General features: G+C 43.1%; 1 protein-coding gene across 1 annotated transcript; it reads right to left on the bottom strand.

The window, feature by feature from the left end:
- Nucleotides 1-35,702: 35,702 nt before the first annotated feature.
- Nucleotides 35,703-51,145, bottom strand: ETS2 (ETS proto-oncogene 2, transcription factor). Its single transcript, XM_065068097.1, has 10 exons — nucleotides 50,755-51,145; nucleotides 47,352-47,423; nucleotides 44,258-44,378; nucleotides 42,225-42,344; nucleotides 41,543-41,743; nucleotides 40,650-40,733; nucleotides 39,642-39,884; nucleotides 39,195-39,458; nucleotides 38,369-38,487; nucleotides 35,703-37,380 (listed from the first exon to the last, which is right to left on the bottom strand). Exons 2-10 carry the CDS (start codon nucleotides 47,421-47,423, stop codon nucleotides 37,165-37,167), a joined length of 1,440 nt encoding a protein of 479 aa, XP_064924169.1. The 5' UTR covers nucleotides 50,755-51,145; the 3' UTR covers nucleotides 35,703-37,164.
- Nucleotides 51,146-72,089: the final 20,944 nt, after the last annotated feature.

Raw genomic sequence — 72,089 nt, 5'->3', positions numbered from 1 at the left:
GAAATGGGAATGATGGATGCATCATGACTAGGTTTCTCCCCCTTTTTCGGGAGGATAAAGGGCTGGCATGCATTCATGGCTTCACTTCAGTTAAAAACAAACAAAGTGTACAAGAAAAATAATCAGAAAACTTGGGCATATGGCTAATGATCTGAATCTGATGAGGGTTTTTATGGAAAAGCCATTGTTACCTGCTGGAGAACTTCTGAATCTTTGTCCCAGACTAAAAATGTCTAGGAGCATTGTAATGGGGGAATATCATCTGTGGTCTGCTACTCCTGTAGGTCTTTTTTTTGGTCCTTGTACAAAAGGATCCGCAAAAAAAAAAACTTCTCCTGGGGTTTGATCCAATGTTTATTTCAGCTGAGGGAAGTCTTTCTTTGACTTCAACAGACTGGATCGGGACGGAACTCATGCAAAAGCAAAAAGCTTGGAAAGTTTTTGTAGCTGTAGACATGGGAAGAGCTGGAAATGGGAAGAAGTGTTGACTGAAAAGTGAATGGTTGTATTAGATGCTCTGGGTCTCACTCAAATCTCACTCAGCTGTCTCAGACATCAGTGAAGCAGCAGCAGCTGAAATATACACCTACATTAAGCAGTTTCTAGCCCTGTCTCAGGATCTTGACAGTCCTTATATAGTGCTTGCAAACCTTTTGTTCTCTGCCTGATACTTAAACCAAATATATACACAGTTTATCTCAACAGTAGTAGTAGCAGCAGTAGTAGTAATAATAATAACAGTAATACTAATAGTTTGTAGGTGAGTGAATTATTTCACAGTAGATACCGTTAAGTCAAGAAAAAAGTATCGTCTGTCCTAAATACCATAAAATATTACAGCTCAGTCCTGGCCAATAACTGTGGTGATGGATGTACGTTAATACCCAGATACAAGAACTGGGATTTATTTATAGCTTGATTCCATGCCTTCTGTGGGTCACTTCTTTTGCAACAGGATGGTACATCTGTGCTGGGTTTTACAGCCATGCTCTCTGTTCCTTTCTTGTTTTGAGGGTCAGTCCCCTGAGCCAACCCTATACTGAGACTTTGGAGAGGCAACCACAAGACCCTATTTGTTTTCCTGTTTTTCCTGTTTGTGAGAGCAGAACCTGTTGTGGGATGTAGCAGACCTCCAGACACAGCTGCAGTCAAAAGAAGCCCAACCAGCTTGTGGGCACGTGCTTTCCTTCACACATGGGCACAGTCCCAGTGCAGGTAACACCACAGCTCATGCATACAATTAAACAAGTATGTTCATGCTCATAGGGCTGAGGCCAAAAATCAGATCATACTGGCTTAGCAAGGGGTGAACTTGACCAGCGGTTTTACTAACCCTGTGACATCACACTTGCTTGACCTACTGTGAGTAATGTAATTAAAAGCTGGGATGAGCAAGACTTGAAGAATAGGATATGAGAAGAAAGAAATTACAAGGTGAAGACGTGACAGAAGAGTTAGCTTTGGAGGAAGGTTCACTGTGAGTGAAGTCCAGAGACTTGGGGAGATGGTTGCAAACATCAAGAGTAGAGGAAAAGAGGGCTGAGTGAGTCGGGTGGGTTTCATTTCCCTTAACACCAGCAGTCACTGAGTGAGCTGCTTGTGTCAAATTCTTCCTGCACAGACATCTGGTGAAATGGATATCTCTGGGGGCCTGGACATCCTACAAGCCCTAGACCACTATCTGTTGATTTTAGGGAGGATCTGGGGGGTCTAGATGAAACTAGAGCCTTCTTAGGTGATAAAATTATTTAGATGAGATAAATTCCATACAAAATGACATAACATAGCAGGGAGGCAGTGGCTGGGATGAGAGTTAAATCTAAAGTTGCTGGAGCTCCACAGGTGCCTCAAACCAAAGTTGCTTGGAACTGGCCTACAGAGATACAGAGGGGAAACTGAAGGGGGAGTGGAAAAGGCCATATTTGAGCTAGACAGCTGTTTGCCTGGATTTGTATGCCTGGGTTTGCTTTGTGCAAGGAGGAGGATGGTGGTCATCTGCTTGGTGGGACCTGGTCTCCTGGAGAAGGAGGTTGCAACAGCAACAAGGACAGGTGGTGGCCTTGAAGGAGGAGGTGGAGTGGAGGAGGCATCTTGCCTGGTTAAACTGTAGGGATGAGCAGGGAGTCAGGCGTGTATCTCTCTGGAAGGATAATCCAAACTTGAGGGTCAGAGTGTTGATGACGGGGAGGCATCAGCCTAAATATGGGAGAACCAGGCAAGAGAGAGAATAGCACAAAGTCCCAAGTTTGTGCTGTGGTGAGAGATGTTGAACTGCAGGGAGACTGCTGGGGAAGGGTTATTCCTTCCCCAGGCAGGACAAGGATGCCTACACGTGTCCCATAATAAAGGTCCTCTCCAGGAGCTGGTGGTCTGGCAGCTCATGCTCACTATCTACATCCCAGAAACCACCTGGTTCCTGAGGGTGCATGACAGGAATCCACTGAAAGGGTTCACAAAGATTTCCAGGAGGTTAAAAATCTATCAGTTTGGGACCAAAAGTCTGACATTGTTAGTTCTGCCCACAAGTGAAACAAAACTGTCCAAATGCTCTCCCTACTCATCATTGAGGGGAATGGACTGATGCACATGTTGCATCCTCCCTTTACCCAGGCCACCATCAGTTCAGCATATTTTGTGCTCTCTCGGGCTGGGCTAAGACTCCCAGAGCTCCCTTTAGAGATGGATATCAGGGATGGAAGTCGGACTACTGGAGCCATTAGTAAGAAGTCAGGTCCAAAAAGGCAAGGGAAGCCCCCAGACCTCTTCCTGCTGCCTCACCATCATTAACTTTATGTGGCTACAGGACTGACCTGGCCAGAGAAGAGTTCTGCAGTTGTGAAGGTAGTGGGGAAAGTGTGTAAAAGAAGATGAGGATTCAGGCACAAATCTCTGTTATTATTGCATCTATTGAATATGTGCCAGTATTTCAGAATATGCGTCAGTATTTCAGAATATGCATTACATGGACAAAAACCACAGGTTTTTTATATGCACTTGTGAATTAACCTTTTTTACAAATGTGTAAATAGTGCTTTGGTAACAAAGGACCAGTCTGAAGTTGTGGAAACCATAACTGAACCCATGGAGATGCTACAACTTCAGAGGATTGTATTCCTAGGAATAACAGTCTCTTCATTCACCCTGACAAACTGTAGCATTGAGTCCTGGAAGAACTGAGCTGAGGAGAGCTACCTGTTCTGGTATCTTGGTGAACATATAAACAAAGCAATCTTGTCCTGCAGAGACTGAAAGCCACAGGCCGAGAGTCACTCTGAGTGAGCTCGGCATAACTCTGGGATGCCTCTCTCTGCAAAGATGATATCACATGAGTGGGATGGTTTGGTGCAACTCCCACTGGTTAGTTCTTCATCAGCAACCATTACACACATGATAAAAACATCTTATACTGCCTGTAGCAGGATGTGCCTTAAGTGTCACTGAACAAGGCAGGTTACATGGAACCCCTGTGTAGTGGAAGTTTTGTAAGCACGTGCTCTGGAAAAATGTTGCAATCTCTGTACACCCATTACTTGTAGGCAGCACTGATGGGATGTCAATTGTGACGAAGTCACAGTACCGCTCAGTATGTTGAAATGGATGTTGTGATGAGCAGCACAGTCTTTAGTTTGCTATGTAAATGTAAGCATAGTTGTTAGATCTGGGGAGGGGGGTTATGGCCAAACCAAAGGTATGTGCATGGTGTTGGGAAGATGTTTGCCCTGGAAATAAGAGTAATGTGGAATGCAAGTAGCTGTAGGAGATAGTCCCTTCTTGTCATTTTGTCAGCCTCCAGGGGCCCAAGTGAAGGCCCAGGACATCCTTGTGCCAGTGGCAGGGCAAACACGGATGAGGATGGGCTAGTTGTTGTAAGTTTTCCCAGCTAGTGTGAAAGATATTTGTATCTGGTGGCTGGTGCCTGAACTCAGATGACCTGGCCAGAAAGAAAAGACTTAAAGCAAAAGAATTTGTGTTAAATATTGTCTATATTTCCTTTTCTGAGTTAACAAATGGGCCTTGTGTTATTTTTAAGATTAGTGACACTGAATGACGAATATACATCACTGTAACTTGTAAAATGTACCCATGGCACACCAGGGTCCTAACCACTGGTGAAGTCCCGAAAATGTAAACTGTGTTAAACATTGTGGGCACAGACTCCTGGCAGGTGTCAGTCTTTCAATGGACAGATTGTGCATCAAAACAGTGCAGTGAAGACAACAGATCAAGCCACTGCTCTTCAGTACAGTACTTCCAGGACTACATATTACTGTTTGTTGAAGCAGCAGTCCCAAGGATGCATCCTGAAACTACAGAGTGGCCATTGACTTAGTCAAGCTCTGGACTGGACTTCACATATTCTTTCATTCCCAAGTGTTGCAGTATGTGTGTGGTGGCTTCAGTTAAAAATTGTTTCCACAGGTACCAGCCACTCAGACTTTTTGCTCTGGATAGAGGATCACAGGTTGGTGACCATTTAGCATGTTGGTTGGGATGCCAGGTTCAACATAGACTCTTGCGACTTCTCTTGGACCTTGCAAAAGTGTATTTCTGTTTTTTTTTCCTTTCCCTTGTAGTGCTCATCTGCCAGTTAGAGGAAGAAATTTCATGTGTGTGTCTGCAGGGGCTGGGGGTGGGTTATATACACAGTAAAGTTTCTGGCCTTCATGAGATCAGAGAAAAATGGAAAGTGCATACCCAGAAGACCAGAAAAACAGAAGGAAAATAAAAGAAACATTATGTTAACATGAAAATTAAAAGGTTATTGAAAGGAAAAATGTTTTGATTTTGGAGCTTTCCAGCACATGTTTTTTTTGTAAGCTTGTGACTGAACACAATCGTCTTGTCTAACGTAAAATTGAGTGATATACTTTACCAACTTTACCAGTTGTTTTTCCTTCTGAGTGACGAGAAGCAGTTTCCAGTAAATGAACAGTAATCAACTGCTGAATCATTGCTGTTGAGCAGAGGTTTCAAAACCTGAGCCAGATAATTGTGAGTGCTGTTGGCACCATATTCCTCCTCTTTGATTGACAGAGCCAACCTTGAGCTCACCTCACGCAGGCATGTGGTGTCCTTGGCTTCAGGATTGCTCTGGCGAGTGAAGGCTGCCAGAGCCGGCCCCAGGAGGTGAGGAATGAAGGACCTGTAGGTATTTGTCAGCCTGTTCGGTGAGGCAGTTTAGCTAATGTTCCCCCTCACTTGGCAGCCTTTCCTTCCATATGCCAAAAATATTTAGTCTAAAAAGGGGAGAACTTTAGGCTGGGTTTGGTGCCTGCTGGCTCTGCAGTCAAAAAAAAACAGACCTTGATTTTAGTTGTGCATTCCTAAAATGTGCAAATATGTGACTAACAAAAATAATAAAACCTAACACAAAAACATGTGCATTCAAGCCTTTTCCTTTAGGCTCACTTGTTTTTGGATGAAAGGGAGGATTCATCCTGCCTGACTTTCAACATTTACAGTGTAATTATATCCAGCTTAACTTCTCACCCAGGCTCACTTTACAGGCCATGAACAGAAACAATGTCCTCCAAGAGTAAGATTTACTCCATCCTCTTGTGAGGCCTAAAACAGAGTTGACTGAGCTGCAGAGGGGCTTTATCTCCACACTGCTTCACACCTAGTGGGCATCTAAAGTCTGGAGAGAGGAATCCCACCATCAGCCACTGGGAAACAAGTCTGGAGACATCTTCCCTCCTGACTAGCCTGGGTGGAAGCTGTGGAAGCCACAAGATGGTGTGTGGTGTCCTTCTGAAGACCAAGGGAGTGACAGAAGAGGCTCCTGAGCTGCATGCAGAGGATCTGTGCAGGCTTTGCTTTGCTGTTGTCACCTGTGTGCATGCCCGGCATTGTCTGCTGGCCAGTACTGTCACAGCACCATGCAGGCTGCTTGCTCAGCACCTGCTCAGTCATGGATTTGGGCTTTCCAACAGGTGTGAAATGTCTTTGTGCTGCTAACGTGCTGTTCGTGCTGGCCTGCAGCAAGCAGGGATTGATGGTGCATGTTCAGCGCTGATGGATTGGTCACACAACTTGTACCAGCAGCAGTAAGAAATGCCTGGGAGGAGGCATCAAAAAGCATCTACTAATACTCTCTTGCCAGGTTTAGCTGAAATGTTTTGCTGAATCCAGGATCTAATTCTTTCTGTTAAAAGATAAGTTTACTATAGCAACACTGAAATGCATTTTTATGGGGATCTCTTTTCCAGCATCATCAGTGGGGAGAACACTGTGCCTTCTGTAAGAAGACCAGATATCCTGGTTTTTATTTGTCTTCAAGGGCTGTAGTAGGGAGGTCAGAAATGTGACTCAGGAAAGGAATTTTCCCTTAGAAAGTCTCCTTAAGTGGAATACCAAGGTGTATTTGTTTATTCATGACAATGACTTGGTACCTTTACTCAACCTCATTTAAAAGTTAGTTTGTATAAGTTGTTATCCACCCACAGGACCAGCATGATTGGTTTAGATTCAAATTGTAGCATGCTGCACATACCTGTGAGTAAGCAGCAACTGGTTTTCATAACTAATTTTTCTGTGTGTCTCCTTTAGAAGGCTGAGTTAAAAGGAAGAGAATTGATAAAAGTGAGACAGACACTTTGCCACTTCAAATACTTAGGATTCCTTGAAGTTTTGCCAGAAGAACTGTAGGAGCATAAAAATAAAGAAGGAGGCCACAATAGCCTGAGTTTAAAATAGTAAGATAGAATAGAGATTTCCAGTTGTGGTAGCAAGCAAGAACAAAATAATAATAGTTCTAACATAACACTACGGACAGACAGACCTAAAAAGGCAGGAAATGTGGAAAAAATACTGATGTGAATTACGATGCCTACAAAGCTTATGGCCTAAGCAGAAATTCTGGGGAAAGAAACGCTTATGATACAAAGCATGAGAGAAGCGCAATAAAGTGGCTTTGGCTACAGGGTGATGGGTTGGTCAGCATGAGGGTTGTGCAAGATGTTAAATGTATAACAGATGGCAGTGATATGAGAAACACACAAGTATTAGATCTTGCTGCTGTGGGTGATGGAGGGAGGAGCTCAACTGAGCATGTCCTCTCCTGTCAGAGGTTGAGATTTTGATAACTTTTCCCTGGAAAATATTTTTGTGTTGTGAATCACTGTGTTTTTCAAGCTCATCTGTTTGACGTATAGGAGAAGTGGGCAAACTTCGTATTGCCAAATTAGAAACTTCATTACTTTTCACAGCTTCGTATGGCAGAAGTGAGGCATACATTAATGAATGAAGACATTTCTTCTGGCTGGCAAAATTTCAGACTTATGTGCCACAACAACATATCCAGACTTTTAAGAGATATTAGAAAGGTTAAAATAATTTACTGAGAAAAAAACACACTGAAAAAGCCCCAAAAAACCCAGGGGTTGGCAATGTTGTGGTAGAAGTTAGTGAGATGACAGCTATGCTGATGCTCGTGTCTTCTGTACATGGGAGGTGACGTCATTAGGAAAAGCAGGTGAAGCTGTCAGACCACAGGAAGAATAAGTGATGGAGATAAGTGAGGATTTAAAGCATGTGCTGGAGATGACCTCTGCCTTTGAGTCATGAACCGAACGTGTGTGTTTAGACAGACGTGACACCATGTCCACTGAGAGGGAAAAATACATATCTGTGAGGGGTGTTGTATGCAATTTCCATGAATTGCAGTAGCAGCCTTAATCATGAACATCATTGACAGGGATGAATAAAGCACTCTTAATGAGCAAAAAAGCCAGCAAGCAGTTCACCGCGCCCTCAAAGGCATGTGACTGCCTTGCTTCACAGGGGAGGAGCGTCCTGGGATTGCAGTTTCCATTTCAGTGGCACGAGATCCACACTAAGTGGGAAAGGATTGTGGGTTTGGCATGAAAGAACATGTCATAATGTGGCAATAAAGGCAGCTGAGTGTCCCTGGGGGGATATGTGTGGATCTCTCTCTTGCTGCAGCAGAGAGGCAGTGAGCACTTGGGGGGTCTGGCATGCAGGGACATGTGATCATGTAGGCTGGAAGAGACCTCTGGGGTCCTCTGGTCAACCTCCCTCAGCCACTACTCAGAGCAGGGCAATGTAGTGTAATGTGAGGGTTGAACAATACGCAGACACACCTTGTAGCAGAATTAGGGGTAAACCCTGTAATGCTGTCTGTGTTTGGCTGACAGTTTTGCACTGCTGTTTAGGAAATCTGAAATCCAGATGGAAACCTCCTCAGCAGTACCTGTGGGTCATGGAATACCCCCTTCTAAAATACTCCACCCTGTCCCCAGACAAGAGTGCTGGTTGCCCACCTCCTGCCACCACCACTAGCAGATTTAAGATCAGCACTTGCCTCTGGCTGGTTCGCCCAGGACTGTCCCTGATGATGGCCCGGTTACCTGCCCACCTCCATCTGTCCCTTTCATGGCTGTTGGCCTGTGGGAAGTGGCTGGTGTCTTCCTACCCTTTGTCTCAGCCCCATCTAAGGAGTAGGATCAGTGGGACAGGGTCTCCACATACTGTTTGGTTCCATGATGTTATGTTGATCTCTCCATATAAGGTCCTCAGCACCCAGTGTCATAGTGGTGACACCAGCCACAGGGGCAGGTGCACACCGTCCTTCTCTGTTGGTCTAAGGAGGTCAGCACAGACATGCAAAATTCCCATCAACCAGCCCCAGAAAGCTGTGACAGCTTGAAATTCAGGAGAGCTGCAGTTTTTTTCATGCATTTTTGTTCCCTGATCCTTTGGGTGAGCCCAGGCCACATCATCTCTGCAAAATTATTTTTATTTTCCCTGTGCTCTCTTTTGTTTTGAACAGATTCTTGCATTCTTCTGCTTCCCCATAATTCTAGTACCCGGGGCTTTATGGTAGGTATTGTGGGTCTGGGAACTCACGATAAGTTCAAGCTATAAAAAATAACAGCAATTCCAAATAATTTTCCACTCTGAGCACTGTGGAGCCTTTTTAAAGTGGTGTTTGTTAAAACATGGTCTCCCTTGTCACCACAGAAATCCAGATATATTTCCCCACTCATCTGGCAAACACTGTTTACATCTTCCAGTGTTTCGAAAGGAATGACAATTAACACAGCTATTTATGTTCCTAGGTAAATTAAAAAAAGCTATGTCATAACATATTTGTTGTATCAGCATCATCTGCTCAGCCTGGATTTTTGAATAGCATTTGCTGGGAGTTTATTTTGAAAGATCTCCAAAAGATGCGGTGGTGACATCCAGCAGCACAGAAGACCTTTCGTCCCTGGCAGAGGGCTGAGGCAACTTCTCTGCCCTCTTCTGCATTAAATCACCTTTATTTGATCTGCCCACACTTTCAAATGTCTCAAGTGCCTTTTCAGCCCTATCTGGATGGAGATGAACTGCTCCTGGGTGGAGCGCTGATAGGAAGAACAAACTTCCTCCCCTCCATAGATGGCTGAAATATATAATCTTTGAAAATTAAAGGCTCCAATTACCTCTCAAGGAGATGCACACACAGGAGCACTCTCTGCCACAACACAGGGGTGGAGAGCGGGTAATGCCTTGGCAAGGACATTCTCCTCCCTGGGCTGTGGTCTGGGTGCCTGCACCAAGGCCAAAACCTAGGAAAAAGGAGGGAACCGTAGGGTTTCATAGGAAGAAAGTGGAAATCACCTGGAAAAGGCAACATGGTTTCCCTTTGTAATTTTTTTTTCACCACGTCTCCTTGCTAGAAGGCTACCAGGATGTGGTTGCAGTGTTAATGCTGGACCATCCAAGCCAATGTGAAAGGTACCAGTCTTCTGGTTTTCTTCATTTGCTCAGACAAAAAGGTGTCATTGAAAACCCTGAGCAGCAAATACTGATCTCTATCTTGGCGAGCCAGCTGAGAGATTACATCCCCACACTCATTCTCACCTCTGCAGTTTCCTTAATGCCCTATGGGGCAAGGCAGTGGTGGGCCCTGTGCAACCAAGAGGGTTGTGGGGGCTTTTCCTCTCAGGTCCCTTCTTAAGTGCAAGTATTTAGGAGGCAAGGTAGGTTTTTATTGGCTGATGTTTAATAGAAGCTCTATTTTGTCATAATGTAGGATATGTTACCAAAGGTGAACAGTGCTTGCAAGCTCCCAGGATGGGCAAATTGTGCTGAGCTTCCCAGGAGACCTGGCAGTCTTTGGATGTCCATTGAACCTGAAGCACAATCAGGAAGGCGGACCTGTGCAGGCTGAGGATGGGTACACAAAACAGAGTCCCAACAAACTGCAGCAGCACCCACATAGCATTAAACCTAGCGTGGCCTTAATGCAAAAACAAATTAGAAAAAAAAGGGAGATAGAAAAAATCCATCCCACACAAAGTATAGCACACTCTTGTCTCCGGGGCCTTGGCTGGGACCATGAGCATGCCGATATGCTTATTCATTGAACAGCTATTCCTCAAAAGCCGCCCTCCAGCTGACTGGCTCCAGCTCACCCACTTGCCCCTCCACAGACCAGTTCCCCAGCACCCCAGCAGTCTTCTGATCCAGGTTTTTACCTTCTCCATCTAAAAATCACCACTGACAGTGACCTGAAGGCACTGGTTTGCTTTGAGTTCAGTGCCTGGGTGCACGTTCTTGAGGAAAAGAAGGGGATTCCTGCTCACAGAAATTAGCGGAGGGGAAAAACATCACGCTGGAAAACAAGGCTGAAACAGAAGCATCATCCTGTGAGTTATAACTCACCCTGGCTGCCTGAATAGGCAGGAGCAGCCAGGCTCAGGGTGCTTGTGTGTTGGTGCTGGGCACCTGCACCAGATGCTCCCAGTAAAGGGAGATCCCCCAGTGCCTCCTGGAAGCGCTAATATTTCTCCCTAGTTTAGGTGGTGAATTTGACACTGGCAAGAAAATTGACTGCTGAATGCCTGGTACTGGTGCCAGCATCGGCCAGTCACTGTCTCTCAGGAGAAAGCTGTTTTGCAAGAAGCTGAAAATGCCAAAAATAGCAGTGTTTAGGTAAGTGTTTGTATTTGCTTATGGATTTCATGGGTGTTTTTAAAACCTCAAGGAGATGCATACAGTCATTTTTACCATGGAGCCAAGCTTATACCAGTCAGGATAAGAACCACCACAAGAAGACCAGGTTTTGTGCTGTGCTGGACACATATTTTGCTCCCTCCATCTTTAGCTGAGCCTGTGAAAAACGTAGACAAGCACCTGAAACATGAAACTCTTTGTGCACGGATATTTTCAACACCTGCACTCTTTCCCCTCTTCCTCCCAAGTCTCCTTTTAGCTCTTCTGGAGGGTCTTTTCCAGTTTCACCCAAGCTGATATAAGGACCGACTATTTTTTCCCCTGAAGGAGCAGTGGCACAACGGCCACTTGGTATTTTTTTTTCTTTTAAAGGGACACAGTGTCTGTTTGTAGAGTGCCAAGAGCACTCATTAAGGCACTTACTGGTTATGGCTTTCCAGGAAAAAAAAATCACTTGCAAGCTAAAATTAATCTTAGGACATTTCAGACCAAGAGGAACATCTTCAAGAAAGCCAAAGCGTAAACAGGGGATGAGAAAACAAACATTGCTTTGAAAGCTGCTCCTTGTGTTGTTGCTCTGACAGAAGGAAATAGGCTCAGACTTTAACGGATCAAAGGAAACAAAGCACTGGCTTGGCTTCACTCAGCTGTATACACTCAGTGACAGCTAAATGCAGACTATCTTTTCCTCCTACAAGTAAAAAGAATGTCTCAACCAACTATCATTTATAAACCATGGAATATAATAGCTTCTGAATCAGGGGGCAGGTTCTTCGTTGCAGATTAGGGTTAGCAGGTGTTTTCACTGCATGGCAGGTTTAGTAAAATACTGTGGGACAGTGGACTGAAACTAATGCCACTTCAAACATACATTTTAACAGAGAGCTCAACAGGTGCATTTAAGATTGTAGGTGATGAAGGGAATGTATTTGCCTAAAAGAGCATCAGGCTAAGTTTTGTGAGCTGTAGTGTCAGCACATCTTCCCAGATTATTTATTTAAATACAAAGACATAAATACATTGCAATAATGTAACAAGTATATAGTACAAGTGAAACATATCTCTCACCTAAGAAAAAAATGATAGTTTAAAAAGGTTACAGCTCCCTGTGCAGCATAAGTTTGAACACCTTTTGTTCTGTAATTAAAGAGCATCACCATACATACATTGTTTGTTGTTGTTTTTTTTTTAATATGTCTTGGTCTAATTCAGTGCACAGCATGGCTGGTGGTCTTAAAACATTCAAAGCTGATCTTTAAGACTCAAGTCCAATTGTGATGTTAATTTTACAACTAACACAGTCAAAACACCAACTGCTGCTAAACACGGTTGCACAAGTTCAAATTAAACCTCACTCTAATTTACCCAGAGCTATGCTATATATCATGTTTTATACTGGTTATCATCAACTACGCAGTTTGTCCAACAGTTTAGATGTTATTACTTCAAGGAGGGGTTGCAGCTGCTCTGTGCCAAAATTGCCAGTTGTACTGGATTGACACAACCATTAAACTCTTGCAGACTGAAGCCAATTTCATTATGAATCATGGATTTTGTGGATTACCACATGCTTACTTAAAAGGACAAACAGCTTTGCTACTACAGGAATAACAGTCTCGGTGAGATCAAAAGCAAGAAGGAAAAAAATGCCTCCAGTCATGAAGAACACTCAAAGCAAGTGGTGGCACAAGGATTATATATTACCCATGCATGTAGAGCAAAGCAAACTGCCATTTCATGTTCCCAGGGAGGCAGCTGAAAGGTGTTGGTAAACTCTTTTGTGCAGTGGAGATTCGGAAGCCAGCATTGTTATTTTCTTTTTAAATTGGTGCTTTTTGTTAAGCAGCTAAAAGAAGATGTCAGGCTTGCCTTGGGCTTTTATGAACATGTTTGAAGATCAGGGCCATGGCTGATGATCTGGAGCTTAAGAACTTAGGAACTCAGCAATGGATAGGAACAGAAGGAGATGGCTGGGTTTTTGCTCTCGTTGACATTTCTGAAAACCTTAATACTTACCAGAACTTACTTACCCTAACTTAGAGGTACAAGTCCTGTTAAGAACTGCAAATACTGAAAACCCACATAGAGCCTACCCCTGTCTATGTGGGAGAAGAAATCAAAGAAGCAGCTATTTTGACCTAGTGGGAATATACCCTAAGTGAAGAGCTGTCTGTCTGATGTGTTTGCAGACAACCAGCTTCCTTTGAAAAAACAGTATCTGTATGGTACACTGTCCCCTATGTGCTACACACCTGGCTGCAGGGATAACTCTTCCTGTCTGCACAATCTGCAGGAGCAGCACCGGAGTCTCTCAGGCAGCAGCTATTTTGCTTTCTAGGACCTATTTTTAAAATATTAACAAAAAAAAAAAAAAAAAAAAAAAGAGCAAAGTAAGAAACATGACAATTTAGCCACAGGTTACTTGAGGTCAGCCCTGAACAACAGTGGGGCTTCCCACCAGCCCCATGCTGGAGCTGGGGCACTGATGCCAGCTTCGACACCACTACTCTCATGCCACCGGGGCTCAGGGACAGAAGCCAGTACAGCTCTGCTTGTGCCGTGCAGCTACCACTTGGTCATCATCACCACTTTCCCCAGCTTTCCCCACACTTCCCAAGTATTTAAAATAATACAAGACAGAATAAGAGATTGGCTACTTCTCTTTTATTTCTTTTCCAGCTTGAAGGAAAAGGGAGTTGAGATGTTTTTGAAGGTCCCCCTCTCAAGTTCAAGTTTGACTGTGACTGCAGGGAGGTGCATGGCTACATGTGCTGAAGGAGAACAAACTGCAGAGAGATGTGACCTTAGTCCAGAGAGTGCCAGCTCTCATTTCTTCAGACCGTATGTGTAAGCCGTCTCGGTGGCCTTCTTCTAGCACCTCTGAGAGCTTTGTTTCCCACCCCTGTGAGCTGCCAGACATGTAGCTCTCACCATTGCTATTCACGTACATGAAGAGAGAAACACAATCTTTCAGGAGTTTTGGGTGGTGGGCTGATGCCTCATTGTGACCTGAGGCGAGGGGGGTTGCAGGATGGTGCTTGGTGCTTGTTGCTACACTCATGCTGTGGGATAAGTGCATAGGACAACTCTTTGGGATTTTTCATTCTAGCTTTGTTTCATGGCAGATAAATTTGTTATCATTGATCCTGGCCACTGCAAATGTGTGCTCAGCAAATGAAAATGCTGCGGAGTTTAAAGCATCTCTCATTTTCAGGATGAAGCAGAGAGAAATCTATGTTTTTTTTCACACTGGGGCTGGAGCTCCCCTCTGCCAAAGACATGGAGAAAGAAACATGGGATGTTGTTTTTCAGAGTTGCGGGGAGAGAGAACCAAATTGTCCCCATGGCTGTAACATGGGCAAGGAGTCCTCACACAGGTACAAATAATTGGTGCTGACTAGTCCCAGGGATGTGGCAGTGTCTGAGATATGCATCTAGCAGGCATCACAGGAGGGAGTGCTGCCCAGGTAACTGAGGAGTAGTGGTGTGTGGTGGGAAGACACCCCAGTGCCTTCTTACCCATGGATAAGGGTTTTGATGATCCCATTACATCTGCTTTGCATACCCTGGCCTTGGATTTTACACGTGTAGGTTGCTTGGTCAGCTGAAAATACTGTGTTGCATCTCATGGAGATCACTTTCCTTCGACAATGTGTAAAGAGCAGTGAGCATTTACGCAGGCCTTCTGCAGAGTGAATGAATCACAGGAGATAAGTGAATGACATGACACAGCCCATATGACTTAGTACAATCCCATTACATGTGCAGAGCATGTTAGGTCACAGTTTCACCTCACTCAGATCCAAAAAGGCGTAGATGGTACTTCTCCTGTGTACCTTGGTGTGGCCAGCAGGATCAGAGTTCAGTATTCTTCACAACAGGTGTGACAGGGGATTTCTTCCTCAGACAAACCCTGCTACTTGGAGCACTGGGATGATGCAAGTTTGTGTTTTGCTGATACTGCACCATCAATATGCACACTACAAAATGCATTAAATAGAAACTTTGAGGCCTTGCTAACAAGCTCTTATGTTGTCCTCCCTTGATGCAGCAGACCAAGTGTAGAGTAGCCGTCCCCATTTGGGCTGCAGAGTTGCTTCAAGCCAAATAAACCTAGACTAAGAGCTGGAGGGGCAGGCATGTGAATCTGAACAGCTGGACAGCCAAACAGGGTTTGGAGCTTTGCTGTCTTATGTTCCACCAGCTCAGGGCATGGCTATGTATATACAGTACTGGTGAGCATTGTGTTGCTGTGCTGAATGCAAACCCTTCTGGGCCTTGCTCCCAGAATGACTGTTCCCCATCTGCCCACTTTTACAGTCACTTTCTGTTGCCTCTGGTCACCCATGAGCCTTCCTTAGCCCTCCTGTACACCCTGCGGTACCTCTGTCCTCCATCCTGAATAGAGACAAACATCACTCCCTGACAGGGTGAGCTGCACTGGTGGCTTTGCCTTTTTTTCTCTATAAGGGCTCAGCCAGGACACCCCCCTGCTTGCTTGAGAGAGGCAAGTAGTTTGTGGCTGAAAGGACAAAGTTCGCTCTGACGGTGATACAGCTCATCTGGCAGCCCTGAACTCTTGTACAGAGCACACCACCTACGCTGCTGGGCAGACAGCCAGGAGCTGCACCCACAAGGAGCCCAGCCCACCAGGATGAAAGAAATCAGCTTTCTGCTGGCATGAGGCTTCTTTGAGTTGTGTGTTCTGTTGTGCTGTTTTTTTTTTTTTTCAGTTTTTTAGTTTGGTTTGTTTTTTTCCCTCCCTTCTCTGAAAACAGTTCAATTTTGCCACCAGATTCTCATCTTTAGTCTCTTCTGTCTGCCAGAAGCCTGTCCACATCCTTCCCAATTACATTTAAAACCTTCTCCAGCCTGTAAATAAACATCGAGAAAAACTGAAGCTCTAATGATAGCTATTAATACTTGGTTATAAAGCATCTGTCAGGCAACACACAGGTGCTGACAGCAGGTAAATGCTGGCCTGGGCAGTCTTTGCGCTCCTTTCTGCCATTCTCTCAGCACCCTGCTGGCCCTAGCAGTATTAACCTGTTGCTCCGCTGCTGCCTGACCTGAACATTACACGATGTGCAGCAGAAGGGGACCACAAAGCTCAGGGTTCCCCCACCTGGCCCTGCTCCTTGCCCAGCTCCTGAGGGGTTGGGGTAGGGCTGTGCACAGGGTAGCCATCCCCGGCCTCTCTCTACACCTGCTACCAGCCTGGGGCTTGGATCTCCCAGGTGTGTCCAGACAGAGGGTGAGGAACGGAGTTCAAAGAGGCAATGAGCAGACTGTACATGACTGGCTGGAGATAAGAGGTCAGACAGTGATAACATTATGATTCAGGTGATGAATGAGGGCTGCTCCCTATCAGACCGCTGAAACCTTTGCTCCTTCGGACAGAGAAATGGAAAGCCAGCGTGCTTTGTGATCCTGACTGCCCTCAGCTGCTCAGAGGACAAGGCTGCTCCCTGTCCTCAATTTACTCATGGGTCAGGACCTCAGGTGCTAAGCCTCACTTCTGAGGCAACTCATAAAAAGGATTTATGAAAGTCAAGGAGTATTGTAAAAGTTGTCACGCCCTTGCCTAGACTTTATGCATCTGCAAGTAGGTGCTGCTTCAGTAATTGCTGCTGCCTCGTAAAGAAAAGGATCTGGTTCCAGCTGCCATCTTCCACATGGCCCATGTTACCCATGGCAGGGGTGCTGCTACCATGGGCTTCTCGGTCGCTCACTGTGTGAGCATCTCCTTGGCGCACTGTCAGGAACAGAAGATGTCCTCCTTCACCACCCCTGTCTGCATCACACAGGTGCAAGAGAGCTTGTCCTGGCTGGTGAGAGCACAAATTGGCTCAACTGGGTTTTAACATGAGGCTGGGTTTGAGCAGGTTGCAGAGTCCTACAGCAAGGTCAATGAAAGGCAAACAGCTCTACGATGGACGAATCATATCAAGCTGTACTCCTCAAACCAAAACAGGCTTAGTCACCTTTTCTTGGTTGTTTTGGAAAATGTGCTGTGAGGGGGCAGCTCAGCTGCAGTGACCTCGTGGTGTGAATTTTCATTGCAAACCTTGGCCAGTCCCAGCTGTTGCCAGGGAGGGCTCAGCTGCTGCCAGCATGAGGTCAGCCTGCAAAAACTGGAGGTGAAGGCCAGGTTTATTAGACTGCCTTCACTCTTGCTGACATCTTTTCAGTGCATGATCTGTGGATGTTATCAAGGGAGATGCTTAGAAGGCAGAAGTCCCAGTCTGGGGACTGGACTGGCAAAGACGGCTTCCAACAGGCAACTGAAGTCTTCTCTAGCTTAGTAACTCTCCGTCCCACTTGCTGGCAGCAGCAGGGGAGGAAAATAACTGCAAAGTGGAGCAGCTGGAGTCGATGCTGATGCTGAGTGTGCCAGATGGGCCCCTGGGGCATGGGTGCAGCAGGAGAGAGGAAACTACCCCTGTTGCCCCGGGGCTGGTCTTTGGCCATGGTGGTCCTCAGCAACTGATTGCTGCAGGAGGTTAGTGCTGGACACCTTCCCTGCAGGGGTCCTGCCTCCACTCTCCAACTGCAAATTAAAAAATACTTCTGGACATTATAAAAGGCTCGTAACAAGTTTTGTCAGGTTTTAATGATCTTCCAGAGCTTAGCTGAGCAGATAGGTTGGCAAAGATGCAGTGCCTCTCCTTAAGCACACACAGAGCTTCCGTAGGTCTCTCTTGGTCATGTTTTGAGTCTCTAGGGAATACTGACTTGGAGGAACGCTGTTCTTAGGGGGCAAGAAACAGGCTCCACATGCTCCAGAAAGGCTTTAACTTGTGAAGGCTTGTTCCTCTATCACCAGTTTCAAGTAAGTTAAGTGCTGTCAAAGATAATTAGTGAATTGGGCTTGATTTTCCCAGAAAGATTATATTAACTTGAAATAATCTTTTTCTGAAAACATTTTGCAGACAATAAAAGGTTATTGGCAGCTATTAAGTTCTAAACACTGTTATCTGCTGCAGCGCGGGAACACAGGAGCAACAAGGGTTCAAATTCCACACAGGGGCACAGGCCGCACCTCTCATGCCTCCCCTGGGCTCTCACAACACCTTTGGCCATGGGGACCCTTGCCTGGCCCAAACTCCACCCAAAGCAGGGCAGGTTCCAGCCCTGTACTAGGCTGCCCTTCACTCCCCCATGGCATGGTGGCTGCTAGATCCTGAGGTGCCCTCCTTTGTGACCACTTTCCAAAGGAGCCTGCCCAGCTCCATTGTTTCCTCCATGTCCTTTTTTGAAGAATAGGAACAAAATAATCATATTGTCACAGAATGGACATTTTTGAGGAAATATTTTTAAGATCTTGAGCCTTTAATTGTAACTAGGATGAAACCGTCATTCTCAAGACTGAAATCCCACACAGCAGGGGATAACCTTTACTTAGCTGTGAGCCTATGTACTGTTGTAGAGGTGTTCATGTTATGTTTTCTGCACTGACTTTTTAGGTCCTAATAGACTAGAGTAGAAGAGAATAGAAGAGAATAATAGAATAGGCTATTTCAGTTGGAAGGAACCTCAAACAATCTTCTAGTCCAACTGCTTGACTAATTCAGGGTTGATCACAAGTTAAAGCCTCTTATTAAGGGTATTGCCCAAATGCCTCTTAAACCCTGACAGGTTCAGGGCATTGACCACCTCTCTAGGAAGCCTGTTCCAGTGTTGGACAACCATCTCACTAAAGAAATGCTTCTCTGGTGCAGTTTTGAATAGGAGACATTCACAGGTGGGTTTACGTCTCTTCCACCAAGACTTCAGCAGTTTTCCTCTCCCATGTTACTTCAGGCTGTTCTATTTCATATACACTTTTGTGTGTGCTTTTAGTCCTGATACATGGTGTTCTTAGGGTACATCCCAAATTTCAGAGGGCACTCTCAGGGGTGTAAATGCTGGCTTTGTCCAAACATAGTGGTGTGTGGGACTGGCATCCCTTAGAGGCTTTGTGCCATCACTTCAGAAATGTAGTGGTCCTCTGTTCAAAGTCCAAGAACAGAGGTCCAGGAGTTTTGCTTTGGCATCCTAAAGTAATTTGAAACAGCTATATAACATCTTATTTTAAATTAATATATTTTTATATAAAATATAGTCATACATAAATACAAAAGGCATGTATACGTATGTACCTGAATACATACAGTATATCTTTCTTTGTTATCAAGGCTATTAGGCATGCTTATTAGTTTTGTTAAAGATTCAGTCCTTGTGTTTAGTTTCTCCTACATCTTTCTGCAATGGCTAAATGACTAACATCTGATTTTAATTAACAAAAAAAAAAAGAGGGGAAGAAGTTATTCCATTTAGTGTAGGACCTCGTAGGCTGGTTGGATTTCAGTGCCGTGGGTTTTTTTTTTAATTTTATTTTTTAGCTAACATAAAAATTCCTTTTTTTTTTTTTTTTTTTTGGCAGTGGGTTGACTGAGACTTTGGCTTAACTTGGAAATTTAACTGTGCAAACCCAGTTGCCATAAAGATTCATCTCAGCTGCTACAAGACAACAGGGTGCTCTGTGTTTGACACTAGCACCAAATGGAGGAAAGAACGGAACTCCTAAACCTGCTTTGACAAAGGAGTAACATAGACTGAATCTATACCGGTAAATTAAACGTGACCGGGAATATTGCCAAACACTGGCACCAGAAGACACAGACCAGCCTGTGTTTGTGCTAGTAAATTGGCTCACCATCCAAAACAAGCTAACTCTGTTCAAGCTACCTTTTTGTAATGGTCCTTGAAATGCTCTACCTACCAAATCTTGCTACAAAGTTATTTAGGTTTGATGTCAGCAGCAACACCCAGTTTAGGTCAGGAAGTACCCCTATAGTGTACCAACGTAAATGATGGCTTTGCAGGACCTGAAAATGCTTAAGGGCATTTACTTTGTCATGATACTGTATCTTCTGACCAGTACACAGCTGAAATCTTCAGCTGATGGGCCATGTATGGAGAATTTGTATCAGTTTTCCAAAGCCATTTACCCAGACTTCTTGCAGTGCATCTCATTCCTGTTTGCAGAGAACTGGTGCTGCCTGGACTGCTGCCAGCATGGGAATACCATCACATCACAAAATCTACTCATGGCTAGATGATGTTTTTTCTTATCTATCTGAAAAGCTGAAACACCCAGAGTTCACAAAGTGTGTGTGAAAGACAAGTTTCTGCTAATGTCTGTCTTCATGAGCTGTGTTGAGGGTGGTGTTGCTTGCTGTGTTCTTACCACTGTACAAATAATTGGCATTACTGGAATCCCCTTACAAAAGAACACATTTCCCCTCCACAAAAAGTTGCTGTTCTGTATTAGCCACTTCCCTACAGCCAGTATATCCCAAGAAGCTTATCTGCATGATATATTTGTTGAATGAGTGCAAAAAAAACCCTCTAAAAATGAGACCAATGTGCTTCTGATTCACTCCTCCATCATACTACTGCTACTCATAAACCCAGAGGTCAAAGGAAAGGACTCATTTGTCTCTACATATGTCTAACAGAGAAGAATTTAGTGCAGATAGCAGCATGTACTCTTCTCATCCCTGTAGGGAATAAGTGACTGAAGGGAAGTTAGTGTGGGCACAGGGATGAATGCAATACAAACTTGCCTTTATTGAATTTAGGCAGGAAACAATGTACCTCTACTCCATCAAAACAGTGAGGTCCAAAGGCAGTTTTCAGCAGGAGTACTGGGACAACTTCTTTCCAACCCTGGATAGTTTCTAAGTAGAGTTTACTGTTACGTCCAAAGGATATTATTTGAAATGGTAGCAAGGGACCATACACTAAAGCAGTCCAAGGACCTCCAGTCATATGTTCCTACTGGCAATCCAGAGACAAAAGGCTTGGAAATCTGTCCCTGAACTGTTTTCTGGATTGCTTGGCACCAAGATAATTCAACTGGGAAAATCAAGAGACTTACTAAATAGCATTAAGGCAAGGTGCTGGAAGGACTCAGCAGAGTCAGCAAACTGTACAGTTTAATGGGTATCACTTGAAAAGCAAACCAGAAGTTAATCAAAAGCAAAATATGACACCCTGACCGAGAATTCAACTCTGCCTCATAATAGTTTGGTATCATATCCACAGCTAGCTTCTGCAGCTAAACTGCACACCACATTCTACTTGTAACTCTTATGTCAACACAATCCACTAAGAAGTAAATGTAGGAATGTTTCTTTTCACTTTTGCATGAGTCCATGAAAATACAATGAACTGTAATTTGTAAAAGAAAGAAGTCTGCCTCTTGTTCTTTAGACTTCATTATTTTGATGGATTTTTTTTTTTTTTTTTTGATCTATGTCAGATTCTTTTATTTCTAAACTAACCACCTGGTAAACAAAAAAACAAAAATGCCCTCCCCCCCCCTCCCACCCCACTTGTATTCTAAAATCATACATTTGTAACTGTAAGGCCATGTCACACTATGTGGAAGCAACTCCTAGTAACATCAATTCATGCAAACTGCATGCAGAAAAAAAGCATTAGTTCTCATTGTTGCTTTCCCCCTTGCCTGCACTCCCTACAGCCTGACATTTGTTAATGATTTTCCTTGACTGAGTAGTTCTTCTCTTAGGCAGCCTTGGAAGAGTTTCAGCTTTGTCCGTCACTGTGCCCACACAACGCCTGTTGGAGGTACTTGGGGGGAAGTGAAGGAGCTTTTCCAGGGGCAGAGAGGCTGATCCAGCTGGGCTGGACTCTATGGCCTGACACTAGCTAAAGCAGGCTTTGTTTGCTCCAGGGACCCTTTTGTGAAGCAACCACAGAGGTAGTTGTTTCTGAAAGGTCTGGGAGACTTTTAGTTTCATTTCAATGAGAAAAGTTTTTGTGGTATTCTTATGAGCTTGGTTTCTGATCACTGTTTGACACCTCAGTTGTTCTTGGCTTCCACCTAAACTGGCTACCTGAATGGTGAGTCACAGCCTAGTTTCACCTGAGGGCAGATTTTTAAAAAAAGTCCCTTGTGTGGAGTGGGTGCTTGTTTTTTGTTTTTTTTTTTTTTTTTTCTTTTTGTTGTTGTTGTTGTTGTTGTTTTCTCAGATATCCCAGTGAGAAAGGAGTTCTTGCTGAGTTATGCCAAGGAAAGCTGCCATAATCCTCTGCAAGGTGAACAGCGTGCCTTGTGGGTATAAAAGAAGATTAGTACTCACTATGAGAGACATGGAGACAGGAAGGAGGTTTATTTCCTAAAGGCTTTTTTGTATGGTTTTGGGTTTTTCCCTCTTGAAACACTTGAAGTTAGTTCAAATCATTTGTGAGAGGTAACTTTCCTTGAGACATCACATTTATGGCCCAGCTCCTAGGCAGTTCGTTTGCCTGTTATTTCATAGTGAAATGCTTCTGTTTCACAATGTTTTAACTCATAGGGCTTGAAATGACCTGTTATTTGTCTTCAGCAGTATTTCAGTCAAGTTCCTCACTCAGGACAACTCAGATCTGCAGCCAACAGAAAAGCACAAAAGTGGCCCCCTCAAATAACAGCAGCAATTTTCAGTGATGAAGCTCTGAAATGAGATTCAGTGCATGGCCAAATTTGTCTTTGCTTTGCTTTGTAGGAAGTGTTTGTGACTTGGTAATCTGTTTGATTTGTGATCCTTAACTGAAATGAAACAGACCATGCAATCCACAAGCTGCTTTTTTTTCTTTTTTTTATTTCCTTGTCCTCTGAATTTTGCATTGAGAGAACACGTTTGGCACTAGAAGAGCTTGTGACATGTTCTGTGTGCTGCCCCAACAGATACATCTGTAACAAATGTGTGCTTAGTCTTCATGACAACAGCTGATTACAATTTATTCCCTTATCATGAGGGATTTGTCAGACTTTTGAATCTCTGGCCGACAGTTTTCCATGAATGATGAATCACAGTGGCTGTCCATGCCCAGTTCAAAGACAGAGATGTTGACACACATGCTTGTTTTCTGAGAAAAGTAGATTTTTATGGGACACAAAATCCTATTACCTGCATCTTTCAGTCTTGTGACAGAAATGGTCCAGCACCCTTTTGACATACGGTTTGGATTCAAAGGGCAGCAGATACTCCTGCTGCATGTTTTGCTGCCCCAGGCTTGAAAAACTGATGCAAGAATGAAACCAAGGAGCACTTCTGCATGTGTGTCGTGGCTTCTGCTGGCTGCTCAGCCCTGTCCAGATGGACCCGATCAGAAGGTATGTGCAAAGGCACTCACCTAGGAATGACACCTTTAGTGGTATTTTCCTATTCTCCCCACTATCGGAAAAAAGAGGCCTTGACCTGTGATCAGATATCCTAATTGTCTTCATATGGCTGGTCTGGAATTGGAAAATGGTGTAAATATCCAATTGTATAGAACAGGCAAGCTGCCTGCTTCTTACAGCACCTGTGACCCGAATTGCCTAAGCACCTAGCAAGTGAGTAACTCACAGGGGTGATATGGAGATGGGGAACTGGAAAAGGGAGTTTCCATACATCAGCATCCTCTGGTGCAGCTTGAGCTCCTTGATGAATCCACTGCTCATAAGGCAGCTGCATCCAGCCTTGGGGTCTCAGGGGCACTGGCTTGCTAGGCTGCAGCCTGCTGCATTAACTCCCATTGTTTATTTGCATCAGTGCCAAGTGCAGACTTTGCCTTCCATAGGTATGGGAGGCCTGATTTTGTTTTATAACCAGTGGCTTTCATCATCCCTCTTACAGTTTTGTCCATTACAGGCTGTAGCAATTGCAGGCCATGGAGTGTGCCTCTAAGCTGATCATGCAGCACGCTCCTGGTCTCTAGCTGTTCCTCTCCACCGCAGCCAGGGTGTGGAAGATGAGCTAATGCACCCATGGTCTCACACTGGCATAGTGTCAGGAGCACTCCCATGTCCAGTGGTTCTGCTACAGTTATAATTGTGTGATACACACCCAAAACACAAAAATACAATGCTGCAGGCACATTTATGCAGTCTCAAAATTGCACCTATTAAGGGTGAGGCTGTCGTGAAACTCAACAGGAAACTGAAGAGTACAACTACTTCCAGAAACAAAACCTGACCCTTCTCTTGAAATATCAGTATTCTCAATGCATAGAAAGAACAAGCATTAAACAGTAATGTCTGTTTAATGACACATCACATGATTTTGAGCGACAGTGAGAGTCTGCCTACATGTTCAGGCTCTACTTTGAATATTTGGTGAGAACAGTTTATAGAAGGTCTTTCCAGGCATTTACACAAAGAAAACTCCATTAAATTGCATACTAAACTGCAGCCTCCATTTGGTGAGCAAAACAAGGAGAATTTAGAGGGACCGGAGAAACTGTAACAGATGGGGGGAGAGGACAAGAACAACAAAAAAAAAGGGTGAGGAAGTATTTCTTCTTCACTTTCTATTGCCTTGCTTTTTAAGTGCACACTTCCATTGAAGGGTTGTAGGTTGTGCCACTGTCACCCCCATAAAAAGCTAAAACTTAGAGACAGTCATGGTTCTGGCTATGGATGGGGAGATTTCCTGTTGAAAGAGATCATGGGGCCAACCTGATCACAGAGCCTGATCTCAGACTCGCCACGTCACCCCTTGGATTTCCTTGAACTGATTCTAATCTGAACCTCACCGTATCAGTTGAAAAACCCCCTTCCTGTCTTGATGATGGCATTTCTAGAGATGAGGAATTGGTACACAACAAGAAATATTGTTTCTCTTGGTTAATTCCCCTCACTATGAAAAACACACCTCTGGCTTTAATTTTGAGACATTGAATTTTGTTGTATCTTCATCAGCTACTCTAACATCAAATCTGTATTTCCCAAGGATACGTTTTTTTAGGCCATGGCTCTGCCTTTTTGTTTTTGTTGTTAAGAAGCTAGACTGAGTTCTTGAATTTCTTAAATGAAAAGACCTGTTTCAGTTTGAGAGTTTGGGGTATGTTTTTCATATCTGTAATTACAGTTCTTCTGTAACACTTTTCTGCCATTACTATATTTATTTGCTGTAGCAGAAGCTGTACCTACATGGTCCTGCAAAGGCTGACTGTGCATGTTAGTGTAAGAGTATCCCAGTGGCCCCAGATGAGGGGTTAGACATGATCCATACCTGTGGTGGTCCATACAGTGCAAAAGGGTAGCTAGCACCCGGCATCATCTCTTCACTGCATTTGGTCATGGGTAACATTCATGTTAGGACCCACAAGCTCAGAAGAATTCTCCAAACCGCTTCCCCTTTAGACACGGCCACTGCACTTAGGAAACCTGGGGGAACCTAGGACACCACTGTGCTTCATGCTGTGCAAATGCTACCCATGGCCAGGGGTAAACCAAAGAGACAAGAAATGGCAGCATTGCTAGCATGGCAGGTGATGATGTTACTGCAGCAGCTGGGACACAGCAGGAGTTGGACCTTTCACCAACTATTTGGCAGATGACACAGTGGAGGAAAGCCTCATGGTAGGACATAAGGTGAGGTAGAAAAGAAAATGCAGGAATGTTTATGGGGAGTTCATCCCTTGCACACAAGAAGTGAGGTGTGGAAGAAAGTACATCTTCTAGCTCCAGTGTTATGTGGTAATTGGGACAGGAATAGGCAGGCAGCCCCAGGCAGGGGCTGCGATCTCAAGGCATAGTGAGAAAAACTGTGGGCTGGAGACAGGCTGCAGAGAACTCGGCAATCTGACTTGACTCTGACTGTAAGACATCTAACTTGAAGATACCAGTGGTCCTGAGGGGTGAGCAGGCTGATGCTTTTGAAACCTTTAGTACAGAGATCACGTCACCTTTGCATTTTTTATTTTTAGTGTTTTCCTAGCTACACATACAGAGACGGTATTAGCTTTCTGGTCAAATGCTGTAGGTCAGATGGTCCCAGCCTCTGGATGCTGAGGGCTGCCATACCACAGCTCTAGCAGGTCTCTGTGTAGACCCCAGTGAGACGGTTCCCATGCTAAAGACACATCTTCAGTCTTGGCTTCTAACACCTTCCAGAACACGGAGAAGTTAGTTTCACACTTATTTCCAAGAAGAAGTTGTGTTTGGTGACAGTGTGTTTCATTTCAGCAGTGGAATATGTTTTCCAAGCTGATAAGCTTTCAAAACCTGGAAAACATTTAAAATGTTCACACTTGTGAATCTACCCTTGTCTTTGCATCCAAATCCAGGTAATTTTCCTGTTGGTAATGCTTTGTGTATTGTGACTGAAGCCATGGATAATAATTGGATTTCTTAATGATTCCACTTGAAGTTTCAAATATGATAGCAACAGTAACAAAATAATCACAAACTTGATTCAGAAAGCTAAAAAGCAGATTTAGTGCTCTCCAAATCTAAGAAGAAAAACCAATTAAAATCCTCCTGCTAGTTATCTGCTCAGATTTTCTTGTGAATTGTTACATGGTTGCTTGTTTTCTTTCAAATAAGCAAGCAACCAAAGAACAGACAACTTCCCTAAATTAGGTTTATCAGTGTTTGTTTGTCTTTCTCCATAGAAATTCATGCCTTGTCCAGACTTGGAGCCTGTAACAATGACTGATACTATAATATAAGAGATGAGAAAGACAAACACAGCTGAGGAATGGATATACTGTCAGGACTTTCATGGGTTGAGCTACCCTACCTTGGTTTTATTTTTCTTTTCCATCAATATGAAAGTCAATCTGCATTAGAACTGAAAACATGATGATGCAAGTAGTGTTTTTCCATAAATAAATATTAAATAAATGTAAATAAATATTAAAATGTAAGGCTTAAGCTGCTTTGTACATTGCATGCACAAACACTCCATCTCCAGCAAGGGAAATATCTAAAACACCTTATCTTGGTTTTCATGTAAGTAATTAAAATGAAAGGATTATAAAGATCCAAAATTTTTTGCTTAAAACACTAGAATTAAAACTAGTTTTTTGTTTTAATGTTTTTCCCTCACCCACAAAGACACAATTTACTTTTGATCAGATAAAACATTTCATTCATAGAGTATGTGATGTTCTGTTTTCAGTTCCCATTTTAGGCAAATTGGGAAGGGACAGAAACATTGAGTTGAAAAAGCAGATCTTTCAGTAGAACATTTTGAAAAATAAGACTTAGTTTGTGTCCCCTACACGTTATTTTCCCCAGTTGAAAAAGTGATAAGTCTGGCACAAAACTGAATAATCTCAACTGGCTTGTACATGCATTTTTTTTGCAGATGGAAATATTTAACTGAGAAAGTCTCTAGCTCACAGAGCATCTTCCCTGAGAGTGCTTGTTTGGATTGGTTGCGTTTAAAAACACCTAAACTTCAGAGCCTGATACTACAGATAAGAAGAAAGAGAAAATAACCTTAAAACAACTAAAAAACTTAAAATGTTACAAGTAACTTCTACTTGTGACGCTGTTGAATCTCTAGCAATGTTTTCCGTACGCTGACACGCATGGTTACTCAAGAGCTCAGCACTCGTTCCTGACATGCAACCCTGCCAGATCCAAAATAGTAGGGACATTTACAATACAATGATGTAACCTTCTCCCACATTTTGCAAATGTGGTCGTATGTTGCAACCTTCCTTGGTTTTTAATAGTAAAGCAGCAATGTTCAGCGCACCAAGCATATGCTGCAACATTAAGACTCTTTCCTACCAGCTCAGCTGGCATTTCATAACTTGATGGAGAACTCTGTGTTCACATAGTTATCACCCATGACTTAATCTGGGTACAACTTTCTGTTCCTCTATTTATTTTTGCAAACAGAACTGACCAGTACTGCTCTTCTTCTTCTGCAATGGATGGTGGCTTCATGGCCAAACCTGAAAAGAAAGGGAGTCATTGCTTCCCCAGGGCACCAAGGGCTCTCCCATCCACAACCAAAACCTTGTGTGTCCCACAGAGACAGAACATGGCAAAAGCATCCACAAGGACACCATGTGTGCATCTTCATGTTGCCTCTGCACTCCTATTCCAGGGCCAAGAGAAAAGTTGGAGCTATTTTAACTTTGGACTTGTCTGCATGGGAAAACTAATCCAAAGCTCCACAGTGCAACAGTCCCCTGTGGCTTGGTTTACCCCAGTCTGGAAGCAGAGTTACTGCAGAATTCAAACCCCACTTGACATTCAGTCCCTGTTTTACGAGATAATTGCTCTCTGCCCTGCAGGCAGACCCCTGCAAACTGCTCTGCACAACCCTCGGAGAGCCCCGGGAGCCCAGAGGGGCTGAAGGCAATGCCTATGCCCTCTCCTCCCTTCCTGCCTCCTGCACAGGTCTGCAGGGATGGGCAGGAGTGAGCTGGAGAGGGTAGGCAGAGAGCCAGGAGCTGGTCAGGAAGGGACGGCTGTCAGGGAACCATAACATGCTCCGGTTATTTCCTGGATTGTGCCACTGGAGCTGCTCTGATTTATAGCCAGGCCAAGGAGGCCTGCGAAGAAGCAGCTCTCCTATTTCTCTTACCGCCCACACACAGGAACAAGGAACAATAAAGATCTTGACCTGCTTTCCACTTGCATTCCCAGCCCCCTCCATGTTGTGAGGAAGCGTGGAAAAGAAAGCATTGTGGGAAAAGACAAGTCAAGTGGTGGTGGCTGGGGTAGGAAAGGTCTTTGCTCGGCTGTGGAGACAGGGCAGAAGCCATGCTCCCCCTTCCCCCTGCCTTCTTTTAGTGTCTGCGGATCTCCAGCTGGCTGGCTGGTGGAAGAATCTGGGCTAGCCTCGTGACTTAAAATCAAAGCCAAACAAGGGCCTCTATGAGTGATTTGAGAACCATCTGTCTGCACAGTCCTCTTATGCTGACTTGAGCGCTAGACCTCTCTCGTCTTGCAGACATGGCTCCTGAGCGGGACCCCCACAGCTGAAGCAGCACCTTGGTACCTGCCACAGCCCCCACTGCTGTGCTGGGTCTCAGGTCTCAGATTAGGGTAGGACCTGGTACGAGATGTCTGGCTCTGCATTTCCAACCTGCTGAGGAAGTGCCGAGTCACAAATTTTATGGACTCCCTGTCTCAGCACGGCAAACTTTCCTTACACAGTTGAGTGAAGGCAATGTCAGAAGATGGGTGACCACTTCATCTGCTGTGAACCTGGGATGTCAGAGTGAAGGATGAGTTGGGCCTCTATGAACTAACCCCAAACTATTCCATGATTCTATGATTCTATGAAAGCACCAAGACACAGAGTAACTGAGGCTGGTTGGGGCCTCTGGTGCAACCCCCTGCTCAAAATAGGGCCGGCTTAGGGCTTACATTAGATCGATAAGGAGGCAAGGCTGCTGATGGTAATGAAGCATTGCTATAAGGAGTTACACACTGTAGGCACTTTGCAATACCATAGGGTGAAAGAGGAGGTAAAGCCAAAATTGGACAAAACCTAGAGGCTGTGGGTTGTGTGGGTGTCATAAACGGCTCCCACTGGTCCCCTGCAGCTCCATTAGGGAGATGTCAATCCGTGCAGTGAAGAAACTGTAGAAATGAAGCTGCAGTGGCTAGTTCCTTGCCTGAGCCTTATGGGAAGATCTGGGAGAGCTTCTATCCAACACCACCTCTGCTGCTGCAGTAGAGACTTGCAAGAGCAGCAGAATCTCACTAAAATCTCATTTCAGCTGGATCGTCTGAAAATCCCCCTCCAGTGGAGGGAAACGCAGGGACAATAATTGGCATGGAGTAGCAGCTCTGCTGTGCTAATGACTGAGAACGCTGTGGGAGATATTAAGGGGCTGCTGTTAAGGTACTACTAATAATTTACAGAATCATTTCCATTCCTATTCTTCCCCTGATGGTCTGAAACTGCTGTGGGTCCTTTTAAGGCCATTCTGCCTGCTAATAGTTTATTGCTTTATTTGATGGGTTGCTTAGGGATAGCTAGGCAGCTCATGTGTATTTTCCCCCCCTCTCTTCAAATAGTGAGAGCATTTTAATACTTCTTGGAGAAAAATGGCTGTAATAAAATATGAACATCTCAGGCCCAATCTTGCTGCAGTGGAAAGCTTTTCCCTGAGAGGTTGTTTTGCTCTGGCTCTTCTGGTTGCTGCGCTCTGCAGAGAGCTGGCAGCACTGCTGGTGCTCCTGCTTCTGGTAAATATCTACTTGCTTCAACTAGTGGAAAGGTTTTCTCATTTAGGAAGGGAAGATGGAGCAGATATGGACCTCTGTGATCTCCACTGATGGGATTTTTTGAATGAGTCCTTGCACACTGCTGACCTGGGTAAAGTCACGTGACGATGACTGAACTTCCCCAAGCACTGGGGTTACCACCTGTGTCATTTTGGACTGTGGTCTTCAAGACTTGGTAAACACACAAGCAACAGCAACATCACCATTGAGAACATGCCATACTGAACCACTGGAGAGGTGTGGTGGTTGTGACTGAGCAGTCGAAATGGCAAATCCCCTGTTTCAGTGTTGCTTAAGGTTGGAGCGGGCCAAGAAACAGGGAGCACTGCGCAGGGACCAGGCTTGCTGGTGACTCTCACTCTTCCTCAGTAGCAGCAATCTCTTCTCCTCACAAAGCGCAAGTCATGAGATGGGGACTCAATCACAGCACTGGGCTCCAGCTGGGGATTTTAGAGATTGCTTAAGAATGTGAATTAGAAGTGTTCCTGTGTATGAAAGAGAGAAAGAGGAATCTGTGAATTCTGGAAGGTGCTGCCTGTGGAAAAGATACATCTTGAGCCTTTGGATCCTGGCAAAGCCCCTTTAGGAGCAAGTGGAATTTTCCCTGCACAGGCAACAATGTCTATATTTATTTAAAAGAAAAAAAAAAAAAAAAGTTGGGAAGCCAGCAGACATAGAGTCCTGATGAAGAAGAAAAGGAGCATTGTGCCCAGGACATTGGGGAAACTGTTCAAAACCAGTTCATCCTTATGCAGAAACTGTCCCAGCTGTCCCATCAGCAGCAGCAGTGGCTTGAGGTGGGGCTGGCTGCAGGGTGGGCAGTGCGCGAGATGGGGGCTTGGGACCTTGTCCTGACTTCAGCAAGAGACATGGGCTCTTGGCATCTCCCAGGGACTGGCACTCGAGATGGGGAAAAAACGAACAAACAGGTCTGTTCAAAGGCATGTAGGAGGAATTATATTTCTTTTGGAAGAACTCCTCTTCTTCTCCAGGCTAGAAAGCTCCCTGTAAGAGAACGAAGACTCCCTGCGAATGGGAGGAAGCTAAATGGAAGAACTGCATCTGCCAGGTTGCTCTTTGCCTTCTGTCAGGAAAAACAAAAAAACCCAAACAAAACAAAACAAAACAAACCACTAAACAAACAAACAAACAAACAAAAACACACACACACACACAAAAAAGAAAAAAAGTAAAAAACAAAATGGAAGATTGATTCAAGATTCGTGAGGCCAAACAGAGGCAGCCCAAATGGGAACAGGTCTCTTCAGCCTAATAATCAGGCACCCAGTTGAAGGAGAGGGGGAGTTCTGGTTTCTGTACCTGAGACTGAATTTTAACTTGCAATCACTTAATGCAAAACACTTTCTTCCTTGTCTACATTACACCCAGAGGGCCCAGGTGGGAGATGTATGGTAGAAACCCACTTGTGGCACCGCAATCCCACTGCAGACCTTGCTGTGCGGTCAAGTGAGTTTTACCTGAAGTGGGGCAAGGCCTGCTGCTCCACAACTGTCCCTCTTGGCCACACTTCAGGAGGGCAAGAACAGCCTTGTGTTTTCAGGAAAGGAGGGGTTTGCCTGTCAGTTTTCTGCAGGGACTGCAGGTTTTAGCCTCTCTATGCATGTCGCCTTGGGCCGCACATGCATGTACCTGGGATGGGGCTGGGAGAGTGGGGTTAGCCAGCTCTGATACACAGCGGGGGTGGCCTGGAGGGATTCACACTCGATGTGATGGCCCCCACCATTTCCAAACCACACACTTTGAGCTCAGCTTGCCTACCTCCCTCGAGGCTGCGGATTTCACTCTGCAGCCCAAGCACCGAAGTCGAAGTAATGCACAGACAAACCGATTTTCTTTCGTGGCTCTTCTATGGTGAAAGAACATAATGAACAAATAGTTTTTGGATATGCAGGCTTCAGAGGAATGGTGTCAGGACTTTAGCATTTGCACTCTTGTTTTAGGTTATGATGCAGAAGTCATGCAAACCTTTTATATGAGAGTTAGGGCAATTTTGCTAGCTATCTAGAGAAAATATAGGCAAAATATCTTCCGAAGAAGATATTTGCACTTGCAGAGATTTCATTATAATTGTTATACTCATTACTCATTATATTTTTTAATACATATTTGTAAATTCCAAGAGAAGTAGAGGCAGAAGGAAGAAAAATGGCAAGGTCTGTTGCTTCTTTCCCAAACCACAGAATTATCTTAAAACCCTCCTATTCATAAATGAGGCTTATCACTTGAAAAATCTCAATCTGCACAGAGCAAATTATGCTGTCAGTGGCCAGCCTATTTTAATTATTTTTAGTAACTTTTGGTGTTGTGTGGTTCCAGACTGCAGATCACATGACACACATTACAAATGAGATACTAGATATCTTTCTCAAAGATTGTTCACCCTGGGCTGAATTTTTCATTCTTCTTGCTTACAGGGACACCTTTTGTTCTGTCTCTAGTGTCCTGAACATTCACATGTCTAGCATATGAAGCGCTGCTGCAGTCACATGGCTGTGTGAACACACACGGATCAACTACTGCTCTGCTTCACACAGGGAGAAACACGACACACAAATTATATGGTGATGGCCAAGATCTGGCTTTTCTTTACTCTGTCAAAATTTGGACCACCCTTGGAGAAGGCATCAAAATTCTTTACATGAGTACTGTGAACATGTAAATTGCTTTTTAGTTCTTGCTTCCTTTTCAATTCCAGGAGATTTTTAGCAAGAATAAGGGAAGTTCCAGTGTCTGGTTGACATTTGTAGAGTACCACAGTTTCAGAGCCCTTTACCAAAACCTCGAAGGCCGGATGCTGTGTTTCCACATTGTACAAGCTGCTGCTGGTCTTATTCATTGTCAGATGTGGCCCTGCATCACAAGTGTGCTGGCCCACAAACTACTGGTGGAGAGGGAAAGCCCAAAAGACAGTGGGTAGAACACCACCTCGGTGCTACTGGTCCCATTCACAAGCGTGGGTGAATGAGTTGTATACTAGAGCAGCAGCACCCTTGTCAGAGAGGCTCAATCTTGAAGTGTTTTACCTGAGGCCACCCAGAAACCCGTGGAAGAGCTGGGAAGTGAAAACAGAAGGGCTGAATCCTACAGCAGCCCTCTTGTTCCTTAGCATAAGAACAGTCACCTTGGCTCTGATAGGGGCCAGAAAACACAAGCTAATGAGTGAAACCTCCAGGTTTGCAGATGATAGTTTGAGTAGTCAAATGCCACGGTGCTGGCGAGGAACTCCAGGAGAACCTCACAACACAGTTAGAGTGGACAAAAGGTGGTAGATGAGCTTCAGCATAGATTAATGTAAGGTAATACATCCAAGGAAAAATAACACAAACAGTGTGTATGTGATGCTAAACATGAAAATGATAGTTACCAGGAACTGGATCTCAGAGTCATCAGTGGCAGCTCTCAGAAATCATCAGCGGCAGCTCTCTGAAATCATCAGCTCAATGTGCCAAAAAAGGGTAAGGTACCGTGAAGAAGGATACTGAGAAGACAGCTTTGTTTTGCTGCTGAGCAAAACTTTGGTGTATCTGTACCCCAGCTCCTGGGTGAGGGGCTGGTCTCCAATGCTTGAGGACAACAGAGCAGAGAGTGGCCAGGGGGGTTCTGTACAGGTTGGGCAAGGCAAGAAGTCCTTCAGTCAGTAGTAAAAGAAACGGGCAAGGTGTCCCATCCAACAAGCAGCAACACTGTGGGAGTGCTGGGAGATCACATGGGGAATGGACCAGCAGATAGTGCCCAGGTTTATTCAATCCTCCTCCCACCGGTGGAGATACAGTAGTGGGTTAAGTGATCCATCATCTGCCCAATTTCTCATGCTCCTACCCTCTACCTGATGGTGGCCAACAGCTAAGGCCTAAAGTGAGTGTAGAATGGGGTGCAGTAGACAGATGTTTCCCCAAATAGCCTCCTGGACACCAAGCGTTTGTGGCTCACAGATTTCCCAACCCAGAGGTGTCATTTTACTTAGGATAGGATTAGTTTTATTTTTTTTTTTTTGTTTTTTTTTTCTTTAAGAAAATGAATAAAGAGGAAAAGCAGCTTTGAAGTTGAACTTCTTTATTAGAGGTGACATGCCAACCATGGGTAGGTGCCAACTGCAAGACTATTTTGACTGCTGTCTCCTGAGGAAAGCTGGCAGCTGGGAGGGCAGGGAGGCATGACCTGAAAAAGGTGAAGGATTTAGCCAGACTGCTTTCAACAGCCTCTTTGACGCTGGGTGGTTGAGAAAACAGAGCAGCATTTTCTGTGTGCGCTAAGACAAAATACCCTTTAATAATTGTTTTTTGGGTCACACTGGGTTACAGCTTGGAGTGATGCTGGCCCGACCTATGCAAGATACCAGGTTTTGCTTCTGTAAGACACGCTAGTGTGGGTTGCGTGTATCGGGACACTTTGCCGTTTTTGCTATTGTGAAATTCCTTTTTCTGCTCAGGGAGGAAAACAACCAGCTTCCCTTTAGTCTCTAAGCTGAAGTCAACATTGATCACACACACAATAAGCAACTAAGCTTTCAGTCTAAATGAAGAAATAGTTTTGTGTTCGGAGAAAACAGACTGAAAATCAAACTTGTACAGATTGAGAGAACAATTAGGGCTCTGCAGTCACGGCATGAGAAAGACAGCCAGGGAAAAAAAAAAACAAAACCCACATTAATCATGACAGACCATATGCTATTTCCTGCAAAATAAGGTATCTCGCCCTGTTAGGATCACAGCTCAAAGGCAGGTCATATAAGTTATTAAGATGTAGTACCACCTTTTAAGAGTGTTACTCAAAGCTTGTGGTGTTTTCTTCTTCTTTCTGCCAAGTTCTGTCTGAGCGCAGGGGACTGCAGCTTTCTTCATCCTCTTACAACCTCTTCACTAGTGCGAGACCATCTGTGGTCCAGTGCCCACTGAGACACATCCAGGCCTGCAGCGAAGGGAGGATGTGGGAGGCTTCTTTTGCTTTATGGGGACTATGAAAAGACAGAAGAAAGGACAATGTCTGCAAATATTCAAGAGAAGATACAGGCCTACCCTTTCCGCTCCACCCATTTAGAAAGGTACTTTCTTAGAAAAAACCACCCTTTTTCTCCGAATTTTTAACATGCTAATAAACCTGAGTGACTACAATGAAAGCAAGATCAAGACATGGCCACAGATCAAAGGATCGAGAAGCCTAGGGGAAGCACCATTTTTTTAATAACTACATTTTCTACTTCTTAACATATGCTTAAGAACAAATGTTTCCTTATTTCCTGATTTTCTGTGAAGTTGAGGCTGAAGAAGAATACGAGCTAAACAGTTAGGACAGTAGCCTTCCTTCAATATGGGATACAATCAGGAACAGTTTAACCATAAGTAGTCTTAACATGCCTGTGCCCTGCCATGCATTTACCCATCAGTTTACACACTGAATCCCAGCACAGTGCCAAACTGCTGGTTTTCTCTCAGAGGCACAGCACAAAAACTTTAATGTCTATCTAAATGAAGAGTGGTCACATACATCTAGTTTGGTTCAAGACCACAAGCCTATGCACTCTTGCAGAATTTTCTCTAACAAGCTCCTGACTGCTGTATATCTGTTTTGTTTATCCCCCCAGTCTCTGCTTTTATCCTGGTTTAGGGTAGGTGGGTTAGGAATGGGCAAGGGTTAAACCAACAAACAAAAAGAGGGAACTTTCTGAAATTTTCCAAACCAAAAAGCACACGTGCTATTTTCTTGTTCAAGAGGTTTTAATAAAGACTCATTTTTAAACCTCTCACACTGTACAACACATTTAAATGTACATCAAGCTCAGATAAAAAATAAAGCTTTCTTACAAAGTACATTTTTCCAGTGATTTTTTTTAATTTTTTTTTTTTTTTTGCAGTAAAAATAGCTGCTACATAAATCCCTCCTGATCTTTGAAAAGGAGTCACAGTTATTTCCAAAAATAGAGTTCATATTTTAATCATACAGGATACACTGCAGGAAGAAGAGACAAGTCAAATGAAAAAATAAGGCTTGTATATATATATATTTTTTTTAAAACGACATGCATAGAAGTCAAAAAACATATGCCATTTATAAAGGAAAAAAGTTAATTTTATCCATATTAATATTTTCATTTTCAGTGACAGAAGAAACCACAAACAGGCCCTTTATGTCCCAGAATACAACATCAGTTTCTTGTAAAAATGCCAAAATGCACAAAGAATTGCCAGCTTCAGTCTTGACAAAATACTGAGCCAGCCTTCCCTCCCTACGCCCCCCGCCCCACCATTTCATATCACAGGCATACCATATGCATGCATACTGAGTACTTATGTTGTCTCTCAGGCCAATTAAATATTTGCAGAAGGTTGTATGTCCTAGACAAACATGAAAAAAAAAAATCTCATAAATTTACATTCATCCTATTTAAAAACACACATACAATTAGTTTAATTTACACTATACAATATCTGTTAAATAGGAACATTACAGAGTTTCAAAAAGAATCACAGAATATATACAAACTGACTATTGAAATGGTATGATTTTCCTTCCCCTTCTTTAAAGGGTCTTTTTTTTTTTGTTAACGGTTGCTACATCTGGTTTTGGCCACACTTATGTACCTATGCAGCACACTTCTGGAGTAGTAATAATAATAATAATAATAATAATAATAATAATAATAAAATGTGCTTTAGAACAAAACTAATATCAATTTTCCTTACTGATCATTTAAAATAAATTAGGGGCTTTTTTCTTTTTTTATAAAATAAGATGTAAGCAAGGATGATGGTACTTTTAAAATATCAGAGCAATAGTTCTGCTGCATCACTGGTTTCTCACCCAACCTTTGGTTTTAAAGCCAACCCATTATTACATGGCAGTGTTAAGTAGCCAAAACGCTTTATACGGCAGTACAGGTAGTTGAAATGCTCAACCTGAATAGCATCTCCATGTCTTCATGGCAGAGCTGGGGTCTGTGCTGACACCCGTGCTGCTCAAGTGCCTGACATGGCCAACACCCGAAGCCACTGATGAAATAAGGCCACTTCCTTCCAGCTCTCCCTGGTTACAAAATCGGTAAAGGTCCTTATTTCCCAAGAGTTGCACTCATCTGAGCAGCCAGAAGAACCGACTGCAGATGGTTCCCAGACACGGTCCCAAGGCGTGATCTTCACCCCTGCAACACCACGTCCCGGGGCTCAGTCCTCCGTGTCTGGCTGCACCCCCAGCATCGCGTGCAGCTCCTCCGCCGTGTACCCCAGCAGGTTCTGCAGGTCGCACACGAAACGATACACGTAGCGCTTCCCTGAAGTCTTGTGGATGATGTTCTTGTCGTAATAGTAGCGCAGGCCTCGGCTGAGCTTCTCATAGTTCATTTTCGGCTTGTTTTTCCTCCTTCCCCACCTCCGTGCCACCTGCCAGTCCAAAAAGAACATGAAATGCAAAGGGTTTATTCCAGTCATGTTCTTCTGGTTGGTGGCTGATAAACACAGTTATTAAAACCCTTTCTCAGCCAGAGCATTTTATTTGCTTTAGATGTCCCAAACTCAGGTAAGAGAAGAGTTGGTGACTGGCTCCTCAGCTGAACATGCTCCAAGATGGTTATCGGCAGCAGCTTCAGGAGAAAGTGGTCGATAGCAAATACCAGTGAAAAGGATATCTATTCATAGTGGATGGGCCAAGACGTGTTTAAAGAGATCAAGTTTATAGGAAACATAGTTTCCTTTCTCAAGAAGATACTATTTCATTATTTAAGCATAAATTTTCTATTAAGAGGTATGGACAGCTCTTTAGATGGAAGCTGAATTATATCAAGTTCCTTGGATTTACTTATTTCCACGCCCCATTGTGTGGTTTGTGTGTGGTACTTTCATTTGTTTGTTTTTAATAAAGGCTTCAGTGGACTTGATATCATGTCTCTTAATACAATAACAGTATCAGAAGATGAAAACGCATTCTATTTATAGCTTTAGCCATTACAATAAGTTCTCAAAATACTTTAAAAGCAGCACTACTATATTTGCTGTGTATCTACAAGAACAGTGATACATTGAGTGCATTTTCCTCATGCCTTTGTGTGATCCCAGCCATTGTTGATTCAACTCCATTCAGTAAGCTAATTACAGTATTACGCTGTCAAGAGAGCTAACTTGGTACACTACCTTTGAGTTTCAAACTACACAACACGTTCTCCTATCCTAACTACAAGCAAATGCTGATATCCTTGGGTGGGAGGAGAGGAGGGGAACATCCCACAGCCATCCTGACTGTACCGTAAAGCATTTGCAGATGAAGAGATTTCAGTTAAATGTCTGATCTTGTAAATGCTTTATATTCAATACTAGGCCCACAGATGGCAGATCAGACCGTAAATCTTTTTGCTCATCATAATTGGTCACATACCTCGTCTGGATCAGCAAGTTTAAATTCCCATCCATCTCCAGTCCAACTAATGAATGACTGACAGGACTTGTCAGTCAGTAACTCCAGAAGGAATTGCCATAGCTGGATAGGTCCACTGCCTGTCAAGAGAGCGGGGGTGGGGGAAATCATAATTAACACTTCTGCAAGCTCTTACCACAACCAATATATGTGACCATACTCATGTCATAGGATGTCTTGTAATTACTCCTTTTTTTTTTTTTTAAATACCTACCATAAAGAAACTTTAGATTTTTCTCTGTAACACAAATCTACTCATAAACATGTTAAAATTAAAACAAGCCAGCTTTTTCATGGCAACACAGGATGTGACATGGGTTATGTCCTTCTTTTTTGTATGGACTCCTTACTCCTTACTCCCACCTCCCATCAGCTGCATTTCAAGCTCTTGCGTTTGTCCTACAGTCCCCAGCTTGGCAAATGTTCTAGAGGAAAAAATTTCAGCAAGGACTACAGGAAGAAGGTCTTAACAGGCAAGCCAACACCTGCAGAAACTCTCAAGTGTGGGAGATTTTGTCCAAGTTTCCCTCTTTTTCAAACAGACCAAAAAAGTGCATTTGATTTTTCCTTTGTGCTCAGACATACCTGCCTGTTCTTGCTTTAGATGGATATTCCTACGAGACTTTCTTCAGTAACATTTCAAACTGAAACTCTTCATGAGCAGTGGTCTCTGACCAAGTTGTAAGACATACCTTACAACTACACAACTTTATCATCATAGTACACATTTATAGAGAATATTGATGTTACACAAGAAGAGGAGTGACCATTTTGCTTCACTACGTACCTGTAAAGCCAGCTAGAATTGCTGCTGGTATAACTGGTTTCCCTTGCTCTACAGGATCGCTTCGTTCTTGAATATAGTCTTTGAAAGACATTGTAGGCTTGCTCAGGCACAAGGACTGGCTACAGTCATCTTCAAAACTCTCATAGGATGGCACGCGCTGTAAATCCACTAATGACGACTGGCTGTTCCAGGACTGCAGCATTGAATCTGAGCTTTCATAACTTTCTGCACCACTGTCGCTAGACTCGTGTTCTCTAAGCTTACCTTTATAAAATAAAAAAAAAAAAAAATGAAGAGGTAAGTGTTGGCCTCTTTGTTTGTTTTTTTGTTTTTTAACCCCCCTTCCCCCACTCCCAATCTAGTTTGTAAATACGAATTACACAAAGGAGGAAAAGCCATTCAGAATATGGCCTTGGACCCACAGTTATCATGCAGATAATCACTCACCAGAATTATCCATCAGCAAGTTCAGATTGCTTCTTGGGAAATCTTGATTTACTGCACAGTAGTTCACACCAACAGCCTCTGCTTGGGTTTTAGGGAACAAAGAAAACTCTTGTTCTGGAGTGAGGAGATTTGGTCCTGTGGAAGTCTGACAGATGTCAGTCAGGAGACTGGGTTTGGGATAACCAAGGGCTTTAGGGTATCCAGGCATCTGCATACCATAGGAGTTCTGATCTACATTAACAGCTGAAGAAAGAAATAAAAGACTGAATTAGATGTTTTCCTCTGCAGTCCCTTAGACTAATACACCTCCAGCACCTCATTACAGTTGCAGAGAAAGAGTGATAGATGCTACAGACCTACTGAAAAGGCTACTGAAGTCAGTGAGAAGATCCCCATCTAATGGGCTCTGAATCAGATGCTGTACATCTCCTTCTACCACTTGCCAACCATAAATATGTTTATTGTTTGTTCTTCAGGGAAAATACAGGGCTACAGGAAAAGCTGGAAAAGCTTAAATGGTTTTGAGTAAGGTCCTCATCACTAAGTGATGTAATAAGGTTGAGCTGGAGACTGACTGTGGTAGAATGAAACGCAACAACAATCAGAGATAGCTAGCACTGCGGCCCATAGAGCTTTTTTTGAAAGTGTATTACACTTCCACAGTCTTCAAAAAGGCCTGAAAGTAACTCCTGCTGCTCCCCAGAGATGCTAATTTTTAACCTGGTTTGCTAGAGCTGGGAGTGGTCACCCTGCTCCACAGATGTAGGCTTTGGCATACCAAGAGGAAATTGGATTTTCTCAAAGCCTTTGCTCTTCAAAAGATTTCCGATATGAATGAGACTACAACTAAACAATACCAGGAAAGAAGGCTGTAGCAGTTGAAGTTAAGTGTTCTCAAGCACAGTAACTATTCTGGTACTTCTAATTTTTTGTTTTTAAACTGGGATCTGTGACATGCCTAGAATAAACATAAGAGATGTAAAATGTCACATTTCTTAAAATACTTACCTAAGGAATTATTATTGACCCACTGAGGAACTGAGGTAAGATGAGAGTTCTCCACATATTGATCCTGTGTTTTCTCTTGGCTGTCTAGGGAGAGGAGGAAAAAAAAAGAGGAAGATTTGGTTTTATAGTTTTAAAGATTTGAACTGTATGCCACAAAAAGCTTCTGATTCTTTTGACTACTTTTGAGGTCATCATTCACAGAAATTTTACTAATACACTGCATTGCACTTTCTTGAGATAAACTACACAAAAAAACCAACTACACAACCCAACCAACTCCCAACCATTGTACCAAATGAATTTTAACATAAAACTTAGAAAGAACAATAATTGCAGTGTGTTTCAAGGCTGAAGTCCTTAATGCATGCAACTACTGAATGTTACACTCCAAAAAGCAGTGGAACTCTCAGGATACTGCATGTAACGTTTTAGCAATTCCAGTGTTCACCTAAGACATCTCTAGGTGTCTTTGACCTCTTTATACTCATTCACTGAATTACTTCAAAAACACTCAATTGAAGGAAAAAAACAAAACCTTGTAATAGAAAGTGACCAGATTTTGTCCAGCCCTTTGTTCATTTCTCTTTAAACGGGCTATTACAGTGGCCTCATCCTAATTTCATTTATTCCAATGATTATTCCAAACAAAACTTGACTGCAATAGCTATTCAGCCTGAACATGGAATCATTTCTGCAGATATCTGCATCTGTGCTTTGCATAAAAAAGGATGTATTAATAGTTCTGATAATGCTTTTATTAACCAAGTTTTAAAGTTCGAGTTTTCATATATAATAAAAGCCCTTCATAATGAAGCAAGTGTTGAAAGAGTCCCACTTTTATTTCTGTTAGAAGAGACTTAAACCAAAAGCTCTTTCTGGCTCCATAACTCTACCTTTTATCATCTGTTCCAGATGTTCCCACAGAATATCACCCACATAGTCAGGCGCCAGTTCCAGGAAACGCTCCTTGCCCAGGCTGCACAAGTCCTGGCCGCTCATAAGAAACTGATGGAAGTTCACGTTTGCCAAGCTAAACTCATTGGTAGCCCAAGAAAGCCACTGGCAAACTTGTTGTTCAGTCCACAGCCAGGGATCTGTAAGACAGAAAGTATCCTGCATTTAGAGATAACTCCTGACCTCTGTCAAATAACCTTCATTAGAAGGCAGTGAATGAAAAAAACACGATAACCAAAGTTACTTAGTTCTTAGTTGTGAATTTATTCTTGAATTTAAAGAAAAACACAACAACAAAACCCAAACAAAAAGAAAACAAACAAACAAAACTAACAAAACCCAGTCCTCTATTTTTCTTCTGCATTTGCTTCTAGTCAGAGATGTCCTCAGTTTACTTGATTCTTACGCTGCCAAACCATGAGCTCTCCATGCACCCATTTTTAATACAAGCAAGTCTGGTCTTTCCAAGTCAAGCTGTGCCAGATTCACATAGGATCCATTCTTGTATTTCCTATTGACATCATTCTTTCTCTTTTGAAAGAGCTGCTATTCAGCCTCCTCCTTAGCATTAAAAAAAAAAAAAAAAAAAAAGAGAAAAGCTTATAAATAGAAAACACTTACTATTTGGGATACCCAGCCGACACTGTTCCTTTGTGAAACCACTGAAAGTATCTTTCAAGGCCTGACTCATCACAGCCTTACTGCATGGGGTTAACAGAGGCAATTCACAGTTGTTCGATTCTACAAGAAAGAAAAGGGGGAGCGGGGAAAAAGAAGATACATTAACTTTCAGGCCACTGAATTGAGTGACAGGTTTTTGCTACACTGTTTGAAAAATAAGAAAAGGATGCTAGAAATGAGGCATTTTAAAAACAGTGTAGATCCCTTTTCTGATTATAGTAAGTCTTTGATTTAATATATCAAGATGACAATCTCTGTGATACTGGCTTGATAAAATTGCATCATGTTAATTTAAAGCTTTGCAGCTTTCCATGATACAGACACTCATTTGTTCCTAGTAGTTATATAAAATGTCTTTGTTGCAGGGAAACGTCACCATTACTACTCTTTTTAGAAGGAAATAGAGACTGCTTATTCCTATTTTGTCACCTATAGTTTGACCTCAGAGTTGCTTATAACTCCAGAGAGTCTTCATTTAGTTTGAGAGCTAAGTAACTGATGGTAGAGTTGTGAAGAATCAGTTTGCACTATTTAACACTGCTTTCAACTGGGCTGCATTTCAGACCTTCCCAGGCATATCTCAATCGCCCAACTACATGGTATAACAGATTATTCTAGTGTACAAACCAAACAAGTGTGACAGGTAACAAGCTGGTACTCAGTGCCTAAATAATGCAACAAGATTAAAAAAAAAAATCAGCATCTTCCTATGTAAGTCTAAATTAAAAATATGCTTAACTGATTTTTAAATTGGCAAGTCAATTCCATTTTAGGGACAAATTTGGCTGCCACTCAACCTTTCTTATTGGGCAATTTTCACTAGACGATGCCTCATTTTACCCGGAAAGAAGAATTTCTCAGTTGAAGAAAGCCAGCCACACTGCCTAGAAGTTTCAGATTAGGAAACCCTTTTCTGGTAGTTTGTTTGTGATTGGCGTCATTAAGACAGGCATAATCTGAGGTTAACAAACACACTTGCTACCGCATCCCTGAACACTTGAGAGCCTCTGAGAACTCACACGCAGGTTGCATTTAAAGGAGCTCTGCTATGTTAGAAGCATACAACGGTGGCAGGATATATAAAGGTGATGAACTTGGCAGACTTGAAGCCAGTTCATGAAGCTGTGCGGTTCTTCTTGTTTTCCTGCACTGTATACCAGCTCCACTTGACCCAGCAAGTGCAGCTCATTACCAGCCTGCGCTTAACCTCTGTTTTCACCACACCCATCCTCAATATCTGCTAGGACTTGCTCCGCTGACCAGAGTGGGTGACTGATTAGAATCACATTAGAACAAAGGACTGGTGGTTTTCAGAGGTTTGAGGCTTTTTTTTTTTTTTTCCTCTTCCTTCCCTAAGGGGAAATAAAGTGCTTCATGAAAAAATAACTGCATTTTGGATAAAACTCCCTGTTTTGTCAGGGATATTAAATAAGAATTGGCAGACAACTTTTAGTAGGTACTGTCCTACATACACACACACACACACAAAAGGATCTGTAAACATTCCTGCCCCTGTTTTTTAAGGTAAGGAGTAAAACAAACCCTAGGGGAGGGAAATAAAAAAGAACGTCAAAGGGAACAAAGACTTTGTGTTCTGGGATTTAACATCAAAGAGTCCAGAAGTGAGCTTTCAGAATACCTGCAACATCTCAAACATAATTAAACTGTAAATTTAAGTACACATACCAAATATGTATTTTTTTTTTTTAATTAAAAAAAACCCTCTTAGTTCTGGTTCAATACCTACTAAGCGTTCTTCCATGGACTTTAAGTTTTAGGCTACTGAATCCAAGTGCCCATTCCTTTTCAGCAGAGAAAACACCAACTACCAGCAGAGCAACCCACATGGAAAAATAAATCAAGCATGGACTAATATTCTATGTAGTAAAACACTTATTTTTAGGGAAACAAATGTTGCACTTGTAAGAGTATACTTCTTTCTGAATAGACTAAGGAACAAAATGAAGACTTACCATAAGAAGTAGAATCAAATCCCGTTGGCACTTCTTGAAGCGTTTGATCTTCATTTAGTGAGAAAAAATATCCAGCAAAGAGAGAGTTTGAGCTATCAAAGGTGTCAAATGCTGGTTGACGCTGCAAAGCAACAGAATAAATAAAAAAAAAAAAAGTGAGCATTTTGCTACAGAAGTGTCAACTTCATTGCTAGGTAGTGGCTGGGTTATGTTTCCCAGACTGGCAGATGATGCACAGCCACCGTATTGAATCAGCTAACTTCTACCTTTGAAATATAAACACAATGATAGTTTCTTGTACGTTAATACAAAACAATTAACATTCAGACCACAATACTAGGTGGGTGGCACGTTCTGCACGTTACAGTAAAACCAAGTAAGGATATTCTTAGTTTTCCTGTAATTGAGGTGTTTAACAATAGAGAACACACAGACATGTGTGTATGTATGTGTATATATATATATATATACATATAAAAAAATTGTTTCCCGGTATATTTTAAAGAAATACTTATTTCCTTAACTCTTTAAACATACTGTCCACTTGATGGGTACTTGATGGCAGAGACAGAATCAGTAAATTATGGAAAAACAACTTCCAGTGCAAGGCCTACAGTAGGTTTATGCATCTTTTTTTTTAAACGGAAATATTTAATCTGAACCACATCACTTGAAGTTATACAGCAAGCTTTACAGGGCTTGAGGAAAGATGCTACTCCTTTGCTGTGACCCTTATATTTATTTCTGTCTTCCTGGATTTGGCAGGCACTGTATTTCGCAGTCTTTGAGGTGCTCAGATGCTCAGTGTAACATGGCTAGGTTCTGTGATGGATGTTATATTTTGAAAACGTATGTTCTTTCAAACTTGACTTGTGTCAATATGTATGCTAGAAATACAGAGTACTATTACTCTCAGCCACATTAGTCTTTGGGGGGGCGCGAAGCAACGCTGACAGACGAGGAAATAACTTTAAAAATAACTTATGCAACTTGTCTATTAGTCACAAGGAAAGAGCATCTGCAATATCTAGCGGCACGGGTAGATAAAAGTTGCCACTGAGATTTTTAAAAGCACCTGAGGATAGAACATTGCTCAGGAGAGCTGCAGCATGAACTCATGGCAGCTACTGCAGTTCAGGGAGCTGGAGACAAAGGCAACTTTCAAATGCTGCTTTGTTTCAGGCATCCACTGGTCTGCAGACTTGGGTCAAGGTAGAGAACTTAGCTGAGGACAAGGCAAAGATTTTTCAGGGCAATATTCATGTGCGATGCAAAAGCAACCTGAACTATCCTTCTGGAACAGCAAATGAGTATTAATGTTTCCTCACATTCCCTAACTTTCCTTTCTATGTCACCACAAAGTTTCAAGTGGCTTGGAGACTTTTTTGTACCATGTGCTGTGTGTCATCCACCTCCCCAGATTACATTAACCCTAGTAAGAAACTATAAATCACAACTTTTTAGTTGTATTTTACAACAAACGGCAATGCATCCTAGTGCATACATTATGCAAGCACACGTTCCACAGAAGAAAAAGCTGTTAAAATAAACAGTATCATGCCTCTAGGGGTTAACTGGGTTCAGAAATCTCCACAGAGTGTTGGCCAGTGGAGACAAATTGTGTGCGGTTGGTTCGGGTACCCCCCACAACTAGAGGAAAGAGTCAAAGCCAACCTATGAAAAGGCTCACATCTGAATGAAACAAGTTAATAGCAATTGCCAAATCTGCTAGTAAAAGATTCTTTATGCATTACTAGATAAAAGCACTGACTCATTGCTAGTACCTAAAAGAAAGGGCAAGTTCTTTCAACACAATTTGGAAACTCCTGCGTTTTGTGTAAATAGCTGACCCTTATCCTGAGTCACTGGAAAAAATGCTGTGGCATGTGAATGAGTAAAATCCATACTGTGCTAGTTTCATATTTCAAAAGGAGAAAAGTAATGTTTAAGCAGGTTCTTGATTCAATAGTAGTAAAAGAGGAAAAACCCAATGTAGAATAAATTCTGCTTGCCCTATCAGTTATGCAATATTTTATTTGTTTTTTTCAACATATCTAAGGGTAATTATTACAGAACTAAATAAATGTGAACAGCTACAAAACAGTAGAATACACATCTTGATTTTTACTTCATTATATGACAACTGAACACTGAACAACTGCCTAGAACAACCACTGCTGTTAACAACCACACAGCTGTTGAGGGATGTCTAGTGGATTTTGTTGCTGTTTTGGGCAGGAGAGAAAGCTAAGAGAGGACACAAAACATCAGAAAAGTTAGGGTACCAGAGCCTCATTAACTGATTCTTCAAAACACAGACATTCCCCAAAGTTAATGAAAGCAGAAAGTGTCTTCCTAACCTTTATTTGGTTTACATTAATCAATGCTGTGCACAAAAAAATTATACTGGGATTAAAAAGCAACTTGCATAAATGGGGAGGAGGGAAACCCTTAAACACAGAATCTGTAGTCTGCTTCTCATTTGTTCTCAGTTTGTAAATTCTTTTCAAAACAAAATGAGTCTGTCTAAAGGTAAAAAATATTTAATAACTACCTTTGGTTTTTTACAATTTATTTGACTTCCATTTTACATAGGTGCATCTAGTATGTAAATAACCTACTTTTTTAATATAATGTTCTTGAATGAATCAGACCTAACCAGTCATATCAGAACAGCCCTCTGCTAGTCTCATCAAGTTAAAGATGATACAAAGACCACCCCTCCTGCCAACCCCATCACCTTTATTTAGGCTAAAGTTCCACCAACTCCAAAAATTTGAGCTGTGTTCTTGAATACCTCTTATTTTCAAATTGTTAAGATTTGGGGGATGGAGGAAAGGAGCTTCTGTGGGGGAGAGGGTGGAAGGTGTAAGATTTACATCTTCCTATTGCAGTTCTGCTTTTCACATCTCTACTAAACTCAGTGAGAATGCTGTGGAAGACTAGAGGTTACAAGCAAACAGTTTAAACCTGAATATCTGTTTTCACCTTGCCGTGGTTATACAATCCCTCTGCTAGCATAAGAACACAATAAATGCACTAGCTGGGAGATGGACCGGCTGGGTTTAGAAGCCAACAGCTTGAGAGTACTCACCTTGAGCATTCCCCTGTACATGTTAGACACTGGAGCCACTTGATCCATGTTTCTGATCCCAAAATCACTCATCTGAAAAAACAAGAGCGGTCACATGAGAAATATTGCTAACCAAGGAAACAAGACTGTTAACAGACTTATCTCACTGCTCCAGTACAGACTACAGAAGAGCCCTTGGAAGGAGAAAGCTTTCCTTCTCATTGCTCACATCCCACCACACAGGGTACAATTCCCATCTTGCTTGCACAGCTTTTTAACTGGAAGACTTTTCACAGGATCACTGACATTAAAATTTTAGGATAGGAGCAAGTGAAGATGTCTAGTTTCTGATAACCAGTGTGAAGGCTTTTAGTACCTTATTCTGTTAGTCTGAAAGTGCTACAGAAGTCCTTTGTCCATCGAGTATCTCTCACTTAGAGATATTTTCTAACTTTCACCCATTATCTTAAGCATTTGGTTTTGTGTTGTTTTTGCTTACTGGATTCCTGTTCACACGTCATGATTCACTTTGGACTTTAGCTTTCAAAGGACGGAAGTGACAGAGCGTTCACCATGGTACACCTTCACATTCACCCCTTTCACCCCTTCTACGAATTATCATTGAAGCCAATACTCAATATTAGCTACCTCCTTCCTTCGCTAGCCAAAGCATCTCAAACCATGTTATTTTGGACATTTTGTAAACATGCGATTTAGGATGCGATTTAGGCCCACTTTAGGAGGGCCTAAGTTTAAATGGAAAAGGGTTTATGCAGTAAACTACCCTTCTTAAAGAGTTAGTAATGGGACCACTACCAATACCTTCATGCTACTGAAGCTCTATTGTGTTGCCTGTATTACCAGAAACAGGTTGCGTGAGGCCTGTATAACTTGTTCTCCTATATATAACTTAAGGAAAACAGTGATAAGATTCATATCCTTTTGCTGACCGACGGGAGAGATCAAACGTAAGGGATCGAGCCAGTTTTATGGCCATTGTTCAGGTTTATCGTGATGCTGTAATGCAGGTGTTGCTGAATGATACCTTATCAGGCTACACTGCAGCAAGTTGTCTCTCAACTCTTTTCCTTCTCCTGTTTCACAGCATTGGGCTAAGTTCTCTTGCACAAGAGAAACTTAAAACGTGCATTTGTATTTAAATAGTTGCACAGGACACTATTCATATTTCCACAAAATTGTGATCACTTATTACAAGCCGGTTCTCTCATTAGCCATGTTAACAAAAGGAGAAATCAAAATACAAATTCAAACTCAGGAAAAGATGGGAAATAAGGAGCTTAACAAAATAAGCCCAGCCTGTTAAAATGGCAATGCATTCAAAAGCGATCCATATAAGTAAAGAGGAAAATAAAAAAACCCAACAGCCAGAGACAAGGAACCCTTTCATCCTCTTACAAAGTTGATCACTTAAAAATGAAGAGTCCTTAACCTGAAAGGCTCATTTCAGCTTCACTGTCATCAAAGGTCTGGAGCTTATAATTGAAATAAAATGTATCAACTGACTATGAAAGGAATATTTAACTTACACTTCATTAATGTTACCCAAAAGTACAAGCTATGAATGATGGTTTTTACCTCAAACAGCATGTACAAATATTTGATCTAAATTACACATCTCACTGAGCAGCAAAGAATTTTACACAGCATGAGTCTCACTCAGCAAGCATCCTAATATTTTCATTAAATTTGCCACAGTTTAAACAACTGTTTATCCTTGCATTCGGCTGGGCTTTCAAAAAAAGTATACGTGAATTTCTAACACCCTTGGTTTTGCCTTTGAAACCTGCTCCAGTGTCTAGGGATAACTAGCTGTGAGCCTTACTGATCAGAAAGTGTTTGTGAAAACATTATACACATTTTCAGTAAGTTTAGATCTGATCCCCAGTTAGGACTACAAATAATATTTCCGACACTTTCAGGTGCAATCGTGGCCTCTACATGAATCTTATTAGAAATTTCACCACAGACTAAAAAGGACTGGGATTCTCTCCTTCCTGTTTTTTGTTTGTTTGTTTCTTCAAAAACACTCAGGGTCCTAAGACAAAAGGTTTATACAAAGTCTTCATTACATGGTGTTGCTCATTAACCCAAGTCACTTTTTCTATGCTACGCTGCTCACTTGCTCTGTGGCCTTGCCTGTGCACCACACAGCTTATGAAAAACTAGACATTGAGCTTTAGTCTAATAACACATGAAGATCTTTAGTGTGTTTTGTAACACTCCAGTTTTCTTCCTACAACCGCATCTCCCACACTGTTATGAATTTCTGTAGCCTTTGCGCATCACACATCAGCTTTATCCCCATCAGCAGGACTAGTTTCCAGCCCTGAGATCTGAAACCCTTACAGAGGTATCACAAGACAAGGGAAGCTGAAAAGCCAACACAAAGCCTGACACGAAGGGTCAAAGCTGGCTTTCTGCTGGACTTTAAAAGGTGCTGTTGAAGTTCAGAAAAGACACTACAGCAGAGCACAGTGCGACTGGGCCTCACTTCCAACTCCTCCACTAATGCTGATGACTGCTACTTGCCAGCTATAATTGGTTTAACTGGCAGGACACCTTCTTCAACACCCCCGCATAGCTGAGTGGGTGAACCAGAACAGGGTCAACAGGATCAGGCACTTATTAACTAATACTCCTGAATTCTGATCAACTTCTTTCCAGCAATAGCCAGGTGCTTGCCCAAAGCTGGAGCCTGCTGGGAATCATCCACATGGAGAACGACACCATGCTACTGTTCGCAACATATCTCCAACGTTTCTTTTGTTGGATTATATTTTTTGGGGGGGGCGGGAGGGTGGAGGACGTAGTGTCTGGTTGTTGTTTTGCTTGTAAATGGAAAATTTTTCAGACAAAAAGAAAAAGTACCAATTACAAAAGAGACAACCGCCTGCCTCGGGGAGCCCTGAAACCCTTGTGCATCTACCGGGCTCCCGAAGTACCGATGGGAGAGATAGCTGAGAGCGGCTATGACTTTTCACACATATGACACGCTCGCCCACATAAAAGTTAGATGGGGAGATCATACAGCCCAACATTTTTCAAGTCCCTTTAAAGCACTAACCAAACCCAGAGAGAGCGCGTGCTGCCCATTAACCCTTTTCCTCCCGGGCGCGCAGCCGCTTCCACACGGCATCCCCGCCCGCCGCCCCTCCCGCCTCCGGGCTCTGCCCCGCGGGGTCCACCGTCGCCCCCTTCGCCCGCGGGATCTGCCCGCTTCCCGGCAGCGCCTCCCGCCATCGCCGCCAGGGCAAGTCGCTCTCGGGGCCTGGCCGCGGGGCGCTGGGGGAGATGCCCGGTTTCCCCTGGCGGCGCAGCAGAGCCGATCGGTGCTTGCCGGCAAGCCACCCTTTTCTCCCTCCCTCCTTCCTTCCCCCGCTCCCCGCGGCCGCCCCCGCCTCACCTGGCCCCCGAGCCCGGCGCTCGCCCGCTCCTCTGCGTCTCCCCTCGACGGCGGTGGCACCGGCACCACGCAGAGTCCAAAAATAAAAAGAGAAAAAAACCAGAAGGCGCCGCTGCCTCTCCGGGAGCCAAAATATCCTCGATGTGGCAGAGCCGGCCAACAACAACAGCAGCAGGAGCAGCAGCGGGTTGATGCCAGCGGAGAGTCCCGGAGGAAGGGGGGCGGGAGGAGGGACGGATGGCTGGATGGATGGATGGATGGAAGGCGGGTGCCCGGTGGCGGCTGCGTGGGCGCTGCCGGCCGATCCGCTGCTGCCGCCGGCCCGCGCTCTGCTGAACCGATTCGATCCGAGCCGATCCGAGCTGTGCCGCGCCGCCCTCCCTCGCAGGCGCTCTTCAGCGGCAGGGGGGAGGTGGCGGCGGCGGGACCCGCCTCCCCTCAAGCCCGGCCCCTCTCGCCGCCGCGCACCCGGTTGTTGTTGTAGTCGCCGTCCCTACGGCGGAGGCGGGAGCGGTGGTACCGTCGCTCTCTGGCCGCGGGCCGGGCCGTTCCTTCGGCCCCGACGCCTCCTCCCTGCCTGGTGCTGCTGGGTATGGGGAAAGGAGAACACAATTTTAGCTCATAGAGACTGATTTTTAATTTTTTTCCCTGGCTATACAGGAGATAATTCATGCTAGACGTTCTCCATGCTTATTTTTGGTTAATACCGATCCTCAACATAGATAAAAATAGGGGAATTAACCCATAAAATCCAAGAATCTATATAAGTAGTCTATTTTGATAAATAAACCATGACATCGCTGTGGAAATTCAGCAGTTACATCTTGTTGCATCTTCTACAATTATTTTGGGGAGTTCTTAATATAAACGAGATGCAATGTGAAAGCTGTGCTGACAGTTTCATCTTGTAAATTGCAGATCCAAGCACCACAGTCAGTGTAACAGAGTTGGTGTTTCTCAGATCTTGAAAAAAAAAAAAAAAATGGTAGCCCTTGTAAAGTTGTGAGAAGCCTTGTGCCACCAAAATATAAAGTAACTTTCTGATAAATTTATTACGTCAAAGTGGGCTCCCCCTGGGGGGTTGTCCAGGCTCTGTGGACAGGCAGACAGGAGGCATGGATTGTTCTTATTCTACTCTCTGCTCACTGGAGCCACTTAAGTTCCCCGACTCACTTGCCACATTACCTACAACTGACTTATTTTATGTGAAGTTAAACACTTTGGGTGCACCCAGGTGGGGGGATCTGTGCTTGCTTCCCAACTCCCCAGCCTGGCTGTGCATTGTAACCGTGTCCTGACAGTGTCTTGGTTTGAGACCTGTCTGTGAGCCATCTATCATGCTGTGTGCTCCAGTTGGAAAGAAGTGGTGGTGTGTCCATCTGGCAGCTGTCCTGCTGTAGGTGCCCAGCAGACCTGGATGGCTGCATCCTGCAGTACCCACCTCACAGGTTACAGGTACAGTCCTTGGTAGCAGTAAATCCAGGAGCTCTAAGGAGAAAACAACTGGGAGCCACAGTGTCTTGTTGCTTCCACCCTTGACTTCTTTAGATTTTTAGTGAACGCCAGGGACCTAAATCGCATTTAAAAAACTGTTCTTTAAACTTGCTATCACACCTTTCTTTATTTAAACTAACACCTCGTTCAAATTAACACTTGTGGCATATGGTTGTAACTTTCCTTGTGATAGGTACCCAATAACTTCTCAATTCACCAAATTTCAGCTCACCCTTCACCATGTGCCTAATCTGTGATTATTTTTGCCATTAAAAAGCCAGTTTATTTGGCTGTTAGTGGTGCAGTTGTCAGGACGCCCTCCTCCTATATTTTCCAGCTTTTTCTGACCACTCTAAAAGCTGGATCAGGCACCTTGTTACCCCGGAGTAAGATTCTCTAGCATTTCTTTCAAACTCTTCAGAAAGCTTTCTCCTTAGAAAAGTGGGATATATTTTATTCCTTAGGGTCAAATGTTACTGGCCAAATTGTGGCAGTCTACTTTGAGAGACTGAAATAAGCGTCTTGATTATGCCAATGACATTTCTTAATTCGGGAGGGTCCTGTTCTAATAAGGCAACATCTGTTACAGTCCTAAGGGAAACTATTAAAAACTGTATGTCAGCTGCATAGCAATTTTAATTATAACACTGACAGAAACAACTATGCCACCCTTTGTATAGGGGAAACATCTGTCAAAAAGGTAAGATGAAAGCCTGGAAGTTATTTATTTCTTGCTAAATTAACATTCTGGGATCCAGAGCAAAATTATTAACCTGGCCATATTTTGCTCCATTAAAATTTCTTATTTTTTAAGTAATTCTTCTTCCACAACAGTATTTAATTTCCTTAAATAATACTTATCAATAGTATAAAAATGCACTATTGCTTCATTAGAAGTGGCACAAGCCTAGTAGTCTGGAGCACATGATGCATGAGGAGGGACTGAGGGAACTGGATTTCATTAGTTTGCAGAAGAGCAGGCTAATAGGGAGTCTCATTGCTATTTTGACCTACTGAATGGAAGGTTACAGCAAGAAAAGAGCCAGACTCTACCAGAGGTGTACAGTTCAACAGGGGAAGTGCTAGTTGGATATTTGGAAATAAACTTTCCCAGTGCAAGTGAAAACTTCATCCACAGAGTCTCTGATCTTCACTGTCGAAATTCCTGAGCATCCCCAGCAGAAGGTTGACAGAGAGACCTGCAGTGCTCCTCTCCAGCCTGAGTTATCTTGTAATTGTGTGATCCCTCTGCACGGCTCATTTTCGAAATGTAACATCTTTAAGCTAGAGACCCAAAGAAAAAATTAGTTTTTTTCTTATTTGAAAATGCTTATCTATCATACCTGTGTGTTTTGTTCTGTTTTAGGAATTGTCCATCCTCCTCACAATTGCTTTATCTCTTGCCTCTGCTTTTGTGTGTCTGTGTGTTGGCATACTATCAGTCAGAGACAAATGGAGGAGTTCTGAATAAAGTTAAGAATAATCATGGTATCAGCACCATGCTGTGATTTTTTGGTATGGACCCACTGGTGCTTCTGTTTTGTGTGTGTATGGTTTTGTTTGTTTGTTTGTTTGTTTGTTTGTTTGTTTGTTTGTTTGTTTTCAGGAGTGAGGGAGACGTAGCTGTCGTACTCTAAAGTGGCTGTAAAGGTGAAGGGAAGGAAAAGAGATAAAAACTGAAGAATGTTGTACTGAGATTCTCCGGTAGTCCATATAGGTAGGAGTTTTTTTGAGTCCTTCTTTCCCATGAATTTCCCATTTTAAAGAAGATCCATGCTGCAAGAGAGTTTTCAGGGCTTGTTTCTGTTTGTTTGTTTGTTTATTTGTTTTAATTGCATTCCTCTGCAATGGTATCTCAGAAATATGCTAGAGAATAACCCTCTTATAATGAAGTAAGGTGAAGGAACATGTTAGTGGTTTTTTTTTGTTTGTTTGTTTGTTTGCTTTTGTTTTTGTTTTTTTTTTTAAGTATGTAAGTGCAAGACATTTTGCACTGAAAGCAGTGGATGGTTGTCTGAGAGGATAATTTGGCCCCAGATTTCTGGTTTGAGCAGCTGCAATGCAGATTTGTGAGTTCATTGGCAAAGCCAGGGAGGAGGAGAAGAGCAGCAGCTGATGGTGAGGGCATCCCAGGGAAGGGTTTCACTCAGTGTGTGCCAGTGTCTTCTCACTGAGGCCAACACAGAGGGGGAATAAGATCCTAAAAATGTAGAGGTTTAAAGCATAGAGCGGGAATGCGAGGTGTCAGGTATGTGGCAGAGCTGCATTGCAGCCAGGGCTCTGGAGCAGCCATGACTTACTCCTCCAGAATTTCTCTTGCGCCATGGGAGAGGACACAGAGGAGTGAAAACCCTGTTGTGCTGTCAGTGTACGTGTTGTGCGCTCATCTGCATGTTGGCTCAGCTCCTTTGCCTGAGTATGTTTGGGCTGCACGTGTCCCTTCTCCTCCTCCTTCTCTTCCTCCTCCTGCATGGGGAGCGGTGTGGCTCTGTTGGGCTGGAGCATCCCTTGCTGCAGGAGCACCACGGGTGTCTGGGGGCTGCCCAGGGGTGCAGGATAGCCTGTGCCTCTTAACCAGGGGGTGCCTCGTGGTTCATTTGCATGCAGTAACATAAATTAACAGAGTCATCTTGAATTTGAAAGAAAAGTCTGTATATTTGTGCCCCTAAAAGACAATTAACAATGAAGCACCAGGAGGGCCCATCTATAAGATCACAGCTTAAAGGGCCTCAGGAAATAACGTCTTTGAAAAATAAAGGCCCAGTTATCTTGGTTTGAAATAACAACTTCAAACAAGATGCTATTATGATTGAAACAAAGGATGAAACTGATTGACTTCACCATTCAAGCACAACTAAACCAAAATATTTATCCAGGGTTGGGGAAAGGGGGTATCAAATGACCTTATATACTTTGCTTGTTGGGGAAGAGGCTGTTAAAATAAAACATCACTGACTGTCCCTGCTGAAGTGTTCTCCCCACAGTGTTTGGTGTACAAAATGTGACCAAGATCATTTCTGTGAAGGCATCTCTGTGAGTCACAAAGTATAGCAAGTTATTCATGTGCGTGTCATTATTCTGAGCACATGCAAACCAACATTAATAATTACCGTGGAGAAAAAAATACTATGTCAAAGTGCTGCCAGCATGTTTGAGCAGTAATAGAAATTGCTACATTTTGTCCATAAAGTGCTACATTTCACCTTCATAAAACTGAAGGAAATTAAGTAAATTGCCAGCACCATGAAGTATAAAACTTGAAGTCCTTATGTTTCTGATTTTTTAATAAGTGAAAATATTACAAGTATGTCTCAAATGATGTTGCTAGCAGACAGGAGAGATGCCTAACGCATGACCCGTAGGATGATGTCTCGTATGACTGAAAAATCTGAGCCCTTACCTTTCATATTAAAGCAGAAGATTGGTCGTTAAACTGGCTAGTGCTTAAGTGATTGCTCATATCATTTTGGGTGTATTTAATTCATTTTGTGCAGTCTGAGGCACAAAATAAAAAGCACATGTTAATATTTTAATGCCAAGTATATTCAGAAACATCAGAGTTTAATAATTGCTTTTGGATGACTGTGTTCTAAAAGGGACACTTGAGCTTCCTTTCGCAACAGAGCTTTTTCTTTCATTCTCTGCATTTCATGTGCCACTGGTTTCCTTTAAGAATTACTTTCCTTACAATTCCCCTGTCCAACTCACTAATCACTGTGATGTGACCTTCATCACCACATTTGCTCTCCCACCTATGTGGGCAGCGACATGCTTCTCTTACTTGTAACGGCACATACTTCATCTTGCCATGGGTATGGTTCCTCTCTTCTACTCCTTCATTGCCGAAAAACATAGGAGTTTTGCCTCATTCTTCTGTGGCTATAAAAGTTGCATGCTGGCACTTGCTAAGTTGTCAACAATTAATTTAAAAACTTACATTTGCCCTAGGTGTACTGATGTTGATGTCTATGCTGCAGAAAGGGAGACCCTATTGCCAGGAAGCCTTGCTTGGTGCTGCTGCTCTTGTACTTTTTTAAGTGGGAACCATCTGTGTGAGCACTGGGTATATTCTTGGAAGAGAAATCTAAGATTATTTTTTTCATACTAACATCTACTAATGTATGAGAGTGCCTGAACCCCAGCAGAGTAGAATTTGCTGATCTTTTATGTTTTCTATATACCTACTTTATCATTCTTAACCTACCTCTTTTGTATCCCTTACTTTCCAGAGCAATTTCCCAGTTTGCTTTTTTGTCTCATTTGGTTCTGTTTGTCTAGCGAGCAGTACCAGCCAAGCGCTGGCTGGTGGCAGAACTTGTGGCACAGAAAGTGAGCACAGAGTCATGTCTACTCACTTGTTTCTTTCTGGCAAGAAAATACCATGATTTCATCCTTGTGTCCTCTTACTGCGTGAAGACATCCTTACACAAAGAGAAGCAGTGAGTCTTATTGTGGTCAGTGAATAATAAAGATATCTCTGTTTACACAATATTTTGAAATTCATGGTTCAGAGCCTGGTAGGTCCTACATGCTGGGTCCTACAGGACGTGCAGTTTTCAGTACCAAGAGTGGGGGAGAACTTTCTGGCCTCTTTCTCGACCTAAGCAAAAATTCAGGCTAGGTGTATGACTAGCATAACATCTAAGAAAAACCTATATCCCATTTTAACAATCTGCTCTTCTGCTGGAAAACTGTTCAGGCTTTCCTACCTTAAGGAATTTAAGCCCAGTCTCACAGAAGTAGGAAAGGAAAAGGCAATACCAGCTTTAGCCATAAGTGGGTGTGTACATTGTTGTGTCCACTGGTGCATACATTGGTGGACTTGGAGAGCTGCCTGTCTTTGATTTGTAGACGTCTCCTCTGTGAAGCACTGCTCTGGCTTAGCCAAGTTGGCTGTCTTTTTGCTTTTACTTCCCCAGGGGCCATAATGTCAAATTAGTCATTTTTACAAGAGAGGGAAGCTTTATAACAGCCACAACATACATTCTCTGGAACACTGACAACATAAATTCGCTTTATACAAATATAAGCAACAGTTGCTGTATCTGCCCTGGTTTTGTTTTGTTTTATTTTATCTTATTTTATTTTATTTTATTTTATTTTATTTTACTTCTTCTTTTTTTTTTTTTTAACAATGGAGCAGGTGCAATGCCTGTGTCTGTTATCAGTATCTAATATGGTTTAAGCAAACACTGAATTGCTCACGTTGTCTAGGTGTTGCATGTAGTCAATTAGTCACCCTGTCTAGTGCTTATCAGAATGCAAAAAAAACATTTGAGATGAGTCATTAGGATTCATTAAAGAACATCTTTGTCATAACAGCAAATGAGGTAGAAATATGGAAGGGATGGGCGGGGGTATGTCTAATATTTGTGGAGAACACATGACATATGCCATATACCAGGGATCTAGAAAACAGTACTGTTTGTAAGAATATTATTAATACTAGCAGAGAAAAAAGTGAGCTTAATTGTGTTGATTTACCCTAATTAGAAATTCTGTAATTGGAGTTTGAAATAATTAGCTTTGGTGGGGGGGACTGGGTTGTAGGGTATTGGGGAAGCTGATATTGCACATCAGTGTCAAAGTGGGGCCAAACCATAAGTCTTGCTTCACCCCGTGTGCAGCTTTGTTAGTGGTAGGAACACAGGGCACTGTGGTCCCCTTGCCCTGATAGCCATGCCCCCAGCAAAGCAGACATTCCTGCAGGGTGTGACATGGCCGCCAGTGTGGCTGCACGTCCCTGTCCTGTGCCACTGTGGCCATCTGGCCCTGCATGAAGCCCAAATGCTGTGAGCACTCTGCTTAATGACACACAGGGCTGAAACCAAGACCTCTGTGTTGACGCTGGCCAGGAACAGCCTGTGCTGGGCTGCCATAAAACAAGGGGGAAATAATTTTCTTAGCTCATGAGGATCTGCTGGATTTGAGGTGTTGTATTTTTCACCTGTTGTTCCTGAGACCAACAAAATCAGTCTCAAAAATTATTTGTGAATTGTATTTTGGAAAGAAACTTTATAAAAACAAAGCAAAAACTAACCACGATTGATCAAACTCTTGCATTCTTTTTGCTCCTGGCTTTTTTTTTTTTTTAAAAACAAAACAAAACAAAACAAAACAAAACAAAAACAAAAAACAAAAAACAAAAACAAACATGCTTTTACTTTAAACTGCCTTTTTTACAAACAGCGGGTTTGGGTGGAGTTCTAGACACATCAAGCAAAGGCTTAGTCTTGTGGGAGAGCACTGTAGGCAGTTCCTTTCCACACAAATCTTCATGTATCTTTTTCCCCCACCAGCGTGAATTCCCCGCTGTGGGCCAGATGTACTTTTCTCCTCATACAGATGAGTGTTTCCATAGCTGAGGAGCTGGTCCTGCTGACAGCACAGAGATTTCTGGAGTCACTGCTCACTCGCAGGTGTGAAGTGGATTGCTCTCTGGCCTTGGGCAGATAAGCAGCCATAGGAATTTGCTGTTCTTGTGGCTTTTCCCAGCACTGGAAATCCCTTAATTAAGGAAGAAGTAGATTGTCCACATTTTTTTTTTTCCCCGTAGTGCAATCTCTTTCCTTCGTTTCAGTACAAACTGGTTTTCTTAACATGGCTGATTTATGAAGAAAGCTGATGCTTGCCCAAAAGTATTCAAATGAGCATATGTATATTCTACTATGACCTCTGTGGGAATCACTGATTTGCTTTTTTATCGATGTCACCTACGTGATTGCTACCCACATCACAGCTTTAATTCTGCCTATGTATGGACACTGAACTTTGGAAGTGATAAGCTCTTGGGCACTGCTCAGGCAAGAGCTGTTGATTTCCATCGGATTTCTTTAAGCAGAACCTGTATTGCTTTTAGTGTTCCTAAGTAAAGCCAGGAGAAACTAACTGTTGTGTGGAGCTCTTATCTCAGGGGAACACATGCTTTGGCCGTGCAGGAAACAAACTGAACAGATTTTAAAAGATAGCGATTTGGATCTTGCCTTCTTTAAATTCCTTCTGTGCCCTCACAGAAACCCGGCATTTCTGGGAACCCACAGCCCGTGTGTGCCAGGGTTTAAGGTCAGCAATCATCTTTAAATACCCTTTCCCTGCACTTGGACCCTCTGTCCCTTCCCAGTGTTTTTGCAGCTTGCAGCCCTGCCTCAGGTTGATTGATCTCTCACTGCTGGCAGCTTCCAAACAGCAAAGACATTTGGGGCAGTGCTCTGAAGATGCTTCCCGAGAGGAACTTATTGGACTCTCACCCGCAAGGGCCAGCATTGACTGTAGTAGCAGTGTCTCCTATTGTAAAAAAAAAAAAATAAGGTTGAGGATTGTGTATAAAATGTCCCGTAAATCGTAAGAAATGCATCTGCCTCACACATCAGACATTTTAGACATTTTGACAACAAAAGCTTCCCTCACTTTCCTTAGGTTTCTGTATCCTGTGTCATTACTTGCTCCAGTGGAGAGTTTAGTTACTGAGAAAGAGGCAAAGAGTTCCTAAATGAGCACACTTCACTCCTTTTGCTGTTTTCAAGGATGTTGAAAACACCTAAAGAAATTTCCTATTTCTAGGATATTTCATTCTCCCACCTTTGCATGTATACTCTCTTCTTCCCTTGGAAGAAATATGTTCCTAAAGCAAAATTTTGTTTATCAAATATTTGTTACACAGGTTCATGCTTTCTCTGCAAGGATGTGTTTTGGCTTGGATTTAGCTTAAGGAAATGAGAGTCACGGAGTTGTTCAGACATTTTTTCTTCTGGCTTCCTGTTTCCCCCAAAGAATTTTGAACATTTTGGTCAACTTTAACCAAAGCTGGGAAGGATCTTATGATCTGACGGAAGTAAAGTTCTTACACATTGTAGAAATAAGAGGCAGCAGAGTAGATAAAAGACACCAGAGCTAGTGCCCCCATGGAGATAAAGGCGGAAATGTGGGCTCATCTATATTTCCAGAGAATCACACAAGAAATAAATGCTATTAACAAGAACCTTTGATTAGAGCTCACATCTTACTAGGCTTGAGATAAGAGTTTGTATCTTGTTAGAAATGAGATTAACCACCCTAATACGCAAGTCATGGGAGCCAGGCATCATTTATTCTCCCACTTGCAAAATGTCTTGTTGCTTTGGTAAACTGTAATATTTATTTCTGTTTGGTGGTTCCTCATTACTACTCAAGCTCTGTCTGAGCCAGCTCTCTTGTGGGAACATTTGGTGATATGTGAGGCGAGGCTTGAGCTTGTGTTGCTGTTTCAGTGTTGCCTGAAGAGCTGAATAACTAGGGCCAGCCTTTAACTGGCTGCCAAGCCTACAAGTGATGTGGCTGGGTAACTCCCAGCCTTCACTGGGAGATGCCAAATGGACCTGTTCCTGTTCAAATGAGATCAACAGTGACTGAAAGTCATGACTGTCTGAAGGTTATTCAAACTCTATTAATTAGTGAGTTGGCAGTTTCATTTGGGGACCTATTTAGCAAATGGTCACTGCCATTGATACTTAGGCTTGTCAAATTTTACCAAGAACGAGTGAGCGTGCATGGAAAGTGGGCAGCTATCCATCCCTAGAAAGTGAATCAGATATCTGGTTATATTTCAGGAAGATCATTATTGCCTCCCTTTATTATTATTTTTTTTTAATATATATATATATTTACTCTTTTATTTTCTTTTTGATGTGCCAGGTCTGTAAGTAACATGGGGACCTCAGCCTAGAAGTCCTAGTGGAAAGTGTGGCAGAGTGCCTTCCATACTTTTATCCCTGCTGTGGTAGTCCTCTGGAATTAAGTGCTCCCTACCTAAATCTTACCAGTTTCCTAGGTTTCCAGTATTTCAGTACGGATGATATGTCATCTATGTTCATTATGAAGAGTACTCTCCATACCCAGTAATTTTCTGGTATTTAGGATACGGATCACATAGGTGATGATCTTAAGTGATTTAAGTAAGTATGCTTAGCATTGTGAAACTTGGGACCTATATAAAATTTGGGTTTGGGTTTCCACAAATAAATCTTTCCCAGTTATCTTTTTGACATCTTTTGTGAACAGTAATTTCAAGAACAAACTTTGTGAAGCTCCTAACCACAGTCTTTGTTATAAGATGCAAAGGCCAATTTACTGATTATGCTCTGTGTTTGTTTTCATCCTCTGGGTCTCAATTTTCATGCTTGCTTTTGCTCCCAGGGACTCTGTGAGGCTCTTAGTTGTGTGAGGTTTTATACAAGCAAACCAAACCATTCCTTTTCCAAAGACCTGACATCTAGTTTAATGAGGGCAGTGAAGAGCAAGAATGACTAGAACTTTGTAATGCCTAAGTGGCAGGTTTTGAGCCAAGGTTTACAGAAGGAGAAGTGAATTAATTTGTACAGGATACCATCTTGTTCTCTACCTCCATTATTTAAAATGTTTTTTCTGTGCCCTCCAGGAGAAGCCCAGTGGATAACCAGCTGCTTTGCATTTTTCATGTTGAAGAGGCAGGAAAGGACTTTTGATCCAGAGTGCAGAGGGGGCTGTGGGACCAGGTGAGAAGGTACAAAAACAGGCATGTAGGAAGGACTAAGTTGCATGAGTCATGTCTCTGTTAAAGGCTGGAAACCTGTGGCTGATGTGATGTAAAGCCTTGGGCGAAAAGGTGTTGAAGTGACAAACCACCAGGATGACTCTAGCAGCAGCATTTTCAGCACAGCTTGTGTAGGGAAGGGTTGGAGATGGAAGAAGCAGAGAAAAGATTGCAGCAATTCAAAGGGAAGAGAAATATGCATTTGAAGAATTATGTCTAGTGCTGTTGCTTCTCTGTGGGATACTGGTTTAAAGCCTAGCAATAGTTAAATGAAGCCTTTTTTTCCTGTGCCTCTCTCCCTGATGGATTCCTGATTAAATCAAGCTTCCCAAGGTTTCTCTTTCAGTGAAGACACTGACAAGGTCCCTCTCCTCTACCCAGTTACTCATTTGAGGTAGGGGTAGGAATATAACACATTTGAGACCTCCTGTATTCTACCAAATGTGACTGCACTTGGCTAGGGGGTCAATATTTAAAAAAGGAAAACAGACAGTCACCTCAAGCATACCATGATAAAAATAGCAGAATAACTGAATTAGCTCAACAGTTTTTAAGTATCAGTTCAACACACCTTAATGAATTATGTACTGTATGTTTCACTTTAAAATATAGCATATTTGAGTCTTTTCAGCTAAAAACATGCCAGAAATGGCTTTTGGTGAACAAATAATGAAAAGCTCTGAGAAATATTGTTAATGTATCACACTGTTGGCTGATGTTTTGGTTCCTCCACCAGGGCAACACACTGCTTCAACCCCAGCAATAACTTTTCTGAGAGATGGTGGTACCTCTGAAGAGCAGGTATTTGAAAAGACAGTTTGAATATTTGATAGCATAGGTGTTTGGATGGACTGGTCATTTAAAAACAAATCAATAGGCATGCATCTCTAGGGAATAGTAAACAAAGTTGGAGTCATTCCTAATTATTGGGATACAGCTCTGTCATCAGCTCCTTCTCTAGATACTATTATTTATAGAAATAATTATTATGCAGCTTTTAAATTTGGGATGCACACAGTTCTTTAATTGGGGGCTGAACTTGTATTTGGTGATCTGGATTCCTATCCTTACTCATCTGTCTATCATTTATAAAGATTATATATCTGGAACGTGACCTGTACATAATTACAACTAATTAAGTCACCAGTAGTATGCTGAAAAACTTGCATTTAAATCAGGGGTTGAATAATTAAAGCAATTAGTTAGAACTGACTGTTTGTAATACAGCTTCTTGAAAATATGGAATAATTGCTAATCTTCTAGGCAGAGATGGACAGAACATCAGCCTGGCATTTAACTTTGTAAATATGAATTAAGTAAGGTGGTGCAAGTATGAAATCCATTTTTTGTTTTTTTTTTTTTTTTTGCAAATTTTCAGAGATCATATGAACTGGTAAATGATGTGCGACCCAATGGGTTATTTCAGGGCACGGTAGATTTAGGCTATCCACATGAATCCTCAGGCTATTAAAACATTTAGGTCTCTTGGCTTTCATAATTTTTATTTATAATCTTTAATTTCTGTGGTTGGGACCGTGCCACTCAGAGGGTAACAGTTCTTATTTTGCACCCTTGCTCTTCTACACGGCACTGCTGGTGCTTGCCTGTACAGCTGCCTACAAGCTGCAGCACGAGGGGCTACCCATGGATTCCTCACCTCCCTTCGCAGGCTCCCTGTTGATTATTTATTTCAGGAAGGCGTGAGGGAATCTAACACCCACGCTCGGCAAACTCACCTCCCTGTCACCGCGCACGCTCGTTCGCCGGCTGCGGCTGGAGCAAGCACGCCACGTGTGGGAGAGCTCAAGAGGAGGAGAACAGCTGGCGTGGAGAAACCAGACCCAGCCTTCCCTCCCTCCTCCCCAGCTTTGGCCAGGCATGACGAAGGGCCCCAGCCCAGCGGGCTGGCACTTTGCTCCCAGGTGGATGGCCTAGATAGGGTGGCCCTCCAGCCTGATGCGAACACCCTGCCTGTACCTGGGGAAAGGCGGGTGACTCAGAGCGGGATGTCAAATGGGAAGGTGTCCAAGCAAGCCAGCCCTGAGGAGGACAGCCTGCCCCCAGCCTCACGGGGCAGCAGCTGGGTGTCTTACTCAACGCTGTCATCAGGTGGTAATGGGTGATACCATCTGCATCTTTCCCAATTCGTTTGCTGAAAAAATGTGTCATGATACCAACAAGTATCAATCGGGTACCCTTCAGAGAAAGGGCTGGGGACTTCCGAGGGCTGTGGTGGCACCAGCCTCTCCTCTCACAGTCCCAGCCCAGGGACAGAGGGAGGCTCTGTGGACTGGGGCTCTGCGGGCAAGCTGAGGTTCCTCATGGAGGATGGGTAGTTGTAGAGCCCAGTGTCTGCTGCTTAATCCTTTTTGTGCTTCCAGCTTTTAGTTTCTATCTGTAGCTGAGATGATAGGCTGTAACTTGGAGTGTTGAATTTTTTTTGTATTATCAGGCACAGAGAGTAGGGTGTGCCATGGCTACACCATGTGCGTGGAAGGTGAGTTTGCTGTAAAACAGTCTTGCCTTTACACAGATCTTTGTCTTCTTTTTAAAAGCCTGTTGTGCTCATGGAACTGGAGACCATTATACAAGATAGGTAGGTCCAGTTATTTGAAAGCTCGGCTAAATAACTTATTGTAAGAGCTTAGCTTTGTACTTATACCCTAAGAAAGTTAAGAGTATATTGCCAAATATTGCTCTCAGGAGTATACATACATTTTCCAGCACTCAGATAATTGCTTTCTATGTTTTTCCTATGTCTGTCTGTTTGTTTGTTTTGTTTTGTTTTTTTCAAATAGCATTTGAATGAAGCACTCTAAGATTATGACTTGCATGGCAGTTTTGCATGCTTAACATTAGGCATATGCACAAAATAGCATTGGCGGGACCTTAAGAGGATACCTAACCCATCTCCTGGCCCCAGAGCTTTGCCAAAGTAGGCTTGGTGCTTTTACAGCAAACAGAAAGATTTTGTGTCCTGTATGTGGGGGATGGCTCCTAATGAGTTTGGAGATATTTTTAGAAGTTGATAAAATGACGCTTTGTAAAAGACCCATCATGCAGCTCAAAAGAGGAAATAAGAGTGGAAGAGACTTTGGGAAAACATTACTGTATTTTTAATTATCAGTCCTTTTGATGTTGTCAGCCCATACCTTAAGCAACGGGAATAATTGTTTAGCTTCCTTCCTATTTAATGTGGTAATTTTATGGCTTACAGAAGTGATTTTTGCTGATAACACCGTTTATGGCCGCGGTGGTGACACGCATGGGGCTGGCCAGGGAGAGGGCATTTTGGGCCACGCAGCTGCCCCAGAAGTGTGCAGAAACATCCTTCTCAGAGCAGTCAGAGGATGCCTCCCTGCCTGCTGCCTGGCGTGGGCAGCTCCCCTCCATCTTCTCCTCCTCATGGACCTGCTCCATGTAAAGTAGTCACCTGCTTCCCCTCCTGAATGTATACAGGAGGGCAACTGCAGGCTTCCCCTCGCCCCCAGGCCCCAGTAAGGATTTGCCCAGCTCACCACAGAGGTGGGGGCTGTGGCAAGGCAGGGAGAGGGGAGAGTGTTCCACCTTCACTTTTATGGGGCCGTCTCTCTCCGAAACCCATCTCCTCACACTGCTGTGAAGCGTTTCTTGTAAAGCCTTGCTTGGTTGTGCCTCTCTGCTGCTGTCCTGTTACTTTTAAAGGAAGTTTGCTCTCATTAACAATTTTGACCATAGCAAAGATCCACTTAGTGAAGTTGAGCTCAACATTCTCCATCGTTAGAGGCAGGACCTGGGCAGCTATGCCCACACTCAGCATATTGTTTTCCATGGGAGGTTCATCTCACTGAGTCCACTGAAATTTCAGCTTTCTGGGGCTGAAATGTGCCCATATTTGGGCACATGAGTAGCCATCTGCTGAGCCTGCAACGGAGGCCAAGCCTCTGCTGCTCTGCTGGTTCCCATGGGAGCTGGAAGTTCTCTTTGGGAGGGGGCAGAGGTTTGCAGGTGCACCCCAGAGCTTGCTAGCTGTGCTGGGAGAGGACCACTTTTCTCAAAATGAAAGAAAAGGAGGAAGCAATTCCAAGTTTGTGGAAATAAATCACCTCAGTGCAAATGGGAACAGGGTCTCAGGGGTTGCAGGAGTACTAAAATGTACTGAAATGCACAGATCTAAAATGAAAGCAAGATTCCTTCATATTCTACATTGTATGCTCAAGACAGCTGAGTCAACCTGTTCTCATTGAATTTGGCCACTCCACATCAGTTGAAGGTCTGGCCTTGTGGACAAAGCCTAGATGTATTTCTCAGGTTTTTTTGCCCCATTTTAATTGTCCTGATGTGGCATGGTCTAGGACAGGTCATTCTCACTCCTTCACATAAAGATATCTTAGGTCAACATGTTGTCCCAGAGATTTTTTGACATCAATTACACCCACAACGAATGAGAGTTAATATTCTTTCAGTTAAAACGCTTGCCTTTTCACAAGGGTTAAACTCGCTGAAAAGACGAGTGTGATACTGTCCACAGCATGCTCCTGGTTCTCTATGACAGCTTGCAGGCCAGCACAAGGAGAGACCATGGTACTCACTAGACTCCCAGCATGGGATGTTCTTTAGGATGTGGATTTCTCCTCCATCGTGTGTAAAGAAGCTCAGATAAACCGAGTTGATTTCTCTTGTTGCTGACCCCAGAAAGGGTGCTCTGAGGTTCTGACTCTGTGCAGTGGGAGGCAATGTGAGTTGCTCAGTCTAGGAGATTCACATTCATCCCCAGAGCTCCACTGAGCCTCAGCAGAAAGGATAATACCGAAAGCAGAATATTCTTGTGTATGCAGCTTGCCCAGGGAGGGAATTCAGCTCCTGGAAGAAAGCTGGGGACTAGTGGCCTGCAAGGAGGCCCTGAGAAGTTGCCTAGATACAGGTTCTTTTGCCCATACATCCTCTCCTGAGCAAACAGGGCTATTCTGGGACTGCAAAACCAGTGGCACAGATATGCCTCATATGTTTAGCACTGTGCAAAGATTCCCTCTATGGCAGAAGAATTTCTGGGTAGCAAAGTAGTCAGCTTTATAGACCCTTTATATTCTTCAAGAAGTACAAAGGGGCTGCTACACCAGCAGGAGATGGACTCTGTCTTAATCTGAATCGTTAAACTAGGAAGGACCCACCTCTAAATCAGAGCAACACAGCTGCTTCAGTGCCCCTTCATTATTAACAGTGCAGCTCCGGGAACGACAGGCTGACGTAGATTGGGAGTGATACGTAATGGAGAAAATTGTCTGTTTCAAGAGGGACTTTCACATTTCTTGTGGCTTTCCCTTTTCTCAGTGATGCAGGGAAGGGCATCTGCCGTGGAAAAACTGTAACCCCTGGGGAATTCCTCCGCATGCCAAAAAACTCTGGCCTGAGCATTAACATCTCTATAGTTGTAAACATTCTCAGTGTGTCTGTTCTTCAGGATACATGCAAGCTGTGCTGCACTAAAATGCTGTTATATTACTGCTGGATGATACAGTTCATCATACTTTTCATTATGTTTCACTTGTTTTGATTGTCACCAAATAACTTTCAATGAGGCAAATTTTTGTTATGATAGCTGATCAATATTGTGTTAGGGAGAAATAAAAGTTTAAGTGGGAATTTTCTAATCAAAATCACTGTTGTTTGTTGTTTGTAATCTGGAAGAAGACAACGCACAAATTGAAAAAGGCAGGTAGGTGGATGAGTCAGCGTAAGTAGCATCTGATGCTTTTGAAATAAAGACTTATATAAACACATGGGTGATCTGTTTTAATTTACTACACATACTTGTGATAAATGAATTTGTTAAAGATTAGTTAAGAGTCTGAGAAATCTCTGGAGACCCTCTTCTACTGTTACAGTATTAGTGGAAGACATCTTTCAGATCTTCAATACAAGCCGAAACACTGATTTTAGTATTTTTTATTTTTTTTTTCCAAAATGGAAAAAAATTAAAACTGTGTGTAAGCACTCATTCATGCTTCGCTATGTGTAACTGGATTTAGAACAGTAATCTTGGCAATGTTTTTTCTTTCCCTCTAAAATGCATATTTTCCATTAAGTAGCATAGCTAATGAATGTTGCTACTTGTATGAAGCCTTTTTTCCAGGTTACCAGTGAATCACTTCAGGCTGTGACCTTATCTGATCTTGCATGCTCAACAGGGCTGGGACTAATCAATAACTGGTGAGATTTCATCACAGAGACCGTGGGTGCTGCAGGAAGCAGTTTGGTGATTAAGTAGTTGACACTCTTTTTTCTCAACCATTAATGAAACTCTGTCCCATCGAAGCCTGAACAGGACTCTGCAGCCTTTTGGATGGGACAGAAAATTAAGATCTTCACTGCTCACTGTTCATATCCATCTCATGGCATTTTTTTTATGTGTGAGTGTGACAGTAGGACCATTCAGCCAGGCAGTCCTGGCCAAATTCCAGCTTTGATAATTGTTTTCTGCCTAGCTTCCTTCAGTTTGAATTTAGACTGTTATTCTTCTTTGTTTCCCAATCCAAGGTGTTAAACTCCTGGTATGAATGCTTCCCAGGCCAGAACTGGGAACACTGCCTGGCAGAGGGGGGTGCAATTCTGCTGTCTCTGAAGTTTATTGAGTATTTTGACAACTTCTCTAAGTGCTCTCTCTGTGAAGAGCTGATAGCTTTATGTGGAAACATCTGGACAGGGTGAGCTTTTCAGCTTCCTGGGCCGGAAAGACTTTAGCTATTGAGGTGCACAGATGTAGTCTGATCTGCAGTTTGATGTTTAGATCATAGACAAAACTCATGCTTTTTTTCTCCCTGTGACTGCCTCTGGGAATTATTAGTGTTGGCATTAAAGTGCTCTGTAAAATACAGAGGCACATCTGAATGCTTTTCTTGTTTGTTTGTCTGTGATATGTATAATATAAAGACAGCCTGGAAAGCTCCCAGTGTTTGTTGTTGATGGCATTCTCTGAATGCCTCCATCTCCCTGCAGCTTGTGGAGAAATACAGGGGATTTAGTAGCTGATCTCGTGCTCCACTTCTTGTTCCAGCGCTGCCCCTCCAGGGACAGAGAGAGTGTCCAGGATGTTTCTCTGGACTAACAGGGAACTGGAGGTTGAAGAGGGCAAAAACATGATATTCCTGGTATTTCTGAGAATCACAAACTCAGTTCCCAATCAGGAATATGTGCTGCTGAAGTGAGCACTAGGTTTTGGAAAAATCAGTGCTCCCCCTCTTCCCAGGTAAACCAGTCAGGTTATGAAAATCATTCAGATAATTTCTGTGCATCACAGGAGGGGCCTGTTCCAGTCCCCCGCTCCTCCCTTTCCAGTCCAGCTGCTGGTCTTACCTGGGTTGGTTCTTTGCAGCAAGACAATTCAAAGAGGTAGGAGGAGAGACTGGCTTCCTCAAGCTGGAATTATTGCTCCTCAGACAAACCCAGAAAAAAAACAGAGCAAAATAAACTTATCAAAATCAGATTTGTTCAAGCTGATGTGAGAAGTTGAAATTTCTGTGGAGAAAATGAGAATCCTAAAGCTCTGGCTGAAGCCTGGGCTGTGGATGTGCACCTTCTGACTGCAGCTATGCCAAATGGAGCTCATCACTGCTTTCCTCATCCAAAATTACCCCTAGTCCCATCTCCTGGTGGACCTGTTCCTCAGGCAAAGGTTGGGGTGGGAAAACTAAAACCTGTTTTAGTCAAAATGGGCAGGTCGCTTTACACAACACGCACAGAAAGCCTTTGCTGACTGGATTAATGTAATCCTCAGGTAAGTTCTACCATGCTCTCCAGGAGCTTCAACACACTTCATCTTGAGCTTGGTCACTTTACACTTCTATGCCTTAATTTTCCTTAGAGTTGTCTTACAGACAAGCTCTGAAAGGCAGATTGCATTTTTCCGTGTTCAGCTGAAGTAACATCACCCGTGTGGAGGAGGGACAGTCCCTTCTGCCCTCTGCCTGCGTCAGGCAGCATCAGGCAGCATCCGCAGTGCAGGAGAGCGGCTGTGGCCAGCCCCTCGCTGGCTGCGCTGGAAGGATTCACACACTGGGCCTCCCTGTGCTTCAGCCTCCCAATACCTCCCTACAGGGTCATCCTGTTGTGCCTGTTTGGGCACACATTGTTTTTGTGGGATATTGTCACCTGGGGAGTCCCAAGGGAAATTTTTGTCCCCATGTCCTACGTGTCACATGAACATATGAGGAGAAATAGGCCCTGCCCAGAAGAGCTGTAAGTAATGAAGCCAGAGAAGGGTCATGGTTCCCCAGCTGATGCCACAGTGTTACGACTGCACAGATTGCAGCCAGCGATGAGCCCCAGCAGAGCAAGCTCACATCTGTCTTTACATGGCCACAATAAACACTCTTGAGTTGTGAGAGTGAGAGAGCACTATGTTGTGTCTAGACGGGAAACTGAGGCAAAAAGGCAACTTGTCTGTCTGCCTGATGGAGCTGGGAAATGAGCCTGGACCTCCATCCCATGCCCCTGCAGCAAGCCCTCAACCATAGCTACCAGGGTCCGAAAATGATCATCTGCATGAACTGGTCCTGGGTGCTCAGGACCAGTTATTTCCTGCTATGAAATCTCCTGTAGCTTTAAGTCACAGCTTTATTTTTAGATCAGCTCTACCTCAGCCATAATTACATTTGTACCAATCAAGTATGTGGTAATGCTCATAGGTCTCTGACTAGTCCTCTAGTGTAAGAATTAATTTGTGGGGTTGGAAAAGGCAGAATGGCAGGTGTTTCATGGTAGCACGTCACTGAGGTTTCACCTACCCCATAAGGCTGCTAAAAGGTGAAATCCCAAAAGAAGATAGCAGCAACAGCGGACACTTCATTTAAGAAGTGGTGGTTCAGGGTCTTTCTGTACCCCCTCATTTCAGAACGGGTCTTTCGTCACTGACTGTATCTTAGCCCTAACTCTTCACAGAGAACACATTTTTCATACAGCTTTATTAGAGAGTCAGAAGCATTTGTGGGATTGGTGTGGGAGTACAAAATTGTTTTCTGATGAGGAATTGAGTCAAAGTTTGTTGGCGGCTCAAGTAGTGGCTGTTTATATGCAAACTTGAAACCAAACCAAGCAAATGGAGTGAAACCATCCAAGGCCTAAAATGTCATCTGGCAGCAAGGAGCACTGCAAATACCAGATTAGGAGAGCCCAGAACCAGCTGGCTGCTGTTTGCTCTGAAGTGAGTGCTCACCAGACTTTTAAAAGCTGGCCATAAAGCATTTCTAAGCTCACTTGCTTAAGCTTCTATGGTCACTGCTGCTCATTTCAGGATCACAAGCAAGCATGAAGGGTGCTTCTGTTTAGCCGTGGGAAAGAAGGCAGGGAAAGAAGCACAAAGTCAATAGTTTTAGCGTCTTTTCTGCTGTGGTCCACAGCAAAGACCTGATTTCTTCTCCCTCTGGAGTCAGTTGCAAAGTTTTTGCTGGATTTCAGCAGGACTAGGGTGAAACCAAAATATAATGACAAGTCACGAAGGCTATATTAAAGACTGATGCATGCTCCCTGAGAAAACAGCTGTGGTGGTTTAAGAGGTTCTTGCCTCCTCCAGCTGTTTTTCTCCTACCTCTCTGATGGAGGTTACTGCTCCCAAAATGGTGCTAGAAGGGAATGTGAGACCATGCTCTGCTTCACAACCTTCGTATAACCCCGATTTCCTGGGAAACAAGCCCATTTGCAGTTGCGGGCTTGAACGGGAGCAGGCAAGCTACCGACACACACACACACATGTCTTCTGGCACCTCTGCTGCAGGGTGGCCATCTCCAGCCGAAGGGTGGACCAGCCAGATGTAGGTGATAAGAAACCCGCAGCAGCAAGTTTTGTCAGAGCCCATTGTCAGAGCCTGTCATTATCCATTGTTCCCTTTATTGAATACAGTTGTGCCTGTTACATGTCTTCATACTTGGTTTGACTTAAAAATTAGATGTGAAAAACAATGGATAGAGGTTGTTGGTCAGGAAGTGTTTCTTTTTATACATTAAAACACAGGAGTTTTTGTTGTTTTGTAGCAGTGATATCCTGATACACTTGCTGTGATGATGGGGGAAGGAAGTTTCATTCTGAATATAGCTAGTCTCACACTAGAAACTTAACGCTTTGAGGCCTGGAAGTAACCATCACATGTTAAATCTCAACTGTCATGGGAAAGGATGAGTTTTAAAGCCATCTTTGAAAGTTTATCTTTAAACCAAATCTTGCCCAGTTTTAGACTCAGAGAGATGAGTGTTTGTGCATATGTGATTACAGTGACCTCGATGGAATGGTTTCGCAGTGTAAGTAACACCAGAAGTGGAACTT

The sequence above is a fragment of the Columba livia genome, chromosome 1, assembly GCF_036013475.1.
Source record: "Columba livia isolate bColLiv1 breed racing homer chromosome 1, bColLiv1.pat.W.v2, whole genome shotgun sequence".
Classification (NCBI taxonomy): Eukaryota; Metazoa; Chordata; class Aves; order Columbiformes; family Columbidae; genus Columba; species Columba livia.
This window is presented reverse-complemented; position numbering and strand designations above follow the sequence as displayed.

Excerpts from the sequence above, each read along its gene's own strand:
- ETS2 (XM_065068097.1), bottom strand. The coding sequence starts at position 47,423 with ATGAGTGATTTTGGGATCAGAAACATGGATCAAGTGGCTCCAGTGTCT. Across the intron at positions 41,744-42,224 it reads TCGGCTGGGTATCCCAAATA|ATCCCTGGCTGTGGACTGAA; the intron begins GTAAGTGTTTTC and ends TCTGTCTTACAG. Across the intron at positions 39,459-39,641 it reads CTTGCTGATGGATAATTCTG|GTAAGCTTAGAGAACACGAG; the intron begins GTGAGTGATTAT and ends TATTTTATAAAG.